At 39.5% G+C, this 60,948-nt stretch overlaps 3 protein-coding genes and 2 pseudogenes across 3 annotated transcripts in view; 4 read left to right on the forward strand and 1 right to left on the reverse strand.

Annotated features, from left to right (window-relative positions):
• The window catches only part of LOC139457544 (neural cell adhesion molecule 1-like), a 10,606-nt gene extending 9,127 nt beyond the window's left edge, over positions 1–1,479 (forward strand). Inside the window, exons 8-11 of the mRNA XM_071238922.1 lie at positions 66–182; positions 549–579; positions 799–863; positions 1,349–1,479. Of these exons, the coding sequence (XP_071095023.1) occupies positions 66–182; positions 549–579; positions 799–863; positions 1,349–1,479 (344 nt within the window). The remainder of the gene's footprint in view (positions 1–65; positions 183–548; positions 580–798; positions 864–1,348) is intronic.
• A 4,545-nt stretch (positions 1,480–6,024) lies between these two features.
• LOC139457545 (hemicentin-1-like) lies at positions 6,025–17,919 on the forward strand (annotated as a pseudogene).
• Positions 17,920–22,420: 4,501 nt separating this feature from the next.
• LOC139457547 (contactin-1-like) lies at positions 22,421–36,563 on the forward strand. Its single transcript, XM_071238924.1, has 11 exons — positions 22,421–22,523; positions 25,747–26,073; positions 26,750–27,025; positions 27,636–27,890; positions 30,598–30,870; positions 31,739–32,035; positions 32,293–32,595; positions 32,954–33,070; positions 35,254–35,284; positions 35,514–35,578; positions 36,348–36,563. Exons 1-11 carry the CDS (start codon positions 22,421–22,423, stop codon positions 36,476–36,478), a joined length of 2,178 nt encoding a protein of 725 aa, XP_071095025.1. The 3' UTR covers positions 36,479–36,563.
• Positions 36,564–39,975: 3,412 nt separating this feature from the next.
• Positions 39,976–50,188, forward strand: LOC139457548 (contactin-6-like). The gene is made up of 11 exons (XM_071238925.1): positions 39,976–40,112; positions 42,460–42,786; positions 43,238–43,513; positions 44,115–44,369; positions 44,853–45,125; positions 45,471–45,767; positions 46,026–46,328; positions 46,688–46,804; positions 48,946–48,976; positions 49,206–49,270; positions 50,040–50,188. Exons 1-11 carry the CDS (start codon positions 40,055–40,057, stop codon positions 50,168–50,170), a joined length of 2,133 nt encoding a protein of 710 aa, XP_071095026.1. The 5' UTR covers positions 39,976–40,054; the 3' UTR covers positions 50,171–50,188.
• A 1,882-nt stretch (positions 50,189–52,070) lies between these two features.
• LOC139457023 (uncharacterized) lies at positions 52,071–54,101 on the reverse strand (annotated as a pseudogene).
• Between the last annotated feature and the right edge of the window lie 6,847 nt (positions 54,102–60,948).

A 60,948-nucleotide genomic window follows, 5' to 3' on the forward strand; every position in this document is an offset into this window, starting at 1 on the left:
CTACCCGATGACTTTGTTTTGATAGATGAAGTTATCCAAACTAACATCTCTTTCTCTGTGTACAGGTGAGCTATCGTTCGGAGCAGGAGTGGGCGTTGGCTTTGTTGTTGCAGTAGCTGTTGTAGCAGTGTCCCTGGCTGTTGTTTGCATCTGCAGGAAGAAGCGTCTTTCATTGAAGAATGGTATGAAAACACAATGTGAATGGCTTATCAGAATAGGAGATGTTCGTCTCCCCTTAGACAAATGACTAGCTCATTTTATATTGCCACATGATATGAATGACGCTCAGACGTCTCTCGGAAATAAGCACCTCCATTATAAACATGAAAATATTTGCAAAATAGCTGTCAACCTGTATTTTGAGCAGGCCTATGTATTTCATTCTTTTGTAAGGAGTGGTTAGAATTATATGAAACAGAAAATGTAAACATGAGCTGCACAACACTATTAATACACTATTGATGACTGGGATGATTTGATCACGCAATAATTGTTACGAACATGACACGGGTACAAGCTGTTATAGTGTGGGAGATCTGTGTTTCCAGATCCGTCGAGGCAGAAGGAAGAGGAATCTGTGTACGTACCCTTTCTATACTTGAATAAGTGAGAACTGAAATATGTTGTTGCTGAAGTGAAAGCAGAACAGATGTGTAGATCATTGTACTCTGTTATTACTGTATCAGTATAGACTATATCACTTGTGATATAACGTAATTCGCAGAGGAAAGTCAATTCATGTTATATGGACACACACAATAGAATATCCTGCAATGTGACGATACTGTTTCTATACAGATATCATGAGGTAGCTGCATCTACCGTGACAACTCAGCACAGTCGCCAGCAACATCGTCGGTCAGGTAAAACAAGGATTATAGACTGGACATTAATCACATTGCTGGACCCGAAAAAAACAATATTGACTGTGGAAGAATACGGTGGTCTATGTTGTTTTGTTTACCATAAAGCCTTTAGTGGCCTAAAATATGATTGTTTTTATGTAAGAAAGCGACAAAGGCAGATTCAAAATAGAATGAAACGAGACCGCTCCTTGGCGAATGAAATGGCGGAATTTCAAGTACATAAAGAAAAGAGGTATATATCCAATCCTTATCAACCAATGCTAGGATTCAATGCGAATGTTTCAACCTGGTTATCGACGATCGTTTCAGTGATATGCAGGTCGTATGTCCTTGTTTCATAAAATATTGAGGTCACAAGGAGGATTAAGATTGATTACCCACCACTATTATTTAGTGCGAGCTCAATCTTGTCACAAATAGGTTTACTGTGCATGGTTTGTACAGGGGCGACCACAGGCTGATGTGTAATAATATCATTACAGGCGCGGGGACATCTGGCAGCACTTACGACGCCCTCACATCTGACAGGGACACGCCACCTGAAGCACCAACTTACGAGAAACTAGAGAAACAGTACGTGAACATGGCGGTGTCTGCTGATGATGAGACCTAACTGCAATCATCAAAACAGAGTACAGTGTACGAATGACAAGGCGGCATATTCAATATGTCTCGTTATACGTCTTCCATGTGGTCTGGGCTTACATCAGTCGCTTGACTCTATCTTTCCATTTGAAAACGTCTGAGACGCAATCATTCGAAGTGCCGAGTTGCGTCCCTTAGGTGTGCCAGACGCCCGTGATCGTGTGTCTCTCAGATTCGTTGCTTTTCCGCACCGTACCTCTGATCATGGGTTTCTCCAAATCAGTTTCAAGCGTTGACGCCATATCTATAACTGAAGATTTCCTACACAGCTGCGTTAAACTCCTGACCCAATAAGAGCTACTGATTTCAGAGATGTACATTGTTTCACCAAAGCAATCTTATTTCCAGAAACTTTTACATATTTACATGTATATACATATACATATTTTTAAAGACAGCTTAAGAGAGATTATGTATTCTCTGAGGATGGTTAGATATAGCTGTAGTCACTAAAGCACTGTGCAGTAGGGACAATACGGCGGGCTTCACAAACACACATGCCACGACATAGTATACACATGAAGCCTCATAGTAGACTTGACGTACGTATGAAGCGTTAACTTATTTTCCAATCTTGTGTGCGGAAAGATCGTTATGATTTTGAGGGGCAGCATTACCCAATCGTCACTCAGTTATCTATCTACATCTGCATTTCTTGGGCGTACCAGAAAACTGCGAGCCACGGTTCGAATACCAGTTTCGCCCTCTTTATAATTCTAGGTTTGTCAGCATTATACCCATGCTCGTGAGTTTCACCAGAATTGACTAGCTCTGATAATAATACTCACCAAAGCACAGTTAGCTAACTCACTCAGCTAAACAATTGTTCAACAAACTGTATACGCTCAAAATATAAATATGATTTTGAAAATGTACATTATTATCAGTCTTACTTCTTTCATTTGGAGCCTCTTGATATCCGTTAGCTGTTGCGACAAGAAGATTATGACAATACCTGACACCAGCTGTGACGATCAACTCACAGAGCCTATGCCACGATCCGAATGTTTCCCACTATTAGAAACATCATTGCTGACAGTGATGACATGGGTTTTTCCCCAAAATGCAATAAGCACTGTGTGTATCTTCTGGAGAAAACTGTTGTTTCCGTGATTGCCTGCATCGTCAAGCGGAATGTCAGGGGTATCAAAAGATAATAAAATGATAGTACTTGTTGTTACCCTGCCTGGCACTCGGCATTAAGGAGATACAGTACAATATGTCTGAGTTGGGTATTTCTTCACACCAGTACTGTATTACTGGCATAAGTCTAGACTCGTACAAGCAGCGACACATACACATACATCCACGTCGCTTTGCAGTGCAATGAACATGGAAGTCTTTTCGAACCCCATTTCATCTCCCTTTTGTTTGGCGACGATCGCCTTTTTAACAGCTGGTTATTCATCAACTTCTCTTCTCGAGGTTTGACAAGACAGACCATACGAAAAAAGTGTTAATCTGTGTTATAAATCTACAAAATTACTATATAAACTATGTACTTTAATAAATATGTCACATGTCAAGCAGACTGAGTTGTTTGTTCCCCACCTTCAGCAGTGTTAAATTCGCACGTGCAACACAAGGTTCATGTGAACGTGACGGCCTTGAAGCTTCTTTATTCTTCAGGGAAAGTGAATGAGTATGTTTTTATGCCATTTTCAGCTATATTCCAGCATTATCACGGTGGGGGGCACCAGGAATGGGTTTCAAACATTGTTCCCATGTACAGATTTTATCACATTATAAATCATTCAACCATCGTATATGCACAATGATGAATGACTTATACATGTACAAATTCTCCAGCCCCAAAGCTGGAAACATAAAGAATTTCACGGAAGTGTCTCTGATATCAAATATATCAACACAATTCTTACAAGAGAAAAAATTCCAAGGCTTGAGCGATGATAAAGACAGGAGGTATTTATCATCCAAAATCACAGTCATGGTATGAGAGAATAGATCCATTGAGTTCATTATGTTCATTATGAAAAACACACAGAAGATATTAAATAGATTTTAATATAATTATTTAAATAGTATCTAGAGGTTTTCAGATCATCTATGCACAGAACAGAATCAGAATTTATCACATTATTAACCATTCACCAAGTGATTATACATAACGATAAATAACATATACATGTATATGTACAAATATTACATATATTTTCCAGTACCCTTACATAACATTCCCCCAAAACTGGAAACATAAAAAATCTCACAGGAGTGTCTTTTGACATCTAATATATCAACACGGGTCTTTAAAGTGTAAAATTCCAGAATTGAGTGATGGTAAAGACAGGTGGGTGAGTGAGTGAGTGAGTTCGGTTTTATGCCGCTTTTAGCAATATTCCTGCAATATCACGGCGGGGGACACCAGAAATGGGCTTCACACATTGTACCCATGTGGGGAATCGAACCCGGGTCTTCGGCGTGACGAGTGAACGCTTTAACCACTAGGCTACCCGACCGCCCCCCAGGTGGGTGAGATTTTATTTATCATCCAAAATCATTCTTCCAACTTTTACATTTTGTAAACAGTAATAATTAACTACTGTCTTGAGTGTTGAAAATCCAGTTAACCATCTTCAGTAGCTGAGAGTATTGATGTCATTTGATTGTGATGTCGATGCAACTGAAGATTTTACAATAGTCTGTTTTGAAAAATGTACATACAAAATCAAATTTTCACTCAACCCTCCTTGGTTAAACAATCATTTGATCAACATGAAACAAACTAATGTGTCATGATTTATGTTTATTTGAGTCGTATCAAGACACTTTTGCTTAACAATAACTATTTCAGTCAACATTGTCATACAATGAAGCAAATATATTCAACTGTGAGTATTGAACTTTCCACAATAATGTTTGCGCTCGTCGAAAGAGAGGATCAAGTGTATATGACACTAAATTAAAAATGCATTATCGGCCATACCACGTATGCTAACGGCGTCCGATGATGGTAGTGTAGCCGGGTGTTGGTGCTAACTCTGAATGAGTTATAGCCACATAAGTACCACCCACTTATAACCCCCTAGTATTCATTCTATACATAAATACATATATATATATACATATATACCTGTTCATCTATTATCACCATCACATCATTCTGTGTTCATTATATGTTGTCCTTGTCTGCAGTTGAATGTCAGCCAACTAACATCAACCCTGATACCCTTATGCAGCCTCTGTGATTTCTCCAGCTTCACCTGGACTTGTTATGCAATATTTCATCAAAGTGCTATTATTTACAAAGGAAACGTTAAGAGGTTGTGATCAGTGAATTAGCTTGTGTTCCCAATATCCAAGTATGGAACATTCTGATAATAGACTACATATATATAACACGATTGTGTTTAAGACTTGCTATTCAGTCAGTGACAAGGAGTAACATGTAACGTGATCAGCGTGACGCCAGAGAGTCATCGTCAAGTTCCCAGTGAGACAAATTCAGTAATCGGTACAAAGCAATGAATAGTGCAGCAACTTGACATATATACTTAATGATTGCCGTCAAAAAGTTATCGCCTTGTAGCAGACTGTATAAACTATCCTTTCGTCTACTTTCAAGTATGGCCCATGCGAGAACATTATTTTCTAAGTATCTAAGTATGAGAAGGTTCGTGACCCAAATTGACTCTTTCACCCTTTTGTACTCTTATTAGCTACATCCCAGAAGAAGGAATTGCTCATAGCAGGGAAATATTTGCTGAAAACCTAAATAAATATGCATTTTGTTAATTTATACATTTTAGTCTTAATTATGTATTTAGTGCTTTTCATTAGTCCCACTTGTTGAAATGAAATGAACAAAGTTCACATCAATATTAACTCATCTGGTAACATTCATGGTTATGAATTGTTTGATAGGCATTACTTAGAAGCTGACGGATGACAAAGTAGACACAATTTATGGATAACAACTTCGTTATCAACTGTTAAGGCGGCGTTTCGGTATAGATCCTTGTTTCGTTTTCAAGTTTTAATGTTTTCCTAATGTCTGATATTATGCATATTCACAGTCAGAAAGGACCCTTATTCCACCTTATGTGTTGATGCCATTGCAAAGACTATTGTGACCATGAAGTCGAATTGTCAAGTGACCCAGTCAATTAAGACAATGAACAGAGTTACGTCCCATAGTCGTCCCAGGATCCTCAAATCTCTCTGATTACGATTATTGTTCTGTCAGCACAACATCCTTGCTCGCTGGTTTCACAACAATCAATCTTTGCTCTTTCTCGCTCATTAAGCTGACACAGTGTAATACAACCTGAATACTGCTTAAAGCCCCTTTAAACCAACTCTCTAACACACAGGCACAATAATGTACACAACGACCGCCTTAACATGACATAGATATTAATGCGTGGTTGACGGGTATATATGTGTTGTTGCTTTGTGTCAAGCTCACAGTAGCACTTACCCCTTTACACACCACCCGGAAGTTGAAAGGCTCACCTGAAGTAGATATACCCGACTACCATACCAACATTTGTGTATGTCAGTTCAGGGACGTCTACAAATAGTCTGTGCAAAATCTTTCATGGAGATCAAAATACGCCATTTGTGGATTATTATCCTGATCTCATGTGGTGCTAGATGTAAGTATATGTGAATTATATACGTGAAAATAGTACAGTTGAACTGCTTCACTGCACACAGCCCAGCAGAGCGAACATTCTCGTGTTTGCTGTTCAGCAGAACGTACATTCTCGTGTGTGCTGTACAGTAGAACGTACATACTCGTGTATGCTATTCTTTGGAATGAATCAGATTCCGATCAATCTTTCAATAAAGATTTTCTTTCAGTCTTGTGATCGTTAAACTCTAGCAATAACAACCTGACTAATGTAATGCACAGGACTTAACAACAAGCAGGCCTCCATGCGTTAACCCTCTAACGTGCAGTACATGATGTCCTCCGATTACATGCTTAATCATACATGTGGCTGTTCACAAGGGATTTGTTCTAAACGATTGGACGATGTGTACATATAACATGTAGGTAATCGGAGGTGTCGACGTTCCTCTGTCCCGTAATTCACCAGTGTTATCACCGGCCTATGCCACTCACTGTGCGATTACTGGTGGAATAACGCACCCATTGTATGTGTAATTTAAGGCCTGTAAAGATGCATAGAAATGAGAGGAAGTTAATCCCCGGGCAGTGACACCACATCAGCCCCTCTGTGTACAGGTGATATCGCTTTGGTATTATTTGTCCAGCAATCATTCACCAGTTATGTATATATAGCATTCAAACAAGCACAATGACTTCACCACGGGGTTTTTGACAGCAATGTAGGTCACAGGTACAAGCGAAGTCCTGACAATTTCCAACCCCCAGTCCTGAAACACACCACCAACACGTCAGAGGATACCTTATGTCGAGTGAAAAGTACACGTTTAGGGTTACGGCATTTTACAACATATAGGAGAGGGGAAATAGAGCTTATCGTCGCGTTCAAGGTAACATCAAGGTTATATAGCGTTATACATGCATGTGTTCGTGTGTGTGTGTATGTGTGTGTGTGTTGTGCGGTGGGTGAGTGGGTGTGTATTTGTGACGTCACACTGTTGTCCTTGCAGTTGATTCTGCGCCAGGAGATACTAGCCATACGGAACGTGCATTTTAAAACTATAGTTCATTATGCAAAATAAAGTGAAATTTGGGCGTCTTTCTTTTTTCCAGAATCAACAGATTTTCATGATATTTCGATTACGTAGCATATTTAAACGTTTTTTGATATGACGCTGTAGCAAATAGAATTTGAATGGATGTGACATCTAAAACACCGTGATTAGGCAAGAATGCTCGACTCGCTGAAGGGTTGGGGGGGGGGGGGTCGGGTAGCCTTTTGGTTAAAGCGTTCGTTCCTCACGCCAAAGTGTGAGTGAGTGAGTGAGTGAGTGAGTTGAGTTTAACGCCGCTTTTAACAGTATTCCAGTTATGTCACGGCGTGTCAGCTTAATGTGGGAGGAAAGCCTGAAGTGATGCAGGTCTCAGACATTTACCACTTCGGTGAAACCCACGAGCACAGGTATGGTGCTGACAAACCTAGAAACATAATCGGGGCGAACCGGGATTGGAACCCACAATCATAGGTTTCTTGCGTGCCCAAGGGACGCAACTCTGCACAGCGAATCGCGGCGCCTTAGACGACTAGGCCACCCGTGCCCCGTCACGCCAAAGACCCGGGTTCGATTCCCAACATGGGTACAATGTGTGAAGCTCAGTTCTGGTGTTCCCGGCCATGAAAGTTCTGGAATATTGCTAAAAGTGGCATAAAACCATACACACTCATCCACTTGCTCACTTGCTGTAGAGTATGAATCCGTTTATTTAATAGTAAAAGTATCAGAAAAGTAGAAGAAAACATAATAATATTGAATTACACACATTTAGAAATAACACAGTATAGCACATGTCACAGTAGTATCACAGATACAAAACAAAGGGAGATAAGCGATACCTTACTTCTCACATCTAACAAGAAATAAATAGTATTACATTGAAGACAACCACTTTCATATGTTCAATAGACGTTTTTGGCTAGAACTTAAGTTCATATATAATACTATCCATTCTATGCCATAATAACATTGGACTTTTTTACAAACAATATATAAGCTAATCTCATGACCACTCTCTTTAGTACAACCTCTCATCTTTAGTACATCATTAGTACGACACCACGAGGTACATTCTCGTTGAGGCAGATGATCCAATCAGCAAACCAAAATCCTCAATATCATAAATAAGATTCCCACTAACATGAAATACATGTGCTATTCATTAACCTGGCCTAAACAAAGAACAGGTAAGAGAGAATACCATGAATAATACCATTGTTAACAAAACTGTATAACACAAACAGGAAACGGTTTTGTGCAAATTCTATTGAATTTTTATATACAAAATAAAATACAGCTTGAAAACATCCATACATTCCTCACTGTTGCAGATAACCAGTGTTTGCATGTATAAGAGTACCAACTAACTGACTCTATGTTAAAGTGGTCGCTGAGATTGTGCAGGCTCATTCGCGATATTTCACATTCTCAATTTGCACTTACACAGGTTTTATACATATTTGAAACGTTAGGGTATTTGTTTTCAATATGTTGTAAAGTCGACTTTTTCTAGTCACAGATTGCGAGAGTGTCATCGTTAGAGAGACGGAAACGGCCAGATTCAGGTGGCAGGTGCCACGAGGCACATCTGTCCTTGCAATGTATGTGCTGAACCCAAATGGAACCGGCGTCCTACTCGCTAACAGAGCAAACCGGCACCTTGTTCTTCCTTCATACGAAGCCCGTGTCAACTTCAATGGGAACTTGTCGGCGGGGCGTGTGTCCTTTGATATGAGCAATGTCAGCAGATCTGATGCTGGGACTTACATTTGTGGTAACGGAGGGCTGAGTGATATCATTCCGAACTGTGGACAGACGCTCGTTGTTCTAGGTGAGTGTATATCAATGCAATTCGATTTTTAGCCCTACATTTCCATCCTCAGATGCTGAGAGTCAGACTACAGCCATCGCCTCCCCTGGAGATAACAGTACAGTCAGCTTCCTCATCCCACAAGGTGGTCTTGGGACAGGAACTTCATTCTACTTTCTTACACCAAGTGGTTTGGTAGCCTTTATTGTTACAGCATCGGACATATTCATAGCCACAGATCCATATAAAGATAGAGTAGTTTTTGAAGGCAGCTATTCCTCCAGGAACATCACATTTGTGCTGGAGAACATTACAAGATCGGATGCTGGACATTATAATTGTAGCAATGCGGGTTCTACCTATCAGATACCGAACTGTGGCTTGAAGCTTATAGTCATCGGTATGTTGTTTACATTTGATAAATCAATACATGTTGATATCCATAACCCTTTGTAAAGTTACATCCTGTTTCCACATCCATGTGCATACACATTGAACAGCTGTGGGATATGAATGTGTATCACACTGTCTCTGTAGCAGGAGCCAACTCAAATCAGAATAGAAAGTATTGTGTGTCTTCCTCACCTGACTCGAATAATATATAAAGTGACGCCAGTTGTGACAGGACTGAGGGACATGACAATGGCTATATGATAGTGAATAAAGGTAATATTACTATGAGCCATAATGTAAACAAATAAACGACTTATCATAGCAAATTGTACACTAGATTTACACTCCTTGTCACAAAATGTGTGTGTCTTGTAAAAGCGTGCCAACAATCATTTCAGGTGAGCCGACCAAGCCAGTCATATCACTTCAATCTACTCCCGTGGTTGGCAGGAACGTCACAATGACGTGCTCATCTACATCTACAACACTGCCTGCAGATCATGGACTGAACCTACCTACACCTGGAAGATAGATAGTGTTAACTCGCCAGGTAGTGCTAGTCTAACAGTTCTGGTTGAGAGTCATGACCCACAAGGTATCACCTGCCACGTGACAGAGGATGAGGGCCTGGGGGGAGATAGCGACGTTCTGATGATAACTCCTGACTGTAAGTATATAACTATAGATTGACAGATATTCATCTGTATGTGGTGGTGGTACTTGTTGTTAGACAGAGTAACCACAGTGTAATGTCTACAACTTTGAACTGCATACAAATGGTGTAATACCAAGGTTACCGTCACTCTGAACAATATTCCAATTGAATTAAACTGAACAAAGATAGAATATACCTTTCCTAACTTGCCTGTACAGCACAAAGTGGAAGGTTCATAATGTATATATAAATACTCAATAGTGTAATATTACTTGCTGAACAAAATACCCTGTAATGATAAATATGCTATTTGGAAGGCACTACTGTACGTGTGTGTTGGGAAAGTGTTGCTTGGTTTGTAATATATATTATAAAACAAGGCTTTGAGTTTGAATTGATCATAGTATACACATGCACAACAGTTAAGCGCCACCGACCATATTGGTGAGCTGTTACTTTGGGCACTTAATGATGACTGTTATAACGAGATGTATGTACGAGTGTTATAAGCCGTATTTGTAAACCTCATGTGATGCAAAAGTTGTCCCAAAGCAAGTTTTTCTTGTGTTCCAAAAGAATAAGAGCAGAATGGAATTTTACCGAAGACCAGAAATCGAAGGATTAGAAAATATTGAAAAACTTTTTCTGTCATGTAACTGTCATGATATCAGCAGACCATATCAGGTGTCACATAGACACCCTAGGGAGTGCAGAGTCTATTGCAAGACAGAAACGTCAGTAACGTGTGTATGATCCACGGACATTGACCACAGCTTCAACCCTACGCCTCATACTCATTACAAGTCGTTGAATGCTTCTCTGAGGCAAACGGATCCATTCTTCATGAAGGGCGGCTTCTAGTCCAGCAAGATTTTGAACTGGGGGATCACTATGTCTGATTTTCCGGCCAAGAATGTCCCAGAGATGCTCAATCGGATTAAGATCCGGACTACAGGCCAGCCAAGGAAGAGTAACAATAGCTTCTTGACGCAAATAAGCCAAAACTGCCCGAGATCTGTGTGGTCTAGCATTCTCGTCCACGTAAACAGGTCTTGTCTGAAGAGGATGGTTGTCAAAATGAGGGACTACCACTGGACGAAGAACGGCATCTTGGCATTGTTAGCAATTCAGGTTTCCACGAATTGTCTCCAGGGGAAGTTTGCAGCCGAAGGAAACACAACCCCCTGCCACATGCTAAGGTCTTCTGGATGTTACTTGGTGCAAAACGAGCATTACGTTGCCTCCAAACACGTATTCGACCATCAACAGTTCGAAGCAGCGTTCGACACTTCGTCAGACCAATGGATCCTTCTCCAGTTGGCCAAGTTCCATCGACTATGGGCACGACACCATATCAGACGATTCCGCATGTGCCTCTCAGTCAGTTGAGGACGTTTTACTGGTCTTCTGGCGTTATAACCAGCCGCTCTTAGGCGACGCCTTACGGTCATCGTCGAGAGTCTCTGATGGGTAATTCACTGCAGTCTTAAATCTGTTCAAGTGGCAAATGGATTTCGTCTGACTATCCTGAAAAGACGTCTATCCTCTCTGTTAGAGGTCTTTCTTGGACTAAGAGACCTATGCCTGTCATTGACATCATTGGTTTGACCATGTTTGACAGTCAAACGAGTGATAACACTGATGACGACCCATTTGTCTTGATGGCCCTGCATGACATGCCAGCAATTTTCATGCCTATCACTTGCCATCTTTCAGCGTTCGTTTCCTTTCCTTGTGGTATCTGGACAGATGTGGGTTCATGAAACTATGGAGGCCTAATTCAATCATATTTCGTATTTCTGATTCCCTTACGAGAAATCAAGAGACTATGAATATGGTGGCGCTTAATTTTTGTGCATGTGTATATAACACTATATATATTTATATTCTACAACAACACATGTGTTTCTCCTTGATGATACGAATGGAACGTTTAGAAGAACGTATTCAGTATTGAGTTATATTTCTAATTATTTGACTTTACAATCGAATTGGAATTACTTTCGTTTATGTAACTAAAAACCAAGTTTGAATTGATTCCAAGCACTGATCTTACAGATCCTCCGTACAATGCCAGCATCTCGTCAACATCTGTACAAGTCAAGGAGGCTGACGTCGTACCCCAGGTTACGTGTGTCAGCACGTGTCGACCTGCATGCTCATATTCCTGGAAACAAGGATCTCAGACAGTCGTGACTGGACAGGTGCTCAGTCTTGGAGCAGCAAACAGGTCCATGGCTGGCAGCTACGTGTGCACGGCGACTAACGTATATGGCATAACACAGAGTCCTGCTGTTTCACTTGATGTCCAATGTGCGTATGGCAGCATTTCATGTTAGAGTAAACCATGCTTGTGATAAGAGGCGACGAACGGGATCTGGCCCTCTGACTTGCGTAGATCGATGCTCATGATTTCAATCACTGGATTGTCTGGTCCAGAAACGATTCAACAACAACTGGCGTTAAACAACAAACGAATCATGTATAATAAAATAGAGTCTGGATCAGACAATATAGTAATTGACATCATGGGCAGCGATTCACGGCAATTGTGATAACATGACAAACAACCAAAGATATAACATCACCACGCCTGATCACCCAATCCCTCTGGTCGCCTTTTACGATCCATTGTAAACCGGAAACTTCACGACGCGCTGAGAATGATTATTAAAGTGAATGAAGCATGATGACATGCTGGAACTAGTTTGTATGAAATATGGAATATAAACCACAGTTGGTCAAGTTTACTTGAGTGAGTGATAATGGTTTTACACCGCTTTGAGCAATATTCCAGCAATATCACGGCGAGGGACAGCAGAAATGGGCTTCACACATTGTACCCATGTGGGGAATCGAACCCGGGTCTTCGGCGTGACGAGCGAACGCTTTAACCACTAGGCTACCCCACCAACCCCAAACTTACTTGATACATCATATATATTTACAGAGATGGTTTGCATATTTCAGCGTCCATATTTTATCTAAAATGAAGTGAAGATAAATATCACAATGTTTCTTAGTTCGCATAATTAAGACGAGTCGCATTACAACTAAGACGGACGGATAAAGTAAAGGTATAAATTAAATCCGCCTTTCACTCTTCAGATAAACCATCTGCAGTTTTAATGGCTAATGGTCAGTCCAATGCAGCTGAAGTTGACAAAAGAGGTTCTGTGGTTCTGTCATGCGCAGTAGACAGTAATCCTTTCTCCAGCATATCCATCATGAACGGCACTATTCGACTGAGCCATGTGACAGAGGCAGCCGACGTCAGTTTCAACTGGACTGGAGCGGATTGTCTTGACGGCAGCGTCTACACGTGTCTTGCAAGGAACATAGTTGGTGAAACGACAGCATCAGTAACAGTAAATATAAAGTGTAGGTACTTTGATGAGGTATCTGGTTTAATAACCAAGATATACACACACCTGTTGATATATTCTATCGGCACGTATGCTACCTGGAAGAAGTATGGCCAATATTGACTGAAAATATTATGGGAAGTTAGAAGGTGATATGTTAACTCATATCCTCATACTGACCTGTCAAGAAGCAATGTATTTGACAAGAAGGACGACTTTTCGATAAAGTAACTGCATTGATGATTCATCATGTATAAAACTATAAAGTCACTATCATTGCAATAAAAAACTTGACAAAGAAATATTTTCGATGCAGGGAGAAACACGTGAAAAGAATTACTTTATACATTGAAGGTTCCCCGCGGCTCAATTTCCAAAACCCCACAGGGAGGGAAGTGTATGTTGACATAGGACAGCCAATCAGATTACAGGTGTACATCCTGGCCTTTCCACAACCGACCTTCACCTGGTTTAAACAGAATGGAGGTAGTGCAGAACCTGTCGACCTGTCAAAATGGCGCCAGTATGACGAGGCCATGACGTCATATATTGTCACAGATATTGTTGAAGAGACGGATTATGGAGTGTATTATGTAAACGTCACAAACACACTTGGAAGGTTCCGAATGCAATTTCAACTTGGAAAGAAAGGTGGGTTTGAATGAAATAATTGAACTCGCCTTTTACTTGCAATATAAGTAGTTTTACGGAAACACTATTATAGGAAACTTATTAAGGTATGTTATTGTGTGTGTCCATTTTTGCAAAGGACAACTGTAACAAATTAATTTTTCACTGATAACACACACATAAACACACCTTTAGAGTGATTGTTTTCTTGTGATCATATCATGAAACTCCACGTCGTTTCCTTGTTCAATCTATACTATGTCCCTCATCACATACAGCACCGCTTTCTGTACCGGAGAACTTCCAGTGTCAAAACAAAGCCGGCAGCTACATCCTTCAGTGGACACCGGGTGGTGATGATGAGACAAGAGGCGTAGGGTTCCTGGTGGAACAAAGACTGCCACAGGCTAACTGGACCACAGTCTCCGCTACTGTTGCAAGTGATGGTATGATGAGACAGGTGCAGTTTCCTGAGTCTGGAGACAGGACAGTCTTTTTCAGGCTCTATGCTGCAGAGGGTGCTGCAAGGACGTCCCCAGTGACAGCGTCATGTACATCATTCACTGTTGCAGTCGACAATGGTATGTCAGACCGATACTATATTTCACTGTTCTTTGTATGAATATTTTTGTGCTCACTTTTATAACTTTTTAACTTTTTTTTCAATAAACATATCCTTAATGTTTCAGAGATCGTAGAAAGATGATTTTCAAACTTCATTACGCTTTAATCGTTGTTGAAGTTTTCATTTCCTTCCATGGTTTGATGATACAATGACGCAGGTTCAATATGATGCACGTCAAGATCAGATAGACAAAGTGAAACCATTTTATTGCTCTTACGTGGACGTTCACCATTCAGTTTCATTTGTGTGATATTCAAATACTATTACTTACGATAGGCTCCGATATCATGCTTCTAAAATTTGACTTGGGTTTGAAAGATGAAGCTATCTAAACTAACATCCCTTTCTCTGTGTTCAGGTGAGCTATCGTTCGGGGCAGGTGTGGGCGTTGGCCTTGCTGTTGCAGTAACTGCTGCAGCAGTGTGCCTGGCTGTAGTTTGTATCTGCAGAAAGAAGCGACTGTCACTAAGGAATGGTATGTATACATGGCTTATCAGGATAGGAAATACACGTTTCCCTGAGACAAAGCACTAGCTCAGTTTATATTGCCACATGATATGGATGACAGTTCACGACTCTCGAAATATGAGCGAACACACAGCATGAACAAAACTATGTTGCTGATGTGGCTTAACAATGTTGTTGAAGGTTGTCTGAGGAAGCGGATCAGTAATGTTCGTGGCAAGTTCATTCTACAGCTGTACATAATGTGAGCATTCGTCTAAATCTACCACATCAACACTAAAGCTATAAACGATGCATGGTAATAGGAGGGTAAGAACCTAAGACGTGGATGATGATGAAAGTGAAGCCCAACTCCAAAGAACTTTAACTGAGAAAGAGATACCAGTTGGACATAGTCAGAGACCTAATCCTGATACCATGTTTAACATGTTTGTGATATTTCAAAATGGATACTAGGGTACCAGCCTGATATTGGTATCGGCTTGTCATTACGACATAACTCTTGCATTATTAGTGAGTGAGTGGACAGGTTCTTTAAGACGCATCAGTAATATACCAGGTATTTGCGACAAAGTATGGACAATAAGTGGACCACTTCGTATAAAGTTCAACCCATTTCATCACTCCCCTAACTGTAGTCATATGGTGTTCAAGACGTACAAACTGAAAAGGAATGTTCTACACCAGTAAATGTGTGAGAAGAACTTCACCATAACAGGATGTACACCATGACAGGACACAGACTTATACCGTTTGCACATCGGTTTTTCGATTCATACCTCAAAGAACCGGAAAAAATACAGTCAATGTTTGAATGCACACAAGATACTGAACTATCGGCTCACATTACTTTTATACTGCCAACCAAGAATATTCATCAAGATCTATGCACCAACAACAAATGAGGATGGGATGGTCAACTGAACAGAAGATCTCTTTGGAGAAATAGCTGGAAGGTCATCAGGAAGAGGATGGAAGATGTCTGAAGCTGTGACGTTGGGAAATGTTTTTTCAGGCAACTTCTGTGGTTAAGATAACATCCATACAGCATTTCTCATGGGCGAGACTTGCATCAGTAAAATCAGTCCTCGCTTAGAGTTAACAACTGTGTCTGCACACATTGGGCAACTCATGTAGAAACAACTTGACACCAATAGTGATAGTGTCGCTTGGGTTTCTATTCATGTAATAATGGGTCACCATATGCTTGTCTAATTTCACTGACGTGGTTTGATGGGATATTCCATTAAAACAATTGTTTACTTGTGTTAAATTAAATGCACCTTATTGTAATATAATATTGGATCGAAATGAAATATGTCAGTTAAGGACAAGTTCATTCTTTTATTTGACAAAATAAGCATTGTACACATTCAATACTAGTTTTGTCGCTGACCAGTTGAAATGCACATATATCTAAGTCTGTATTTCATTACTCAAACGATTTCTTTACAATGTACTAATTATACCTGTATTTTGAGTAGGCCTATATATTTCATCCTTTTGTAAGGAGTGGTTAGAATGATATGAAACAGAAAATGTAAACACACATGCCCCACACTATTAATACACTATTGATGACTGGGATGATTTGATCACGCAATAATGTTATAGTGTGGGAGATCTGTGTTTCCAGATCCGTCGAGGCAGAAAGAAGAGGAGTCTGTGTAAGTACTTGTGGCTCTTGCTATACTTAAAAAAAGTGAGTACTTAAACATGTTGATGCTGAATTGAAAGTGGAACAGATGTGTAGTTCATTGTACGCTGTTATTACTGTATCAGTATAGACTATCTCATTTGTGATAAAACGTAATTCGCAGTGGAAAGTTAATTCATGTTATATGGACACACACAATAGAATGTCCTGCAATGTGACGCTACTGTTTCTATACAGATATCATGAGGTAGCTGCATCTACCGTGACAACTCCGCACAGTCGCCAGCAACATCGTCAGTCAGGTAAAACAAGGATTATAGACTGGACATAATCACATTCTTGTTTACTGGACCCGAAAAAAACACAATATTGACTGTGGAAGAAGACCGCGGTCGATGTTGTTTTGTTCAGGTTCATAAAACATGTAGTGGCATACAATATAAGTGTTTATTATATAAGAAAGCGACAAAGGCACATTCAAAATAGTCTTGGGGTCGCTTCTGTCGAATGACACGTGACCGCTCCTTGGCCAATGAAATGGCGGAATTTCAAGGACATAAAGAAAGGAGGTATATATCCAATCCTTGTCAACTGATGGTGTATTGTTGTCCTTATAATTTGGATTTCACAAAAAAAAATTGTAAAAGTTTATCTCATTATAATTATTTGTATTTGTGATGCATATCTTCCTTGGTGTCTGATATTTCCAGTTAGCATACTTATTTAAAAAGTAAGGGTTCACAAGTTCCAGTTACCACAGAGAATCTGACTCGACTGTCAAAGATACTTATTGATGTATGGTTTCAAATACCAGGAGCTGCTGAGAACGCGGATGTTTCCACCTGGTTATCGTCGATTGTTTCAGTTACATGCATATCGTATGTCCTTGTTTCATGAAATATTGAGGTCACAAGGAGGATAAACACCATTATTGTTTATTGCGAGCTCAATCTTGTCACAAATAGGTTTCCTGTGCATGGTTTGCATTTGGGGCGACCACAGGCTGATGTATAACAATACCATTACAGGCGCAGGGACATCTGGCAACACTTACGACGCCCTCACATCTGACAGAGACATGCCACCTGAAGCACCAACTTACGAGAAACTAGAGAAACAGTACGTGAACATGGCGGTGTCTGCTGATGATGAGACCTAACTGCAATCATCAAAACAGAGTACAGTGTACGAATGACAAGGCGGCATATTCAATATGTCTCGTTATACGTCTTCCATGAGGTCTTGGCTTACATCAGTGGGTTGGCTCTATCTTTCCATTTGAAAACGTCTGAGACGCAATCATTCGAAGTGCCGAGTTACGTCCCTTAGGTGTGCCAGACACCCGTGATCGTGTGTCTCTCAGATCCGTTGTGGATACCCTTCGTAGCTTTTCCGCACCGTACCAGTGCTCGTGGGTTTCATCAAATCAGTTTTCCTCCCACACCAAGCGTTAACGCCATATTCATATAACTGAAGAATTCCTACACATCGGCGTTAAACTTATTACCCAATACGAGCTACAATCGCTAAGCAACCAAACTGCACACACACACTGCTTTTTCTTAAACTATATTTGATTTCAGAGATGTACATTGTCTCCCCAAAGCAATCTTATTTTTAGAAGCTTATAGATATTTACTTGTATATACATATACATATTTTTAAAGACAGCTTAAGAGAGATTATGTATTCTCTGAGGATGGTCAGATATAGCTGTAGTCACTAAAGCGCTGTGCAGTAGGGAACAATACGGCGGGTTTTACAAACACACATGCCACGACATAGTATACACATGAAGCCTCATAGTAGACTTGACGTACGTTTGAAGCGCTAACTTATTTTCCAATCTCGTGTACGGAAAGATCGTTATGATTTTGAGGGGCAGCATTACCCAATCGTCACTCAGTTCTCTTTGTACATCTGCATTTCTTGGACGTACCAGAAAACTACGAGCTTCGGTTCGAATACTAGATTCGCCCTCTTTATAATTCTATAATTCTTGGTTTGTCAGCACCATACCCATGCTCGTGAGTTTCACCAAAGTTGACTAGCCCTGATAATAATACTCACCAAAGCACGGTTAGCTAACTCACTCAGCTAAACAATTGTTCAACAAACTGTTTACGCTCAAAATATAAATATGATTTTTAACATGTACATTATTATCAGTCTTACTTCTTTCATTTGGAGCCTCTTGACATTGTCTACCTGTTGCGACAAGAAGATTATGATAATACCTGACACCAGCTGTGACGATCAACTCACAGAGTCTATGCCACGATCCGAATGTTTCCCACTATTAGAAACATCATTGCTGACAGTGCTGACATGTTTTTTCCTAAAATGCAATAAGCATTGAGTGTATCTTGTTTCCGTGATTGCCTGCGTGGTCAAACGGAATGTCAGGGGTATCAGCAGACATGAAATGATGGTACTTGTTGTTACCCTGCCTGGCACTCGGCAATAAGGACATACAGTACAATATGTCTGAGTATCTCTTCACACATGCACTAAATAACTGGCATAAGTCTAAATGTGTACATGCAGCGACACATACACATACATCCACGTCGATATGCAATGAAGAGATCATGAAAGCCTTTTCAAACCCCATTTCATCTCCCATTTGTTTGGCGACGATCGCAGTTTTGACAGCTGGTCATTCATCATATTTTCTTCTCGAGGTTTGACAAGACAGACCATAAGAAAAAAGTGTTAATCTGTGTTATAAATCTACAACATTACTATATAAACTATGTACTTTAATAAATATGTCAATTGTCAAGCAGACTGAGTTGTTTGTTCCCCACCTTCAGCAGTGTTAAATTCGCACGTACAACACAAGGTTCATGTGAACGTGATGGCCTTGAAGCTACTTTGTTCTTTAGTGAAAGTGAGTGAGTATGGTTTTGTGCCATTTTAGCAATATTCCAGCAATATTACGGCGGGGGACACCAGGAATGGGCTTCACACATTGTACCCATGTTCAGATTTTATCACATTCTAAATCAAAGACCCACCGATGATGCACAATGATAAATAACTTATACATGTACAAATTCTGCAGTATCCTTACATAACATTCCGGTGGCGCCGACCTTGTCCCAGATGCATCCACTGCTGAATGTCACCGCTCGTAGTCACCGGCTTATATGTACTTACTCCACTGTCACAAAAGCAGGCTTCAACTGGAACATATCACATGTTGTCAAGCCTCGCTAAACACAATGTTTCTTCCTAAAACAGGATATTACCATCTCCAAATACACTCACGTTATCGCTTCTATTCACGTTCACTGCAATGACCTATATCAATACTATCAAGTATAACTAATAAGACCAACACCACGGTTTGAGGGTGGAAGTATGCATATTTCTGTGCGTCTGCACGCGGCTTGTTATGCAATACTTTATCAAAGTGCTTTTATTTGCAATGGAAACGTTTCATGAAATTCCTTCCATTCTCCATTGGTTTTCTTCCGTTCTGCCATAAATAAAAAAATGTAGTTAATAGTAAAAAACCAGGCTTCAATTGGAAGCTAAATAAAATGTTTCCTCCTAATACAGGATAGTCGTATCTCAAAACACACATCTGTTTACTTTTACTACAATCGGCTATATCACCACCATCAGGTGCAACTTATCAGACCAACACCAAGGTGTTGGATGCAAGTTTGCATATTTGTGTGCGTCAGCATGCGACATGTTATGCAATGTTATATCAAAGTGCTATTATTTACAAAGGAAACGTTAAGAGGTTGTGATCAGTGAATTAGCTTGTGTTCCCAACATCGAAGTATGGAACATTCTGATAATAGACTACATTTATAACACGAGTGTGTAAAAGACTTGCTATTAACCATGAAGACGTTTCATGAAATTCCTTCCGCTCTCCCTTGGTGTTCTTCTGTTCTGCCATTATAAGTGAAAAATGTGGTTAATAGTAAAAACCAGGCTTCAATTGGAATATGTCGCATGCGGTCAAGCTTCGCTCAATACAATGTTTCTTCCTAATACAGGATAGTACCATCTCAAAACGCACTCGCGTGGTAACATCTATGTACGTTTACTACATCACCATCAAGTGCAACTATTAAGACCAACGCCACGCTGCAAGTTTGCATATTTGTGTGCGTCAGCACGCAACATGTTATGTAATATTTTATTTAGAAAGGACACGTTAAGAGGTTGCGATCAGTGAAGTAGCTTGTATTCCCAATATCGAAGTATTGAACATTCTGATAATAGTGAGTGAGTGAGTTGGTTTTAACGCCGCTTTTAACATTATTTCAGTTATAACACGGCGTGTCAGCTTAATGTGGGAGGAAAGCCCGAAGTGATGCAGGTCTCAGACGTTTACCAATTCGGTGAAACCCATGAGCATGGGTATGGTGCTGACAAACCAAGAAACATAATCGGGGCGAACCGGGATTCGAACCCACAATCATAGGTTTCTGGCGTGGCCAAGGGACGCAACACTGCACAGCGAATCGCGGCGCCTTAGACGACTGGGCCACCCGTGCCCCCCCATTCTGATAATAGACTACATGGATAACACGATTGTGTAAAAGACTTGCTATTAAGTCAGTGACAAGGAGTTACAGGTAACGTGATCAGCGTGACGCCAGAGAGTCATCGTCAAATTCCCAGTGAGACAAATTCAGTAATCGGTACAAAGCAATGAATAGTGCAGCAACTTGACATATATACTTAATTATTGGCGTCCAAAAGGTATCGCCTTGTAGCAGACTTTATAAATTACATTTGTCAAACTATCCTTTCGTCTACTTTCAAGTATGGCCCATGCAAGAAAATTATTTTCTAAGTATCTAAGTATGAGAAGGTTCGTGACCCAAATTGACTCTTTCACCCTTTTGTACTCTTATTAGCTACATCCCAGAAGAAGGAATTGCTCATAGCAGAGAAATATTTGTTGAAAACCTAAAAAAATATCCATTTTGTTATTTTATACATTTTAGTCTTAATTATGCAGTTAGTGCTTTTCATTAGTCCCACTTGTTGAAATGAAATGAACAAAGTTCACATCAATATTAACTAGGGTTAACATCCATGGTTATGAATTGTTTGATAGGCATTACTTAGAAGCTGACGGATGACAAAGTAGACACAATTTATGGATAACAACTTCGTTATCAACTGTTAAGGCGGCTTTTCGGTATAGATCCTTGTTCCGTTTTCAAGTTTAAATGTTTTCCTAATGTCTTATATTATGCATATTCGAAGTCAGAAAGGACCCAGTCAATTAAGGCAATGTACAGAGCTACGTCCCATAGTCGTCCCAGGATTCCCAATTCTCTCTGATTACGATTATTGTTCTGTCAGCACAACATCCTTACTCGCTGGTTTCACAACAATCGATCTGTGCCACTTTGCTCTTTCTCCCACAATAAGCTGACACAGTGTAATACAACCTGAATACTGCTTAAAGCCCCGTTAAACCAACTCCCTAACACACAGGCACAATAATGTACACAACGACAGCCTTAACATGACATAGATATTAATGCGTGGTTGACGGGTATTTATGTGTTGTTGCTTTGTGTCAAACTCACAGTAGACCTTACCCCTGTACACCCAACCCGGAAGCTGAAAGGCTCACCTGAAGTAGATATACCCGACTACTATACCAACATGTGTGTATGTCAGTTCAGGGAAGTCTACACATAGTCTGTGCAAAATCCTTCATGGAGATCAAAATACGTCATTTGTGGATTATTATCCTGATCTCATGTGGTGCTAGATGTGAGTATATGTGAATTATATTCGTGAAACTAGTACAATTGAACTGCTTCACTGCACACAGCCAAGCAGAATGTACATTCTGGTGTATGCTGTACAGTAGAACGTACATTCAAATGTATGCTATACAGTAGAACGTATATTCTCGTGCATGCTATTCTTTGGAATGAATCAGATTCTGATCAATATTTCAATAAAGATATTCTTTTAGACTTGTTATCGTTAAACTCAAGCAATAAAAACCTGACTAATGTAATTATATTCGCTGTGCACAGGACTTAACAACAAACAGGCCTCAACGCATTAACCCTCTAACGTGTAGTACGTGATGTCCTCAGGTTACATGCTGAATTATACATGTCGCTGTTCACAAAGGATTTGTTCTAAACGATCACTCGATGTGTACATATAACATGTGGGTCATCGGAGGTGTCGACGTTCCCCTGTCCTGTATTCACCAGTGTTATCACCGGCCTATGCAACACACTGTGCGATCGCTGGTTGAATAATGCACACATTGTATGTGTAACTCAAGGCAAGGCCATAGAAATGAGAGGAAGTTAATCCGCTGGCAGTGACACCATATCAGCCCCTCTGTGAACAGGTGATATCGCTTTAGTATTATTTGTCCAGCAATAATTCACCAGTCATGTATATATGGCATTCATACGAACACAATGACGCCACTACGGGGTCTTTGACAGCAATGTAGGTCACAAGTACAAGCGACGTTCTGACTATTTCCAACCACCAGTCCCGTTGAGGATAACTGTACTAATATAGCGTTATACATGCATGTGTTCGTGTGCGTGTGTTCGGGTGTTGTTGGGTGGGTGGGTAGGGGTGTATTTGTGACGTCACACTGTTGTCCTTGCAATTGATTCTGCGCCAGGAATATACTAGCCATACGGAAAAACTTACACAACTATAGGTCATAATGCAAAATAAGGAGAAATTTGGACCTCTTTCCTGTTCCCGGGATCAACAGATTTTCATGATATTTTGATTCCGTAGCATATTTAAACACGTCTTTTGATAAGACGCTGTAGTAAATGGAATTTGAATGGTTGTGACAGCTGAAACACCGAGATTTCGCAAGAATGTACGACTTGCTGTGGCTGTGGGTGTGGATGTTGGTGTGGTGTGGTGTGTGTGTGTGTGTGGGGGGGGGGGGGGGGGGGGGGGAGCGGCGGTCGGGTAGCCTAGTCGTTAAAGCGTTCGCTCGTCACGACGAAGACCCGGGTTCGATTCCTAACTCACTCACTCACTTGCTGTTGAGTATTATTCCGTTTCTTTGATAGTAGAAGAAGTAGAAGTAGAATACCCTGTAAACATAATAATTTTGAATTGATCACATTTAGGAATAACACGGTATAGCACATGTCACAGTGGTATCACAGATTAAATAGAAAACAAAGGAAGATAACCGATACCTAACTCGTCACATTTAACAAGAAATGAATGGCATTACATTGATGTCAACCACTTTCACATGTTCAACAGACGTTTTTGGCTAGAACTTTAGTTCATTAATAACTTGCCCGTGAAGAGATCACCCGTTTAATAAACATACAGCTGTATTACACATTGTGTAATACCAAAACGCGTATGTACTCTCGGAACACGTTTCTAGAACAAATATTGAAAGCTCTCAACATCCCTTGACCTATTCACCGACATTGCGTGTTGAGATGATAGATCACTGAGAGGAGCTTATGCACACTCGATGACCCCAGCAACCTTGTTGCTAGGCTGACGTCACATGGCACAAATTCCACAAATTACGTCATCGGGTATTGTGAAGTCATTGAAAACTTTGAGGTGCAAGGCCACGTTCCACAAGGCGATCGTACTGTAGCACAACGACAGTCGTTGGTCTAAGTTAAAGTGTGTGATTTGCGATAACCTTAACGCTACTATAATTTTGTGGAACGGACGCCTGAATTCTAAAGGTGCCGTTGTATGGTATTAAATTCATACCTTTCAACTTTTGACGTGTTTGAAGTATTATTGTGTTAAACTCAATTGGATTATACCGTGGATCGTGTAGGTGTCAGCCTATTCACACTCAACAGTTTAATTCTAAAAACGTTATAAATGGCAAGTCATAAATAAAATGCTAAACTCGCTCCCGTGTAAAACCAATTTTATGAAACTCGTGAATAGTTGTGGTATCCGACTCGCTTTCGTTCGTCCGATACCACAACGATTCACTCGTTTCAAAAAATTGGTATTACACGGGAGCTCGTTTAGTATTCTATATATATAATACTATCCATTCTATGCCATAATAACATTGGACCTTTCTACAAACAATATACATGCTATTCTCATGACCACTCTCTAAAGTACAACCCCTCATCATCAGCTCTCAAAACGCAATGGAAGCCGTAAGCCACCACGAGGTACATTCTCATTGAAGCAGATGTTCCAGTCAGCAAACCAAAATCCTCAATATCATTAATAACATTCCCACTAACATCGAATACATGTGCTTGTCATTAACCTGGCCTAAACGAAGAACAGGTAAGAGAGAATACCATGAATACTACCATTGTTAACAAGACTGTATAACACACACAGGAAACGGTTTTGTGCAAATTCTATTGAATTTTTTTATAAGATAAAATACAACTTGAAAACATCCATCAATTCCTCACTGTTCCAGATAAACAGTGTTTGCTTGCGTGGCAGGACCCATGCATGCTAACTGACTTTATGTTGAAGTGGTCGTTGAGATTGCATGGACTCCTTCGCGATATTTCACATTCTCAAATTGCACTTACACAGGTTTTATACAAATTTGAAACGTTTGGGTATTTGTGTTTAATATGTTGAAAAGTCGACTTTTTCTAGTCACAGATGGTGAGAGTGTTATCGTTAGAGAGACGGACACGGCCAGATTCAGGTGGCAGTTACCCGAAGGGGCATCGGTCAGTCTAATGTATGTGCTTAACCCAAATGGAACTGGCATCCTCCTCGCTAACACAGCAAACTGGCACCTTGTTGCTCTTTCATATGAAGCCCGTGTCAACTTCAGTGGGAACTTGTCGGCGGGGCTTGTGATGTTTGATATGAGCAATGTCAGCAGATCTGACGCTGGGACGTACACGTGTGGTAGAGGAGGACTGACCGATATCATTCCGAACTGTGGACAGACGCTCATTGTTCTAGGTGAGTGTATATCAATGCAATTCCACTTTTAGCCCTACATTTCCATCCTCAGATGCTGAGAGTCAGACTACAGCCATCGCCTCCCCTGGAGATAACAGTACAGTCAGCTTCATCATCCCACAAGGTGGTCTTGGGGCAGGATCTACATTCTTCTTTGTTACACCAAATGGGCTAACAGCTTTTGTTGTTACAGCAACAGAGACATTCCTAGCCACAGATCCATATAAAGATAGAGTAGTTTTTGAAGGCAGCTATTCCTCGAGGAACATCACATTTGTGCTGAAGAATATTACAAGATCGGATGCAGGACATTATAATTGTAGCAATGCGGGTTCCACCTATCAGATACCGAACTGTGGCTTGAAGCTTATAGTCATCGGTATGTTGTTTACATTTTATAAATCAATGCATGTTGATATTCATAATCCATGATAGCTAGCGAGGAAAAGTTTGGTCCTGTTTCCACAACCATATACGTACACATTGAACAGCTGTGGCATATGAATATGTTTCCCCCGTGTCTGTAGCAGGAGCCAACTCAAATCCGAATAGAAAGTATACTAATTGTGTGTCATTATCCCCTGATTGTTTGGGTTGTCTCGAATAATGTACAGGCAACCATTATGTAGTTCGAATGTTGTTCACTGAGGTATAATAAAAACATCCAATTACTCAAATACTGACATGAGCATAATACATGCGTGTACTTGAGAGTCTTCTTGGGCACTTAGAAGTTGGATGTAACCACAGAAAGAAGTATTCTGGACAACAACTTCTGTATTTTAAACACAAAGCGTTTCAGGGCTCCTTGTTTATATATACAATGTAACCAGTTATAAATTGATGCATATAAGTGAAGACAGTTGTGACAGTTATAACGTTATACAATTATGAAGATGTTCAGGGACGTGGCATATGACAGTGAGTACAAGGTAATGTTACTACAAGCCGTCATAACGGATTAAACGACCTATCACAGTAGATTTATACTACATTGTACACTCCTTCTCCCAGAATGTGTGTTTCTTGTAAAAGAGTGCCAACATTCATTCCAGATGAGCCGACCAAGCCAGTCATATCACTGCAATCTACTCCCGTGGTTGGCAGGAACGTCACGTTGACGTGCTCGTCTACATCTACAACACTACCTGCAGATCATGGACTGACCTTCACCTACACCTGGAAGATAGATGGTCTCAACATTACCTTGCCAGGTGGCGCTAGTCTAACAGTTCCGGTTGAGAGTCATGACCCACCAGGGTTCACCTGTCACGTGACAGAGGATCGGGGTTTGGGAAGAGACAGTGACGTTCTGATGATAACTCCTGACTGTAAGTATATAACTATAGGTTGACAGATATTCATCTGTATGGTGGTGGTACTTATTGTTAGACAGTGTAACCACAGTGGAATGTCTTCAACTTTGAACTGCATGCCAAGGATACCTTCACCCTGAACAATATTTCAACAATAAAAGCTGAACAAAGATGGATTATACTGTTCCTAACTTGCCTGTACAGCACAAAGTGGAAGGTTCATAATGTATATATAAATACTCAATAGTGAAATACTACTTGCTGAACAAAAGTCTTGAATACCCTGTAATGATGAATATGCTATTTGGAAGGCACGTGTCAAGTTACGTTTTTATAAATAGACTACTGTACGTGTGTGTTGGGAAAGTGTTGCTTGGTTTGTAATATATATAAAACAAGGCTTTGAGTTTGAATTGATCATAGTGTAACACTATATATATTTATATTCTTAAACGACACATGTGTTTCTCCTTGATGATACGAATGTAAAGTTTAGAAGAACGTATTCAGTATTGAGTTTTATTTCTAATTATTTGACTTTACAATCGAATTGCAATTACTTTCGTTTATGTAACTAAAAGCCAAGTTTGGGCGTTTGAATTGATTCGTAGCACTGATCTTACAGATCCTCCGTACAATATTAGCATCTCTTCAACATCTGTACAAGTCAAGGAGGCTGACGTCGTACCCCAGGTCACGTGTGTCAGCACGTGTCGACCTGCATGCTCATATTCCTGGAAACAAGGATCTCAGACAGTCGTGACTGGACAGGTCCTCAGTCTTGGAGCAGCAAACAGGTCCATGGCTGGCAGCTACGTGTGCACGGCGACAAACCTATATGGCATAACACAGAGTCCTGCTGTTTCACTTGATGTCCAATGTATGTATGGCAGTATTTCTTGTTAGAGTAAACCATGCTTGTGATAAAAGGCGACAAACGGGATCGGATGGTCAGCCTCCCTGACTTGGTTGATGCATGCCATATTATCTTAAATGCTTTGATCGATGCTGATGTTGGCAATCAATGGTACAGGAACGATTGAACAACAAACGGCGTTGACCAACAAACAAACAAATCATGTCTATAAGACATAGTGCATTGATCAGACAATCCGGTGGTTGACATAATGATGTCACATGTCAATTCCCAAATTGAGGTTATATGTTAACACAGAAATCTGTTCGTAAAAGAACTCAGTGTGAAACTAACAAACAAACAACAAACGGTATACAATCCACAAGCGTATTACTAAATAAGCAAAGTTAACAAATCAACACAAAATACTGCACAGCAATTACATTGGCAGTACACAGTAGAGTGGTGGAACAATATCCAGTGGCAACACTTAATATGACGGCAGTGGTCAGTATCAAATACAAAAATAGAGTCATGATGGCGAAAGTTAGTGATAATAAAATATACTCACCCAGGGGCGACATCGATCAAAACTTCCGAGATGGGCCAAGACAGGAATTCAGAGATGATGAGTGATCCACACAAGAAATCTGGTATTAATGTGATGAAAAGGTGAGAGATGCGTTTACACGATCTTGTTCCCTTATATTCTAACTACTGGATATTTCAACACAATACAATCACTAGTCTAGTTGTACCAGAATATTCCACATGTTTCTATCACACACTATCATCATCCGCAGGGTACCGGACCGGTAGTTTACACACTACAATAGCATCTAAATATAGAAACTTCCTGACGACTTATCACTGTCAAAGCACAATACAGTGAGCGAATCAAAACAGAAACAATGTAACACAGCTACAATTATTGTTAATAAACAATAAAATCCACAGCCATACAACAATAAGCATCGATCCACGCCAGTAAGGATGACAAACGACTAAACATACAACTTGTAGAACAATCAAGTCGGTTATATCCCATTTGTTAGACATCCCATTAGTTAGACGTCCCAATTGTTAGACATTTTTATTTAGGCAAAGTGGGAATATACCTACAGGTGTAATGGATCAGTCCTAATTAGATTAAAGTACTGAGTAGGGCTAGGGGACTCACAGTTTAGGGAGTATATATGTTACAATTTCGTTTAATTAACCTAAATTACCTTACTCTCAGCACAGGTTCAATAGGCATGAGATTAACTATGTAAACTATGGAATAGCTTAATTGTCTTACTGTATGATCAGTTGAAGGAGTTGAGTTTAGATTATCTACTCATCAAACAAATAAAAATTATCTTGGTGTACGTAATGTCATTATCAGTATCAATATGGCTGGTTAAAGGAAAGTAGAGTACATCACCTCTCGGCTTGGAAGTATAAGCAGTTGATATTAGATGGATATATTTACAACAGAAACCGCGAGAGGCAAACCTGCACACATTGGAGATGTTTCGTCAAGACGTGCAATGGGAAATGTACGACTGTCGGTGACTTTCTTCGCAATCAGTCGGAACATAACCATCCGCCTGAAGAAAGTCGAGTTCAGTGAAAGGACTTAGGTGATGCAAGTGAATTTTGGTGCGGCACCACGCTGCCGCAAGAGAATCTACAGAGAGACAGAGAACCGCCTGGTACGCCTCAAAGATCAGCTGCAGCAGGGTGACAAGTCTGCTATTGGGTATTTAGATCTTTGTGGACACTTGCTTCGTCTGGGATAAATAAACTGTTAAAGTTATTAAATGTAACGTGTACATTACCCAAAACTGTCAAAATGTGTTGTTACAAACTGTATAAAATTTATCAAATGTAAAGTGTCATTGAATGTTAAGTGTAATATTAAAGTATCTTTTTAAAGCTGCTTTGCTTTGTTTGTCAGATCTTATCTGGACTATTCCATTTTAAAGTCTGAGGTAACAAGCATAAGGATTAGTGTGCACTCAACCGTTTAAAGTGTTGTTATAAGCTGTCTAACTATTGGGACGTCTAATCAATGGGAGGACACCATCACGTCACGTAGCCTCATCATCCCATTCCTTAAGTCAGATTTTACGATTCATTGTAACCCAAAGTGTCATGCGTTGCTGGGAATAATTGAAACAGACAACACATGATATAAGGACCTAGAAGCTAAAATAGAAATTCTGGAATTAGCTTGTTTGAAACAATAGATATACCACAGATAGCCGTACTTAATACCACACATTCTTAAGACTTTGATGTTTATAGATAGCAACGATGGTTTGCATTTTCCAGCATCCTACTTTTGTGTTGCCATTTTCGTTTTATCTAAACCGAGGTATAGATACATATAATGTTTTGTGATGCTCATAATTAAGACAAGACCCATTTCATTTCAACTCATACTGAGATCCGGGGTCTTCAGCAACCCATGCACGCTTTAAAAGGCGACAATGCTTGTCGTAAGATTCAACTAACGGGATCGGATGGTCAGGCTCGCTGACATGGTTGATGAATGTCACCGTATCACAATTGCGTGGATCGATGCTTATGATGTCAATCACTGGATTGTCTGGTCCAGACTCGATTATTTACAGATCGACGTCATATAGCTGGAAGTGCGGCGTAAAACAAAAAACAAACAAACATCAACTAACGCTGGTGTTCATAGCACACGTGTAATTTAAGTCTGTCTTTCTCTCTTCAGATATACCATCTGCAGTTTTAATGGCTAATGGACAGTCGGACACTGCTGAAGTTGATGAAAGGGGTTTTGTGGTTCTGTCATGCGCAGTAGACAGTAATCCTTTCTCCAGCATATCCATCATGAACGGCACTATTCGACTGAGCCACGTGACAGAGGCAGCCACCGCCAGTTTCAACTGGACTGGAGCGGATTGTCTTGACGGCAGCGTCTACACGTGTCTTGCAAGAAACATAGTTGGTGAAACGACAGCATCAGTAACAGTAAATATAAAATGTAGGTATCTTGATGAGACTGTTAATGTATTTTGTTCAATAACCAACATGGCAACACACCTTTTCGACCGTTACCTGGAAGAAATATTGACTGAAAATATTATAGGAACTCAGTAGGTCATATGTAGACTCATATCCTCTTACTGTAAGGAAGCGATGTATTTGACAAGAAGGATGACGATAGTGGAGACTGGTTAACGTTTTTTTATTCAACTTTCCTAAGCCAGCAATATTCCAGCAGCTCCAGCCTTTGATGAGGAACAATCGATCATGCTCTTTCTACGAAAAGCTCTTCTCAAAGTTGTTTGATCCGGGTTACAGCATTCAAGGTCTCAGAAAGGCTTTCTAAACGCTTTAGAGTCGATATGTGGAGGGCAGTTGCAACAGTGACAAAGATGACATCCGACGCAATTGCCTGTTTTGACTTTATCATCTGTTCCCAGGTTTGTTCAGATAAACACTTTTTTGACGGGTGTTTTCGGTGAGGCAGGATAAGCTCACCTTTTCAGGAACATCTGGTGTCATCACTAATTGATTCTTATTCATAAACAGATGTTCATGATGTAGTCGGAATCATACAATCAACTGCTTTTAGCAGAGATTATGGAAATAGTTTAGTCGCTTTTATTTGCAACGCAATCAAATCTGAATATCTATGTATATGTTATTTCCAATTAATATACCCATGACATGTCGAGGTGTTGATTTTTCATTTTGCAAATAGAAATAATTTCAGCATTGTATTTAGTAAATGCATTGATGACTCATCATGTCTAGAACTATTAAGTCACTTCCATTGCAATAAAATACATGACAGCAAATATTTTAATGGAAGAAAGACATAAACATATCTACTTTATACATTGAAGGTTCCCCACGGCTCAATTTCCAATACCCCACAAGGAGGGACGTGAATGTTGACATAGGACAGCCAATCAGATTACAGGTGTACATCCTGGCCTTTCCACAACCGACCTTCACCTGGTTTAAACAGAATGGAGGTAGTGCAGAACCTGTCGACCTGTCAAAATGGCGTCAGTACGACGAAGCCATGACGTCATATATTGTCACAGATATTGTCGAAGAGACGGATTATGGAGTGTATTATGTAAACGTCACAAACACACTTGGAAGATTCCGAATGCAATTTCAACTTATAAAGAAAGGTAGATTTGAAGGAAATAATTGAACTCGCCTTTTACTTGCAGTATAAGAAGTTTTACAGAAACACTATTATAGGAAACTTATTAAGGTATGTTATTGTTTGTGTCCATGTTTGCAAAGGACAACTGTAACAAATTAATGTTTGACTGATAACACACTCATATACACACCCAGAGAGTGATTGTTTTCTTGTGATTATATCATGAAGCTCCACGTCGTTTCCTTGTTCAATCTATACTATGTCCCTCATCACATACAGCACCGCTTTCTGTACCGGAGAACTTCCAGTGTCAAAACAAAGCCGGCAGCTACATCCTTCGGTGGACACCAGGTGGTGATGATGAGACAAGAGGCGTAGGGTTCCTGGTGGAACAAAGACTGCCACAGGCTAACTGGACCACAGTCTCCGCTACTGTTGAAAGTGATGGTATGATGAGACAGGTGCAGCTACCTGAGTCTGGAGACAGGACCGTCTTCTTCAGGCTCTATGCTGCAGAGGGCGCTGCTAGGACGCCACCAGTGACGGCATCATGTACATCATTCACTGTTGCAGTCGACAATTGTAGGTCACACAGATAGTATTTTAGCTTTTCATGGTTTGATTTTTTTGTGCTCACGTTTATAACCTAGCCAATAAACGTGTCCTTAATTTATCGATGATTATAGAAAGATGATCATTAAACTTCCATTACGCCTTGATTGTTATTGAAGTTTTCATATCCTTCAATGGTTTGAGAATACAATGAAGCAGGTAAAATGTGATACACTTCTAGTCAGACTAAAAGAAAAAGCGAAAATATTTATTGTTCTAACGTGGGTGTTCAATATTCAAAATTCAAATCCTTATCATATTTCCAGCCGATGACTTTGTTTTGATAGATGAAGCTATCAAAACACAAAATATTTTTTTCTGTATTCAGGTGAGCTATCGTTCGGTGCAGGCGTGGGGGTTGGCCTTGTTGTTGCGGTAGTTGCTGTAGCAGTATCCCTGGCTATAGTTTGTATCTGCAGGAAGAAGCGACTGTCACTGAAGAATGGTATGTTTATATAACTTATCAAGATGAGATATGCACGTCTCCCTGAGACAAAGCACTAGCTCATGATATTGCCACATGATATGGATGACAGTTCACTCAGAAATAAGGGAAGATACTTAATGGACAGACAATGTAGTTTGGTTGCTATGGAAAGATGTTGAAAGTTGTCTGAGGAAGCGGACTGGTAAAGGTTATGTCAAGTTCATTCTCAACTGTACACGATGGAAACTTTCATCTAATCTCCCGCATCATAAGGCCACAAATGATGCCTGGTGATGGCAGCATAGGGACCTCAGACGTGGATGGTACACCATTTAGGGTGATGAAAATGCAGCTCCACTTCCAAGAGCTTTTACTGAGAAACCAGTTGGACATTGTCAAAAACCTATGGTCAGAATAGGATACTAGAGTGCCGGTCTGATATTAGCTTGTAAATATGACGTAACTCTTGCAGCCACAAGAAGGTATTCCATCGCAAGGATATGGTCCTTTATATATACATGTATGGATAGTCAGCGAACCACTTAATACTAGTACCGGCCTCAACTAATCTCATCGTCACGATATGGCTGAAATATTGCCGATGTGACGTAAAGCATTAACTCACTCACTCACTCAACTAATCTCATCGTTCCCTTAACTGCAGTCTTGTGGTGTGCCAACACGAACGTACTGTGAAGGATTTTACTACTCCAGAAGATGTTTGAGATCTTTAGTGAGTGCTACATTGGAACAGTACCTTGCGAGTAGGACTACTCCATGAGATAATCTGAAGTGTGTGGATATGGCCTGTGGAGCTGCAATTACCTCACAGGGAGCAAGTTGTTACATTCTCCGACACACCAGCTGGGAAATGGCAAAGAAAATCTCACAGAATGAGTGATATCATCAGGATTTCAATTCATATGTGGACCATCTTTTCAAAGGCATATGCACACAAGATATTGAGCGATCAGCTGACAGCAAAAACAAGAAAGGTGTGGGATCTTCCCCATCGGAACTAAGAAACCTACGAAAATGAGTGTATTTGACTGTAGTGGTAAGTATGAAGGGACTCAGCTGAATTATAAGCTCCCCCAAGGACCAGATCTCAGAAATTCACCGATAGGTGTACTCACCAGATTCTGAACTGAGACAGTGGCTTTCGTGGCTGATATTAAAGCTCAAACTCGTAGCTTGAACTATTGATAATCTCTCTCTTGAACGATCTCTTGGAATGCAGTGGCAAATCATCACAGATATGTTTGATTTCTCTTTTGATATACAAAGAAAACCATTTACATGGGGAGGTCTTCTCAGCAGTGTCCTAATTATTTGGTCTGCTGGGAATTGCGGCTCCTGCCATACTGCCAGCCTAGAAGATTCTTCAACATTTAAGCACCAAGAAATAATTAAGGTGGTATGTTGAAATACCAACTGGACACAAGGTTTCTGAGGAGAAATAGCTAGAAGGTCATCAGTACCGGAACACATTGAGGACGGAAGATTACTGAGGCTGTTGTGTTTGGAAGTGTCATCTCCAGGCAGCTTCCTGTCTTCTTGGATGATAGTTCACTTAGCTGTGGGTGTGCAGCTTGTCTGCACCTTTGCCGTTGTGATCAAAGTATCCATACAGCCTTTCTGATGGGAGAAACTGGCACCAGTAAAATCAGTTACCAGTCCTCGCTAAGAAACAACTTCACTCTTCCTGATAGTGCCACTTGGGATACTATCCATGTACTAATGGGTCTAATTTCACTAACGTGGGTTTGGTGTGATGGGATATTCCATTGTAACTGAAACAAATCATTCTATTTTTGTTAAATTAAATGCACATTATTTTAAGAAGAAAATATCAGTTGAGGAGCATTTCCCACTGCTTTTATATAACAAAAATACGCACCTTAAACATACAATTCTAGCTTTGTCGCTGACAAGTTGGAGCGCATTTATATATAATTCTGAATTTCATTACGGAAACGATTACTTTGCAATGTATTAATTATACCTGTATTTTGAGTAGGCCTAGATATTTCATTCTTTTGTAAGGAGTGGTTAGAATGATATGAAAAAGAAAATGTAAACATGTGCTGCACCACACTGTTGATACACTATTGATGACTGGGAGGATTTGATCACACAATAATAGTTACGAACATGACACGGGTACAAGCTGTTATAATGTGTGAGATCTGTGCTTTCAGATCCGTCGAGGCAGAAAGAAGAGGAGTCTGTGTAAGTACTTGTTGCTCTTGATATATAAAAAGTAAGTTCTGAAACATATTGTTGCTGAAATGAAAGCGAAACAGATGTGTAGATCATTGTACTAACTCTGTTATAACTTTATTTCAGTATAGACTATATCACTTGTGATAAAACGTAATTCGCAGAGGAAAGTTAATTCATGTTATATGGACACACACAATAGAATGTCCTGCAATGTGATCCTACTGTTTCTGTACAGATATCATGAAGTAGCTGCGTCTACCGTGACAACCCAGCCAAGTCGCCAGCAACATCGTCAGTCAGGTAAAACAAGGATTATAGACTTTATATAAGTTAAATACCTGTTTACTGGACCAAAATAAACCAATATTGACCGTGGAGGAAGTCTGCAGTCGATGTTATTTTGTTCGGGTCTAAAAGAAAAAACTCAGTGGCCTCAAATAAAGTCTATAATTGTTCATTATATAACAAAGCCATGAAGTCACATTCAAAATTTGATTGGAGTCAATAAGCTTCTGTCGAATGACACGTGACCGCTCCTTCGCCAATGTGGCGGAAAATGTCACGTGTATACAAACAAAAGATATATATCCAATCCGCCTCAACCAAGGGTGTATTGTTGTACTGTATAATCTACAAACGGAGAAAGATGGAAAAGTACATCTCATTATTAGTATTTTTGTATTTGTAAGGCTTATCGCCATTGGTTTCTGATGTTAGCATACTTATTTACATGTAAGGGAGTCTTCACCAGCTCGAATAGCCATTGTGGATTTGATTAGACTGTCAAAGGTACTTAAGAAAGAAATTATTGATCTAAAGTTTCAAATACAAGGAGCTGCTGAGAACGTGAATGTTTCCACCTGATTATCGTCGATCGTTTCAGTTATATGCATGTCATATGTCCTTGATTCATAAAATATCGTGGCCACATGAATGCGAGGAGGATTAAGAATGATCACCCACTGCAAGTGTTTATTGCGAGCTTAATTTTGTTACATTTTGGTTTATTGAAGTGTGCATGGTTCGACACGAAGCGACCACAGGCTGATGTGTAATAATACCATTACAGGCGCGGGGACATCTGGCAGCACTTATGACGCCCTCACATCTGACAGGGACACGCCAACTGAAGCACCAACTTACGAGAAACTAGAGAAACAGTACGTGAACATGGCGGTGTCTGCTGATGATGAGACCTAACTGCAAAGACCAAATAGTGTACAGTGTACGAAGGACAAAGCAGCACATTCACAAGACACACAAGGTCTTATTGTACGTCTTCCATGGGGTCTTGGCTCTTTTCAATTGAAAGCGTCTGAGGCGCCATCATTCGAAGTGCCGAGTTGCGTCCCTTAGGCGTGCCAGACACCCGTGATCGTGTGTATCTCAGATTCGTTGTGATTACCCTGCGAAGCTTTTCAGCACAATACCTGAGCTCTTTGGTTTCATCAAATCAGTTTTCCTCCTTCACCAATCTTTAACGCCATATCTATAACTGAACAATTCTTACACAGCTGCGTTAAACTCATTACCCAATAAGATCTACAATCGCTAAGCAACCAAACTGCAATTACATTGCTTTTTCTTAAACTATATTTGATTTCAGAGATGTACATTGTTTCACCAAAACAATCTTATTTCCAGAAACTTATACATATTTACAATATTATACATATACATATTTTTAAAGACAGCTTAAGAGAGATTCTGTATTCTCTGAGGATGGTCAGATATAGCTGTAGTCACTAAAGCGCTGTGCAGTAGGGAACAGTACGGCGGGTTTCACAAACACAGATGCCACGACGTAGTATACACATGAAGCCTCAGAGTAGACTTGACGAACGCATGAAGCATTAACTTATTTTCCAATCTCGTGAGCGGAATTATCGTTATGATTGAGGGGCAGCATTACCCAATCGTCACTCAGTTCTCTTTGTACATCTGCTTTGCTTGGACGTACCAGAAAACGACGAGCTTCGGTTCGAATACAAGATTCGCCCTCTTTATAATTCTAGGTTTGTCAGCTTCATACCCATGCTCGTGAGTTTCACCAAAGTTGACAAGCCCTGATAATAATACTCACCAAAGCACGGTTAGCTAACTCACTCAGCTAAACAATTGTTCAACAAACTGTATACGCTCAAAATATAAATATGATTTTTAGCATGTACATTATTATCAGTCTTACTTCCTTCATTTGGAGCCTCTTGATATCCGTTACCTGTTGCAACAAGAAGATTATGATAATACCTGACACCAGCTGTGACGATCAACTCACAGAGTCTATGTCACGATCCGAATGTTTCCCACCATTGGAAACATCATTGCTGACAGTGCTGACATGTTTTTTCCTAAAATGTAATAAGCATTGAGTGTATCTTGTTTCCGTGATTGCTTGCGTGGTGGTCAAACGGAATGTCAGTGGTATCAGAAGACATAAAATGATGGTACTTGTTGTTACCCTGCCTGGCACTCGGCAATAAGGAGATACAGTACAATATGTCTGAGTATCTCTTCACACCAGCACTATATAACTGGCATAAGTCTAGATACGTACATGCAGCGACACATACACATACGTGTACGTCGCTATGCAGTGCAATGATCATGACAGTCTTTTTAAACCCCATTTCCCCTCCCCTCTGTTTCCAGACACTAAGTTCAGGATGATTCTCCTTCCCGTTTATTATGTTGGTGTTTGGCAACGATCACAGTTTTAACAGCTGGTTAATCATCATGTTTTCTTCTCGAGGTTTGACAAGACAGACCATAAGAAAATCTCTGTTATAAATCTACAACACTACTATATAAACTATGTACTTTAATAAATATATCACATGTCAAGCAGACTGAGTTGTTTGTTCCCCACCTTCTGCAGTGTTAAATTCGCATGTACAACACAAGGTTCATGTGAACGTGACGGCCTTGAAGCTACTTTGTTCTTCAGCGAAAATGAGTGAGTATGTTTTTATGCAATTTTTAAGCTATATTCCAGCAATATTACAGCGGGGTAAACCTGGAATGGGCTTCACACATTGTACCCATGTACAGATTTTATCACATTCTAAATTATTCACCCACCGATGATGCACAATGATAAATAACTTATACATGTACACATTCTCCAGTATCCTTACATAACATTCCCCCAAACCTGGAAACACAAAGGATCTCACCAAAGCGTCTTTTGATATCAAATATATCAGCACGATTCTTACAAGAGAAAAACTTCCAAGGCTTGAGCGATGACAAAGACAGGCGGTATTGAACTTTCCACAATAATGTCTGAGCTAGTCGAAAGAGAAGATCCAGTGTATATAACACCAAATTAAAAATGCATTATCGGCCATACGACGTTTGCCAACTGGGTCAGATGACTTTAACGGTAGACAACATAGTTTTTAGGTATAGCATCTGTTCATACATCAATGGTTGATTTGTTAGTGTGGCAAAATAAGATATATGTGTGTATGATAGACAATATTTATACTCGTACGTGCTCAGGGACGTGCCGACCTTGTCCGAGATGTATCCACTGCTGAATATCACCGCTCGTAGTCACTGGCTTATATGTAGTTACTCCACTGTCACAAAAACATGTTGTCAAGCCTCGCTAAAAACAATGTTTCTTCCTAATACAGGATATTACATTCTCAAAGTACACGTGATCGCCTCTATTCACGTGCACTACAACGACCTATGTCAATACTATCAAGTACAACTAATAATACCAACACCGCGGTTTGAGGATTTAAGTGTGCAAAGTTGTATGCGTCTGCACGCGGATTGTTATTCAACACTTTATCAAAGTGTTGTTATTAATAACATTAATGATTGACGTCCAATGATTTCACCTTGTAGCAGACTTTATATATGACATGGTACATATCCTCTCTACTAGGTTCAAGGTTTGGACTTCAGGCATGATCAAATACTAGTATTTAAGTATGGATAGTACGAGCAAAAACAACTTTTTCAGTATCTTAGTATGAGAAAGGTCGTGATCCAAGTTAGCCATTTTATCATATATTTGTACCGTTATTTTCTACATCTCCCATGAAGGACTTGCTCATAGTAAAGAAATATTTCTTGAAAACCTCCTAAATATGCATTTTGTTACTTTAAACATTTTAGCCTTAACAATGCATTTAGTGCCAAGCATGCTTTTGTTGAAATGAAATGAACAATTCACAATAATATTAACTCATCTGGTAACATTCATGATGATGTTTAAATGTTTTCCTGATATTTCATATTATGCCTATCCTTTGTCCAGAAAGGACAGTTATCCTACTTTATGCGTTAATTCCATGGCCCAGATTATTGTGATAATGAAGTCGAATGTTCAAGTGGCCCAGTCAATCAAGGCAATGTGTAGAGTTGCATCCCGTAGTCGTCCCAGGATCTCCTACTCTCACTGATTATGATCATTGGTCTGTCAGCACAACACCCTTCCTCGCTGGTTTCACTACAATCAATCTGTGTCACGTTGCTTTCTCCCACATCAAGCTGACACGCCGTAATATAACCTGAATACTGCGTAAAGCGGCGTTAAACCAACTCACTCACACATTGCACAGGCACCGTGATGTACACAACGACCGCCTAAATATGACATGGATATCCATGCGTGGTTGACGGGTATATATGTGGTGTTGCTTTGTGTCAAACCCGGAAGTTGAAAAGGCTCACGTGAAGTAGATACTCCCGACTACCAACATGTGTGTATGTTAGTAGAGCAGTGTTTACAAAATATTAGTCTGTGCAAAATCTTTCATGGAGATCCAAGTACGTCATTTGTGGACTATTATCCTGATCTCATGTGGTGCTAGATGTAAGTATTTGTGAATTATTAACATAAAGAGAGTACAGTTGAACTGCTTCACTGCACACAACCCAGTAGAATGTATATGCTCGTGTATGCTGTACAGTAGAATGTATATGCTTGTGTATGCTATTCTTTGGAATTAAAAAGATTCCGACCAATCCTTCATTAAAGAGATTATTTTAGTCTTGTGATCGTTAAACTCTAGCGATAACAACCTGACTAACGTAATTATATACGCTGTGCACAGGACTTAACAACAAGCAGGCCTCCACACGTTAACCCTCTAACGTGCAGTACGTGATGTCCTAAGATTACATGCGTAATTATATGTCGCTGTTCACAAGGGTTTTGTTCTAAACGATTGTATGATGTGTACATATAACATTCCTCTGTCCCATAATCACCAGTGTTAATATGCAATTCACTGTGCGATCACTGGTGGAATAGCGCACACATTGTATGTGTAATTCAAGGCAGTAAAGTTGCATAGAAATGAGAGGAAGTTAATCCCCGGGCACTGACACCAAATCTGCCCCTCTGTGTACAGGTGATATCGATTTAGTATTATTTGTCCAGCAATAATTCACCAGGTCTATATATACGGCATTCAAATGTGTACAATGACACCACCACGGGGTCTTTGACAGCAATGTAGGTCACAGGTACAAGCGACGTCCTGACTATTTCCCACCACCAGTCCTAAAACACACCACCGACACGTCAGAGGATACCTTATGTCAAGTGAAAAGTACACGTTTAGGGTTACGGCATTTTACAACAATAGGTGAAGGGAAATGGGGTTTATCGTCACGTTCAAGGTTACTGCACTTATATAGCATTATACATGCATGTGTTCGTGTGCGTGTGCGTGTGCGTGTGCGCGTGCGTGTGCGTGTGTGTGTGTGTGTGTTGTGAGGTGAATCGGTGGGTGAGGGTGTATTTGTGACGTCACACTGTTGTCCTAACAATTGATTCTGCGCCAGGAATATACTAGCCATACGGAACGTGCATTTTAAAAGTGATACAACTATGTGATTATGCAAAATGAAGAGAAATTTGGTCCTCATTCCTGTTCCCGGGATCAACAGATTTTCATGATATTTCGATTCCGTAGCATATTTAAACGTCTTTTTATATGACGCTGTAGCAAATGGAATTTAAATGGATGTGACAGCTAAAACACTGAGATTTCGCAAGAACACACGACTTGCAGTAGGGGTGTATAGCAGTATAGCACATGTCACAGTGGTATCACAGATTCAATCAAAACAAAGGGAGATAAACGATACCTATCTCGTCACATTAACAATAAAGATATAGTCTTACATTGATGACAACCACACCCACATGTTCAATAGACGTTTTTGGTGAGAACTTTAGCTCATATATAATACTATCCATTCTATGCCATAATAACATTGGACCTTTTTAAAAACAATACATACGCTAATATCATGACCAGTCTCTTAAGTACAACCTCTCATCAACAGCAATGGAATCCGTAAGACACCACGAGGTACATTCCCATTGAAGCAGATGACCCAATCAGCAAATCAAAATCCTCAATATCATAAATAACATTCCCACTAACATGAAATACATGTGCTATTCATTAACCTGGCCTAAACGAAGAACAGGTAAGCATGAATACTATGAATAATACCGTTGTCAACAAAACTGTATAACACAAACAAACGGTTTTGTGCAATTTCTATTTTTTTTTATGTAAAAAATTAAATACAACTTAAAAACATCCATAAATTCCTCACTGTTGCAGATAAAAAAAATTGCATGTTTGCATGTATAGCAGGACCAACCTGTACAAAGCATGCTTAGTAGGCTTAGTAGACTCTATGTTAAAGTGGTTGCTGAGATTGTGCAGGCTCATTCGCGATATTTCACATTCTCAAATTGCACTTACACAGGTTTTATACGTATTTGAAACGTTAGGGTATTTGTGTTTAATATGTCGAGCTTTTCTAGTCACAGATGGTGAGAGTGTTATCGTTAGAGAGACGGACACGGCCAGATTCAGGTGGCAGTTACCCGAAGGAGTATCTGTCCTTGTAATGTCTGTGCTAAACCCAAATGGAACTGGCATCCTCCTCGCTAACAGATTAAACCGGCACCAGATTCTTCCTTCATATGAAGCCCGTGTGAACTTCAGTGGGAACTTGTCGGCGGGGCTTGTGTCCTTTCATATGAGCAATGTCAGCAGATCTGATGCTGGGACTTACACGTGTGGTAACGGTGGACTGACCGATATCATTCCGAACTGCGGACAGACGCTCATTGTTCTAGGTGAGTGTATATCAATGCAATTCCACTTTTAGACCCATATTTTCTTCCACAGGTGCTGAGAGTCAGACTACAGCCATCGCCTCCCCTGGAGATAACAGTACAGTCAGCTTCATCATCCCACAAGGTGGTCTTGGAACAGGATCGTCATTCTACTTTGTTACACCAAGTGGTTTGGTAGCCTTTATTGTATTCTCATCGGGAACATTTGTCGCCACAATTCCCTACAAAGATAGAATAGTGTTTGAAGGCAGCCATTCCTCTGGGAACATCACATTTGTCCTGCAGAATATATCAAGATCGGATGCTGGGCGGTACACGTGTGGCAATGGGGGTGCTTCTAACCTGATACAGGGTTGTGGCTTGAAACTTATTGTCATTGGTATGTTGTTTACAATTTGATAAGTGAATATATCTTCGTGTTATTAATCCATGATCATCAGCGAGGTAAAGGACAAATGCACAGGCATAATTCCACACACAACATCGATGTGACAGCATCAAATCATATATAGTTATTCAGAGAGTATTATTATAAAGAATCAAATTCTTGACGAAAGCCCAAAATGAAATAAGGATTAACTGTCATCACGTGTGGCATGGCTCATTATATTTAATCACCTGATGGCTTAAGTACAACTGGCTTGCCGGGCCCAGACTCGGGTATTCACAGGCCCACTAGATATAGCTTGAAACAACATTCACTCAGTCATTCACATATTCACATTGTCTTTCTCTTTTAAAAATTAGAGCACCGACAACCATTCCAAGTCGCCGTGAATATCTGTAAGATTGTTGAAGCGGTGTTTGGCAATATTCTCTCATCATTCCAGGTGAGCCGACTAAGCCAGTCATATCACTGCAATCTACTCCCGTGGTTGGCAGGAACGTCACGATGACGTGCTCATCTACATCTACAACAGTACCTGCAGATCATGGACTGACCTTCACCTACACCTGGAAGATAGATGGTCTGAACCTTACATCGCAAAGGGGCGCTCGTCTAACAGTTCCGGTTGAGAGTCATAACCCACCAGGTGTCACCTGTCACGTGGCAGAGGATAAGGGCCTGGGAAGAGACAGTGACGTTCTGATGTTATATCCTGACTGTAAGTTTATAACAATAGATTGACAGATAGTCATCTGTATGTGGTGGTGGTACGTGTTGTTAGACAGTGTAACCACAGTGGAATGTCTACAACTTTGAACTGCACACAAACGCGGTGTGATGACATGGTTTCCTTATCCCTGAACACTATTCCGATTGAATTAAACTGAACAAAGATGGATTATACTTTCCTAACTTGCCTGTACAGCACAAACTGGAAGGTATATAGCGTATATAGTAATACTCAATAGTGAAATATTACTTGCTGAACAAAAGTCATAAAACCCCTGTAATGATGAATATGCTATTTGGAAGGCACGTGTCAAGTTACTTTTATAAATAGGCTACTGTACGTGTCTGAAAGTGTTGCTTGGTTTGTAATATATCTAAAACAAGGCTTTAAGTTTGAATTGATTATAGTGTAACACTATATATATTCTTATTCTAAAACGACACATGTGTTTCTCCTTGATATTACGAATGAAAAGTTAAGAAGAACGTATTCAGTATTGAGTTTTATTTCTAATTATTTGTCATTTACAATCGAATTGCAATTACTTTTGTTTTTACGTTTGAATTGATTCGTAGCACTGATCTTACAGATCCTCCGTACAATGCCAGCATCTCGCCAACATCTGTACAAGTCAAGGAGGCTGACGTCGTACCCCAGGTCACGTGTGTCAGCACTTGTCGACCTACATGCTCATATTCCTGGAAACAAGGATCTCAGACAGTCGTGACTGGACAGGTCCTCAGTCTTGGAGCAGCAAACAGGACCATGGCTGGCAGCTACGTGTGCACGGCGACTAACCTATATGGCACAATACGGAGTCCTGCTGTTTCACTTGACGTCCAATGTGCGTATGGCTGTATTTCATGTTAGAGTAAATCATGCTTGTGATAAGAGGCGACGAACGACATCATGAGCATAGATTCACGGCAAATGTGATAACATGACAAACATTTAAAGAAATAATATCACCGCGCCTGATCACCCAATCCCTCTGGTCGCCTTTTACGATCCATTGTAACCCAGAATTTCACGACGTGCTGAGAACGATTATTACTGGAAACTGAACGCTGACATGCAGGAACTAGTTTGTATGAAATATGGAATATAAACCACAGGTGGTCAAACTTACTTGAGACATCATATATATTTACAGAGATGGTTTGCATATTTCAGCGTCTTCAATGTTGAATTGCCATATTTTATCTAAAATGAAGTGGAGATACATATCACAATGTTTCTTTATGCGCATAATTAAGACGAGTCGCATTACAACTAAGACGGACGGACAAAGTAAAGGTATCATTTAAATCCGCCTTTCACTCTTCAGATAAACCATCTGCAGTTTTAATAGCTAATGGTCAGTCCAATGCAGCTGAAGTTGACGAAAGAGGCTCTGTGGGTCTGTCATGCGCAGTAGACAGTAATCCTTTCTCCAGCATATCCATCATGAACGGCACTATTCGACTGAGCCATGTGACAGAGGCTACCGACGTCAGCTTCAACTGGACTGGAGCGGATTGTCTTGACGGCAGCGTCTACACGTGTCTTGCAAGGAACATAGTTGGTGAAACGACAGCATCAGTAACAGTAAATATAAAATGTAGGTACCTTGATGAGACTCTAAAGGTATCTGGTTTAATATCCAAGATATTCACACATCTATTGATATATTCTACCGGCACGTATGCTACCTGGAAGAAGTATGACCAATAATGAGCGTAAATATTATGGGAAATTAGAAGGTCATATGTTGACTCATATCCTCATACAGACCTGTCAAGAAGCAATGTATTTGACAAGAAGGACGACTTCTATAAAGTAACTGCATTGATGATTCATCATGTATAAAACTATAAAGTCACTGTCATTGCAATACAATACTTGACAAAGAAATATTTTGAATGCAGGGAGAAACACGTGAAAAGAATGACTTTATACATTGAAGGTTCCCCGCGGCTCAATTTCCAATACCCCACAGGGAGGGACGTGTATGTTGACATAGGACAGCCAATCAGATTACAGGTGTACATTCTGGCCTTTCCACAACCGACCTTCACCTGGTTTAAACAGATTGGAGGTAGTGCAGAACCTGTCGACCTGTCAAAATGGCGCCAGTATGACGAGGCCATGAGGTCATATATTGTCACAGATATTGTTGAAGAGACGGATTATGGAGTGTATTATTTAAACGTCACAAACACACTTGGAAGGTTCCGAATGCAATTTCAACTTGGAAAGAAAGGTAGGTTTGAATGAAATAATTGAACTCGCCTTTTACTTGCAATATAAGTAGTTTTACCGAAACATTATTACAGGAAACTTATGAAGGTATGTTATTGTTTGTGTCCATGTTTGCAAAGGACAACTGTAAAACAAACAAAAAATGACTGATAACACACACATAAACACACCCTCAGAGTGATTGTTTTCTTGTGATCATATCATGAAACTCTACGTCGTTTCCTTGTTCAATCTATACTATGTCCCTCATCACATACAGCACCGCTTTCTGTACCGGAGAACTTCCAGTGTCAAAACAAAGCCGGCAGCTACATCCTTCAGTGGACACCAGGTGGTGATGATGAGACAAGAGGCGTAGGGTTCCTGGTGGAACAAAGACTGCCACAGGCTAACTGGACCACAGTCTCCGCCACTGTTGAAAGTGATGGTGTGAGGAGACAGGTGGAGCTACCTGAGTCTGGAGACAGGACCGTCTTCTTCAGGCTCTATGCTGCAGAGGGCACTGCAAGGACGTCACCAGTGACGGCATCATGTACATCATTCACTGTTGCAGTCAACAATTGTAGGTCACACAGATAGTATTTTAACTTTTCATGGTTTGATTTTTTTGTGCTCACGTTTATAACCTAGCCAATAAACGTGTCCTTAATTTATCGATGATTATAGAAAGATGATCATTAAACTTCCATTACGCCTTGATTGTTATTGAAGTTTTCATATCCTTCAATGGTTTGAGAATACAATGAAGCAGGTAAAATGTGATACACTTCTATTCAGACTAAAAGAAAAAGCGAAAATATTTTATTGTTCTAACGTGGGCTTTCAATATTCAAAATTCAAATACTTATCATATTTCCAGCCGATGACTTTGTTTTGATAGATGAAGCTATCAAAACACAAAATATTTTTTTCTGTATTCAGGTGAGCTATCGTTCGGTGCAGGCGTGGGCGTTGGCCTTGTTGTTGCAGTAGTTGCTGTAGCAGTATCCCTGGCTATAGTTTGTATCTGCAGGAAGAAGCGACTGTCACTGAAGAATGGTATGTTTACATAACTTATCAAGATGAGATATGCACGTCTCCCTGAGACAAAGCACTAGCTCATGATATTGCCACATGATATGGATGACAGTTCACTCAGAAATAAGGGAAGATACTTAATGGACAGACAATGTAGTTTGGTTGCTATGGAAAGATGTTGAAAGTTGTCTGAGGAAGCGGACTGGTAAAGGTTATGTCAAGTTCATTCTCAACTGTACACGATGGAAACTTTCATCTAATCTCCCGCATCATAAGGCCACAAATGATGCCTGGTGACAGAAACATAGGGACCTCAGACGTGGATGGTACACCATTTAGGGTGATGAAAATGGAGCTCCACTCAGAATAGGATACTAGAGTGCCGGTCTGATATTAGCTTGTAAATATGACGTAACTCTTGCAGCCACAAGAAGGTATTCCATCGCAAAGATATGGTCCTTTTACTGTACATTATATACATGTATGGATAGTCAGCGAACCACTTAATACTAGTACCGGCCTCAACTAATCTCATCGTCACGATATGGCTGAAATATTGCCGATGTGACGTAAAGCATTAACTCACTCACTCACTCAACTAATCTCATCGTTCCCTTAACTGCAGTCTTGTGGTGTGCCAACACGAACGTACTGTGAAGGATTTTACTACTCCAGAAGATGTTTGAGATCTTTAGTGAGTGCTACATTGGAACAGTACCTTGCGAGTAGGACTACTCCATGAGATAATCTGAAGTGTGTGGATATGGCCTGTGGAGCTGCAATTACCTCACAGGGAGCAAGTTGTTACATTCTCCGACACACCAGCTGGGAAATTGCAAAGAAAATCTCACAGAATGAGTGATATCATCAGGATTTCAATTCATATGTGGACCATCTTTTCAAAGGCATATGCACACAAGATATTGAGCGATCAGCTGACAGCAAAAACAAGAAAGGTGTGGGATCTTCCCCATCGGAACTAAGAAACCTACGAAAATGAGTGTATTTGACTGTAGTGGTAAGTACGAAGGGACACAGCTGAATTATAAGCTCCCCCAAGGACAAGATCTCAGAAATTCACCGATAGGTGTACTCACCAGATTCTGAACTGAGACAGTGGCTTTCGTGGCTGATATTAAAGCTCAAACTCGTAGCTTGAACTATTGATAATCTTTCTCTTGAACGATCTCATGGAATGCAGTGGCAAATCATCACAGATATGTTTGATTTCTCTTTTGATATACAAAGAAAACCATTTACATGGGGAGGTCTTCTCAGCAGTGTCCTAATTATTTGGTCTGCTGGGAATTGCGGCTCCTGCCATACTGCCAGCCTAGAAGATTCTTCAACATTTAAGCACCAAGAAATAATTAAGGTGGTATGTTGAAATACCAACTGGACACAAGGTTTCTGAGGAGAAATAGCTAGAAGGTCATCAGTACCGGAACACATTGAGGACGGAAGATTACTGAGGCTGTTGTGTTTGGAAGTGTCATCTCCAGGCAGCTTCCTGTCTTCTTGGATGATAGTTCACTTAGCTGTGGGTGTGCAGCTTGTCTGCACCTTTGCCGTTGTGATCAAAGTATCCATACAGCCTTTCTGATGGGAGAAACTGGCACCAGTAAAATCAGTTACCAGTCCTCGCTAAGAAACAACTTCACTCTTCCTGATAGTGCCACTTGGGATACTATCCATGTACTAATGGGTCTAATTTCACTAACGTGGGTTTGGTGTGATGGGATATTCCATTGTAACTGAAACAAATCATTCTATTTTTGTTAAATTAAATGCACATTATTTTAAGAAGAAAATATCAGTTGAGGAGCATTTCCCACTGCTTTTATATAACAAAAATAAGCACCTTAAACATACAATTCTAGCTTTGTCGCTGACAAGTTGGAGCGCATTTATATATAATTCTGAATTTCATTACGGAAACGATTACTTTGCAATGTATTAATTATACCTGTATTTTGAGTAGGCCTAGATATTTCATTCTTTTGTAAGGAGTGGTTAGAATGATATGAAAAAGAAAATGTAAACATGTGCTGCACCACACTGTTGATACACTATTGATGACTGGGAGGATTTGATCACACAATAATAGTTACGAACATGACACGGGTACAAGCTGTTATAATGTGTGAGATCTGTGCTTTCAGATCCGTCGAGGCAGAAAGAAGAGGAGTCTGTGTAAGTACTTGTTGCTCTTGATATATAAAAAGTAAGTTCTGAAACATATTGTTGCTGAAATGAAAGCGAAACAGATGTGTAGATCATTGTACTAACTCTGTTATAACTTTATTTCAGTATAGACTATATCACTTGTGATAAAACGTAATTCGCAGAGGAAAGTTAATTCATGTTATATGGACACACACAATAGAATGTCCTGCAATGTGATCCTACTGTTTCTGTACAGATATCATGAAGTAGCTGCGTCTACCGTGACAACCCAGCCAAGTCGCCAGCAACATCGTCAGTCAGGTAAAACAAGGATTATAGACTTTATATAAGTTAAATACCTGTTTACTGGACCAAAATAAACCAATATTGACCGTGGAGGAAGTCTGCAGTCGATGTTATTTTGTTCGGGTCTAAAAGAAAAAACTCAGTGGCCTCAAATAAAGTCTATAATTGTTCATTATATAACAAAGCCATGAAGTCACATTCAAAATTTGATTGGAGTCAATAAGCTTCTGTCGAATGACACGTGACCGCTCCTTCGCCAATGTGGCGGAAAATGTCACGTGTATACAAACAAAAGATATATATCCAATCCGCCTCAACCAAGGGTGTATTGTTGTACTGTATAATCTACAAACGGAGAAAGATGGAAAAGTACATCTCATTATTAGTATTTTTGTATTTGTAAGGCTTATCGCCATTGGTTTCTGATGTTAGCATACTTATTTACATGTAAGGGAGTCTTCACCAGCTCGAATAGCCATTGTGGATTTGATTAGACTGTCAAAGGTACTTAAGAAAGAAATTATTGATCTAAAGTTTCAAATACAAGGAGCTGCTGAGAACGTGAATGTTTCCACCTGATTATCGTCGATCGTTTCAGTTATATGCATGTCATATGTCCTTGATTCATAAAATATCGTGGCCACATGAATGCGAGGAGGATTAAGAATGATCACCCACTGCAAGTGTTTATTGCGAGCTTAATTTTGTTACATTTTGGTGTATTGAAGTGTGCATGGTTCGACACGAAGCGACCACAGGCTGATGTGTAATAATACCATTACAGGCGCGGGGACATCTGGCAGCACTTATGACGCCCTCACATCTGACAGGGACACGCCAACTGAAGCACCAACTTACGAGAAACTAGAGAAACAGTACGTGAACATGGCGGTGTCTGCTGATGATGAGACCTAACTGCAATCATCAAAACAGTGTACAGTGTACGAAGGACAAAGTGGCACATTCACAAGTCACATAAGGTCTTATTGTACGTCGTCCATGGGGTCTTGGCTCTTTTCAATTGAAAGCGTCTGAGGCGCCATCATTCGAAGTGCCGAGTTGCGTCCCTTAGGCGTGCCAGACACCCGTGATCGTGTGTATCTCAGATTCGTTGTGATTACCCTGCGAAGCTTTTCAGCACAATACCTGAGCTCTTTGGTTTCATCAAATCAGTTTTCCTCCTTCACCAATCTTTAACGCCATATCTATAACTGAACAGTTCTTACACAGCTGCGTTAAACTCATTACCCAATAAGATCTACAATCGCTAAGCAACCAAACTGCAATTACATTGCTTTTTCTTAAACTATATTTGATTTCAGAGATGTACATTGTTTCACCAAAACAATCTTATTTCCAGAAACTTATACATATTTACAATATTATACATATACATATTTTTAAAGACAGCTTAAGAGAGATTCTGTATTCTCTGAGGATGGTCAGATATAGCTGTAGTCACTAAAGCGCTGTGCAGTAGGGAACAGTACGGCGGGTTTCACAAACACAGATGCCACGACGTAGTATACACATGAAGCTTCATAGTAGACTTGACGAACGCATGAAGCGTTAACTTATTTTCCAATCTCGTGAGCGGAAATATGATATTGAGGGGCAGCATTACCCAATCGTCACTCAGTTATCTATCTCCATCTGCAATTCTTGTACCTACTAGAAAACGACGAGCTTCGGTTCGAATATAAGATTCGCCCTCTTTATAATTCTAGCTTTGTCAGCACCATAACCATGCTCGTGAGTTTCACCAAAGTTGACTAGCCCTGATAATAATAATCACTAAAGCACGGTTAGCTAACTCACTCAGCTAAACAATTGTTCAACAAACTATATACGCCCAAAATATAAATATGATTTTTAACATGTACATTATTATCAGTCTTACATCTTTCATTTAGAGCCTCTTGATATCCGTTACCTGTTGCGACAAGAAGATCATGATAATACCTGACACCAGCTGTGACGATCAACTCACAGAGTCTATGTCACGATCCGAATGTTTCCCACCATTGGAAACATCATTGCTGACAGTGCTGACATGTTTGTTTATTTCCAAAAATGCCATAAGCTCTGTGTGTATCTTCAGGAGAAAACCGTTGTTTCAGTGATTGCCTCCGTTGTCAAGCGGAATGTCAGTGGTATCAAAAGACATAAAATGATGGTACTTGTTGTTACCCTGCCTGGCACTCGACATTAAGGAGATACAGTACAATATGTCTGAGTTGGGTATCTCTTCACACCATTACTGTATAACTGGCATAAGTCTAGACTCGTACAAGCAGCGACATATACACATACATCCACGTCGCTTTGCAGTGCAATAGCGACATGAAAGTCTTTTCAAACCCCATTTCATCTCCCCTGTGTTCGGCGATGATCGCAGTTTTAACAGCTGGTTATACATCATATTTTCTGCTCGAGGTTTGACAAGACAGACCATAAAAAAGTGTAAATCTGTGTTATAAATCTGCAACATTACTATATAAATTATGTACTTTAATAAATATGTCAATTGTCAAGCAGACTGCGTTGTTTGTTCGCCACCTTCAGCAGTGTTAAATTCGCACGTGTAACACAAGGTTCAAGTGAACGTGACGGCCTTGAAGCTACTTTCTTTAAGGATTGAAGTCGTATTTGTTGACGTTCATCAGCTGATGAAGACAGTGTCCCACGTGAGCAAATTCCATGATGCGTGAAGTTGATGAACGTCAACAAATACAACTTCAATCCTTTTATTGGCATATACATAAATCATAACAAAACAACCCATTAAACATCAAACTTTAATTATTTAAACGAACTATATCTCCGCGGAGAGTCGTGACGTCGTGACGTCATCCTTCCCAAACATTCCATTTGGAGTGACATCTACAAACGACAATGCCATTCACTTGATATAGAAGTTGCACCCAGTAAAGTTGGAGTTGGAAAGAAATCCAGACCGGCTGAAGCTCAGAAAGGATTGCTATTAACGTTCTGTGAACTTTGGGTGTGTGTTTAAATCATACTTCGGCTGCTGATGACGGGGATTACCGCTTGAGGCGGCGCGGTTGGGCTTCCCGAAGCAATACACGACAGTGTGGAGCTCAGTGATTTATTTTGGTTGTTCGAGCATTCTCTGTTGTAGCTTCGAATGGACGCTTCATTTCGGTGACCCGACATATACATAGGAAAGACTGCATTACACCGGATACCTTCTGACATCTTTTATTGTGCTCACAAATGTTCGGTAACAACTTCCTTATCAACCAAGGTGTCTCAATTATCGACTGCTTTAGCCCTTGGATCCCCGTTTTATTATCTTCTTTAGGGTTAGGGTAAGGGTAAGTTTACCTTATTTAAAATTACTTACCTTTTATAGTTGAAATTCGTCTAAACTGTTGTTCTTGAACAACTGCAAAAGGCATTCGTCGAATGATGATTTCATTGTCTCTAGCGTGTGGATTATAAACACGCCAAATACAAAAAAATCCTCAAAATATGAACTGTACATGTCAGTGGTTGCTCCCGTTTTGGGTAGTGATCTCTTCAGTGCTAATCTGAAATAGATGTAATATTTTCATGTTTCGTTTTGTCTGATACTTCCATTTCATAAATAGAGCTGAAAATATAATGCACACCAAGAATTTGATAAACTTTGATTAGCTGGATTTAGGCTCATTTTGGAAAACATTTAAAAATGTTCTCATACCTTGAAGAATTTTGTGTTTTTCTTCGTTGATTCAGACTGATGTAACGACTCGTATTGCATAAAAGATCTGCACGCTAACGTCGAATAAACCAATCAGGAACCACTTACCTTCAGAATTTTCTCACGGTCCTATGTTCAGCATCCCATAATTCCACAGTAAGAAAAACATACAAAGTCATTACATTTTTCGCTTTTATCCACTTTTAACAGAATTAAAATACACAGCCTAGTTATTCTAGACCGGAAGTGGTGCATAGAGTTCAAATTTGATGTCAATTTTTACCTAGTTTTCTCCGTTTTCGTTTTCTCTTTTTTGGCGCGTGATTATCCTAGTATATGAATATTACGTGATCTAATCCAATATGGAAGGTAGGTATCCGGTGTAATGCATGTGTACCTATGCATAATCTGTTTGGCTTCAAAGCCTGCATCATTCATAGCCTGAAACTAGTTTTACCTAATGATTTACAAGTATACCATTTTTCGTGACTCAACCCTTGTGAAATGGCATCCTTAACACACTGGTTAAATAGAGAGGTAGCTTGAGTGTCGGTGCTACCGATAAAGGTTTTCAGCATTCGAACTGGACAGTTTGGCTCACCAGTTGAGTACATTCTTTTGTCAGCCATTGCCTCTTCATTTTTTATGAAAGTTTTATTGCTGTGTTTCGCGTGTTAAACAAGCATATTCAACACAGTTTTCGTCACTTTTGAATTTATGCAAATGATGACAATGTAAGCTGGTGGTGGAACTCTAAACCCCTAGATACAAAATGAATAGCAATATTGTACTAAGCAGCTTGACTGAGTTTGATAGGTGAACTTTCGGCATCAGTGAAATAAACAGCATTTTTTTGTAGATCCGCCATTTCAATGACTTCTTTGTGCTGAGTTGGTCGCGAGCCACCACTCTGCATCCTGTGCTTCAGAAAAACTCCTAAGGTCTGATTTGCTTTTTTGACCAACTTATCATGAACAATGTCTATCTGTCTACCAGTGTCAGATAAATGACGATTGATGGCAGCTCTAATGTTTTACATTGTGTTTTTGTGATATTCTTAAGTGGTGACGACATTTTCTCGGAATGTTTAGGTTTACCCTCACAATAAAACTTGGCCATCTTCTCAGCAAGCGCTTCCATGTCGAGCACCTCGTTAAAGTCTTCCAGGTGCTAATCTGAAATAGATGTAATATTTTCATGTATCGTTTTGTCTGATACTTCCATTTCATAAATAGAGCTGAAAATATAATGCACACCAAGAATTTCATAAACTTTGATTAGCTGGATTTAGGCTCATTTTGGAAAACATTTAAAAATGTTCTCATACCTTGAAGAATTTTGTGTTTTTCTTCGTTGATTCAGACTGATGTAACGACTCGTATTGCATAAAAGATCTGCACGCTAACGTCGAACCCATTCGACAGAGGTGTCACTCCAGTGCATCTGATGTCGAACCCATTCGACGGGCGACTTGCATAACGCCACCCCAAAATACAACTTGCCATATCTATTTACCAAGAAGGCTTTGCGGAACATTTAAATTGCGTATGATATGCATAAATGCTCAGCTTGCTAAATATAAAAACTTTTTGTAGTTTATTTACCTCAAATAGAAAATCCCGCGAGTTATAAAGGTATCGGTCAAAAGGTGGAAAAGGTATTTTTGTACCTCATGGAACTTTCTTTCAACAATGCACAAAGCTGCAAACCCAGGTAAGAGGGTCAATTCTGAGAAATTTAGATTGGTCATTGCAACAAAGTTTCTGGAGGGATATGATCGACTTGGAGTAGTAAAACCTGGGCCTCCTGCAGCCAGACTTACATTCCATTTCCCTGGTAAGACCCAGGAGAAAACCCTAACCCTAACCCTAACCCAAAGGTAAGATGTCATGCAATGATTGTGTAGTGTGTTCCAACAGAACTGCAAGAAGGCATCAGACCACATTCATGTGCAAGAGCTGCAATGTTTACATGTGCCCTGTTCCATGTTTTGAACGGTATCATTCATTAGTAAATTATAGAATAACATGCTACCCAAGTCTTCATGATTAAAAGCCAACATGTACTGTTTTGTGTTATTTATCATGTTCATGTTACTGTTTACAGTTATGGTTGTCGGACCATCATTCTTTTTGCAAACATCAATACAAAAGAAAATTCTTTGCCAATCAAATGTATATACATATGTTAATGATAGTGTTACTGTTTCTCTCTATTATTTATGTATTTAGTATTTTCTTGAACATATTTTGTTTCATGGAAAAATATTAATTAATGGTACTAAATACTGACTTATTCAAATGCTCCCTTCGAGCATCAATGGCAGAGACACCTGAGTATACATTATGATATACCTGGAAAGTCCTTGCCTGACATATTAAAGAAGAAAAAATGACAATATAACAGTGACTGAAAATGTTACAAGGTGCAAATAATTAAGCATTAATAAATCTATCTTCAATTTGAAACCAAGGAGGAATTTTAAATGTTGATATAGCCTAACTTTAATTTAAACGTTATGTGAAATTGTTATAAATTCAGTTATGCTATAAATTCTTGACCTGGATAATGTATAAAGTAAAGTAAAAATATATTAAATATCCCCAATTTTATATATAACTAAAATTTCTTATATTTTTTAATATTTTAATATGTTTTAGTATATGCATCATGCAGTTGAGAATATCTATCAAAAGCATGAATGTTATTGTGAAACAAACATTTTGTCACGCCCTTTTTTTGTTCACCTGCTGTGGACGGTGATCATTGCCGATCCACGATATCCAGAGACGTATTGCGTGGGGCACACTTATTATTGTGAAAAAACAATTATCAGCGTGTACATCGCAGAAAATATGAATCATATCCATTTATGTTCAACGTAACATCGAATGATCATTCTTAAATAAAAGTTCAAATAAAAGATACCGTGAAACTTGCATGTGGAATGTTTATTCATCGTCTACCGTTTCCGGGTCACGGGAGCATGCAAGGTCAAACGGATTAAATAATACGTCAATTATATCGTCAAAGTCATATTTTTATTTCATATTAGTGGTGATTATAGATAGTATGTATTGATTTGTGTTTATTCTGTACGTGACCGGCGAACGATTTCAAAGACACGGTGTTTGAAGTGATTATGTAAAATTACTTTCATTTAAAGTTGCTAAATTTGTTACATTTCTTAATTATGTTCAACAGAAGGGTGAGTAAATGAATAATTGTTCATTATTTGTGTCAACATGATAAAAAAAATCCTAAAATGTCTTTGCTGTCACTGAAATGTGTCTGTGCTGTCACTATTAAAAGTCTGTGCTGTTACCAAAGATCTACTGTGCAGTGTAATCAGTGTTTATTGACCCGAATGTTAATGATATTCAGATTTTCATGCAACAAGCAAACATACAAAATACATTACCATAGATGTTTTCTTTGTCTTTTAATACATATATGTTGAAACATTTATTGAACACTATATGTCTGTGCTGTCGCCTTATATGTCTGTCCTGTCACTTTTTGACAGTCAAATATACTCATTATATTTGATTTTTTAAATAACAATTTCGGAATCCAAAATGCATGGTGACAGCACAGACACCTAAAAAACATACACATCAAAAGACAACATTTACCAGTTATTTTGAAGACACTGCACCAATATAAATTGCTTGGGCATATGGTGCCATGATAGTACTGGAAAGGAAGAGACCTGCAAAGACCTTAGCCTTCTGGCTTACCAAAGGTGCAATTATTATTTGTATTTGTACTATCTGGTGACAGGACACACTATTACTCTGGACAAGATTACTGTTGCCAAAAATAATGAATCCAAGTGGAAAACCAACAGCGTTTCTGCTGTTATCAGCCTTTCATGGTGTCATGCTACATAAATCACCAGGGCTTTGGGAAGTATTTGTTCCCAGAGACTTAAGATAATTTGAGAAAGTTTGCTTTTTATTTGTGGACAACAAATGTCTGCATATTTCTGCATATTTAAGGTATTTTACTGGCTAACATAAGGTTAAAGGTTGTAGCAGTAATTTGATTAGAATGCTGCATACATCTAATAAATATCTTCATTGTCAATTAATCTGAAAACAGAATTATGAGTTGTTTTCAAGAAAATTCATTTGGACAGGAAATGTTACTTTTTTAGAGAATGACCCACATATGTTGACGTATGACATCACTACCGGTGACCGACTTTTACAAAATGGCGTGTTGACTGTCAACAGTACGCAGGATTTTACAAGGGGACTTTCGTTGATTCAGGGTTCGTATACCGTATACATAAATGTGACATGTAAGTAATCAGACCCATTCTGACAATCTTTGTACTGTTATTTGTTGTTATATTTTTCTTTGAAACCAACGGAAATAGTCAGAAATTCTGATAAATACCGTTGTTGTGCGTGATTTTGCGTCAGTCATGGCGTCACACTGGACAGGAACTTCGACAAGTTCTGTTGAAAATATCAAATCATTGCAATGTATATATTTTTAATTACCTGATTCTCCCTACGATTCTTTTCCCGTGTTTATTCTGAAAATGCTGAGCCAATGTACTCAACGAATAGACGAATGGCTTTATTTACATTTCCAACAAGTGCACTTATTTCAGCGTTTGTTTTCACACCTCATTTATTTTACTTCATTACATCTAGACAATTTGTATTGGTGACATTGTATTTAGCGAACCTTGGCGAGCTTAATACATAGTGTATATTCCTAATATAAGCGAGATAACCTCTTTATCATATAATGTCATTCTTTAATTCTGTGCTTGAAAATAGCTCTCCCACTCTCACAAACATTACTGAAACATTGCAAGTTTTTCTGGAATGCGCGCATTAATATTTATTACGTCACTTGGTAAGTGATGTGTCAGTCGGACTGTGACAGTAGCCAATATAGTTCCAACTAAAATCTGTTTCTTTTTCAGTGGCGAAGCAACATAAACGCAAAACAACAATTGTTTTTACTTGCATTCCGTGGCAATCCATCGGTCTGTCCGCTAGAGTAACTACCCTTTGTCAAAGGGAAGCTATTCTAACCCTAGTCTATGCTGGAGACATCACAGCCATGTTCAGACGTTGATGACATTCGGTCTGTCCTGTCATAACGTTAAGAAGTGTAGTCAGATGTAACAAACGAAACAAGGTAACAATTCAAACATATTTTGGCCAAATCCAACTTTTTTAATTTGTGGAAAAGGTTTCAAGCCGCAGAGGTCGACAAGCACAGATATGGCTACTGATCCCGCTTTACCATGTTTGCTGGGCCTAGTGCCCTCGCAAAATTGTTTCAAAGTTTATATCTCCAAAGTTGCCAAAACTTATAAAATGCCTTATCTACATCACAGTTAGACACTGATTTTCAGTATATTAGACTGTTCTTTTGATAATGATAGCAATTATCCGTGTAGTTAGTCCAGATTCCCGATGGTTAATTCTGATTCGATCGCCGAAGGACAAGGGCGACTCCCATGTTTCTTTGGAAACACTGAAAGTAGTCCCTACTTGATATCGACAAGATTCTTACAAGAGAAAAACTTCCAAGGCTTGAAGACAGGTGGTATTTATCATCCAAAATCATTCTTCCAACTTTTACATTTTGTCAACAATAATAACTAGTGTCTTTGGATATCAAATATATCAACACGATTCTTACAAGAGACAAACTTCCAAGGCTTGAGCGATGACAAAGACAGGCGGTATTTATCATCCAAAATCACAGTCATGGTATGTGAGAATAGATCCATTGAGTTCATTATGTTCATTATGAAAAAAACACAGAAGATATTAACTAGAGTTCAATATATTTAATTTAAATAGTATCTACAGGTTTCAGATCATCTATGCACAGAACAGAATCAGAATTTATCACATTATTAACCATTCACCCAGTGATTATACACAATGATAAATAACATATGCATGTACAAATATTACATATATTCTCCAGTTTCCTTACATAACATTCCCCCAAGGTTGGAAACACGAAGAATCTCACCGGAGTGTCTTTTGACATCAAATATATCAACACAGGTCTTTAAAGTGTAAACTTCCAAGACTTGAGTGATGGTAAAGACAGGTGGGTGAGATTTTATTTATCATCCAAAATCATTCTTCCAACTTTTACATTTTGTAAACAGTAATAACTAGTGTCTTGAGTGTTAAAAGAACAGCTAAGCAGCTCCAATGGCAGAATTATTGATGTCCTTTGATTGTGATGTCAATGTAACTGAAGACCTCACAATACCCTGCAAAGCATTAGGATGCAATTTCATTTGAGCGACAGCTGCTGTGGATGCCAGTCTTGGGTGATAAAAACATCTTTCAGATGATGGATATCTCTGAGTCAATAATGTTTCAAGTGATGCAGCCACTGGCCATAATAGTTCTCCACAGTGTTTATGTCATGTTAGCCTCGCAAATATAATCTTTTATTCAGAACCTATTTTCACAACCTTTCCTATTATGTACAATTACTTCCGTAATATTTAAGACAAAATACTTTTTGTCCTAAATCTTTCCCTATTGCCACAGGGCATCAAAGCAAATAACCACAAAATATGTACCTATGTCAGGTATTGGTGTTGTGGCAGTAGTCCCTTATTTGACATCAGTGTTGGGACAATTGTCAGTTATGAATATGTAGCCTTGGCAAAAGTTAAATAAAATCCTGCAAGAACCATTGGAAAAATTTGAGGTATACTTGTCTTTATTTATCCCTATGGAAAATAACAATAGTTAGGCCAGACCTTTTTTTTTAGTTTAGAGCTTTTGACAGCGAAAGATTTTGTCATATGTCGAAAAATTATAAAAGTTGAAATGCATTGAACAGTAGTTTCTTTGGGACTGATAGGAGATAAAAAAAATATATAATAATCTCGGCCTGGTTTGTGTTCTTATAAATAGTATAAGTCTAAAATCTGACAGCAGCATTTCATTGTCATTTTTATTGCCACAGGGATTCTTACAGATGGACATATATTAAAAAACTTGTCATTCTGATTGTTTTTTCAGAGTTTCATTTTTCAGGTTGGTTGATAAGTAAGTAAAACAATGTCAGACCTTATGACTGTCAATATGATGTCCACGTGGAGTGTGGGGGCACGGGTGGCCCAGTTGTCTAAGGCACTGCGATTCGCTGTGCAGGGTTGCGTCCCTTTGGCACGCCAGAAACCTACGATTGTGAGTTTGAATCCCGGTTCGCCCCAATTATGTTTCCAGGTTTGTCAGCACCATACCCGTGCTCGTGGGTTTCACCGAAGTGGTAAACATCTTAGACCTGCACCACCTGGGGCTTTCCTCCCACATTAAGCTGACACGCCGTGATATAACTGGAATAATGTTAAAAGCAGCGTTGAACCCAAATCACTAACTCACTCCACGTGTTTACAAGCCAGTGGTTCAGAAACCCATTTGAGGTAACTGGTATCAAACATATGTGTGAGATCGAATTCCAGGTGATTGGCTACTCCATGGTGATGACCTAAGGTCAGATTATGAGGGACTACTTTTCTGATTTTAAGTCATTGATAAGTTACTCATTCTTTCGCTCGTTAGATACCTTTTGAAACAATGTATATCCCCCATGGTTACTGATGCTATAACCTCACATATGTCAATACAATAGAGATCTGGACATACACATGAGCATGATATGAATATTTGGCCATATAATGCAATCTGTTCTGAAAATAGACAGCTCAATACAACATTGTTTGCCAGAACAAGATAATAGTAACATGTACACATGGAGACCAGTCTCATAAATATAAGATCTCACAAAATTTAAAAGAAAACATCAAAATCTTCACAGAAAATAGTTTGAACAAAGCACATTTTTTCCCCATAACAAACAATTCAAGGTTACACATGCATGTTTGCAATTGAGTGATGAAGCATCTCTAACTGTTGTGACCATCTATTGCTACATGGAATACCGTTACATAATGAGTTGTTACGCAAACATTTGA

The sequence above is a fragment of the Haliotis cracherodii genome, unplaced genomic scaffold (assembly GCF_022045235.1).
Source record: "Haliotis cracherodii isolate W230 unplaced genomic scaffold, xgHalCrac1.p SCAF_12, whole genome shotgun sequence".
Taxonomy (NCBI): Eukaryota; Metazoa; Mollusca; class Gastropoda; order Lepetellida; family Haliotidae; genus Haliotis; species Haliotis cracherodii.

What these genes read in the sequence shown, in the direction of transcription:
- LOC139457547 (XM_071238924.1), top strand. Translation starts at nt 22,421, where the DNA reads ATGTCAGTTCAGGGAAGTCTACACATAGTCTGTGCAAAATCCTTCATG. An exon ending in CTTGAAGCTTATAGTCATCG is followed by an intron (nt 26,074 to 26,749) that starts GTATGTTGTTTA and finishes CATTCATTCCAG; the next exon opens with ATGAGCCGACCAAGCCAGTC. An exon ending in TGTTTCACTTGATGTCCAAT is followed by an intron (nt 27,891 to 30,597) that starts GTATGTATGGCA and finishes TTCTCTCTTCAG; the next exon opens with ATATACCATCTGCAGTTTTA.
- LOC139457548 (XM_071238925.1), top strand. Translation starts at nt 40,055, where the DNA reads ATGGAGATCCAAGTACGTCATTTGTGGACTATTATCCTGATCTCATGT. An exon ending in TCTGATGTTATATCCTGACT is followed by an intron (nt 43,514 to 44,114) that starts GTAAGTTTATAA and finishes CTGATCTTACAG; the next exon opens with ATCCTCCGTACAATGCCAGC. An exon ending in AGTAACAGTAAATATAAAAT is followed by an intron (nt 45,126 to 45,470) that starts GTAGGTACCTTG and finishes TATACATTGAAG; the next exon opens with GTTCCCCGCGGCTCAATTTC.